Source organism: Copadichromis virginalis, linkage group LG7 (genome assembly GCF_057382275.1).
Source record: "Copadichromis virginalis isolate Kocher_CV1m ecotype Utaka linkage group LG7, C_Virginalis_male_GT1.1, whole genome shotgun sequence".
In the NCBI taxonomy this organism is placed as follows: Eukaryota; Metazoa; Chordata; class Actinopteri; order Cichliformes; family Cichlidae; genus Copadichromis; species Copadichromis virginalis.
In genome coordinates this window covers 59,163,621-59,235,709 of record NC_140624.1, presented here as the reverse complement: position 1 = coordinate 59,235,709, position 72,089 = coordinate 59,163,621, and the positions used below count along the sequence as shown (strand labels likewise).

General features: G+C 43.4%; 5 long non-coding RNA genes across 6 annotated transcripts; 2 read left to right on the top strand and 3 right to left on the bottom strand.

Annotated features, from left to right (window-relative positions):
* Positions 1-15,302: 15,302 nt before the first annotated feature.
* Positions 15,303-19,518, top strand: LOC146706353 (uncharacterized). The gene is made up of 2 exons (XR_014921530.1): positions 15,303-16,851; positions 16,995-19,518. It is a non-coding gene; the product is annotated as an uncharacterized LOC146706353 (long non-coding RNA).
* Positions 19,519-38,802: 19,284 nt separating this feature from the next.
* On the bottom strand, positions 38,803-40,795 carry LOC146706352 (uncharacterized). Its single transcript, XR_014921529.1, has 4 exons — positions 40,109-40,795; positions 39,642-39,800; positions 39,507-39,563; positions 38,803-39,074 (listed from the first exon to the last, which is right to left on the bottom strand). It is a non-coding gene; the product is annotated as an uncharacterized LOC146706352 (long non-coding RNA).
* Positions 40,796-40,811: 16 nt separating this feature from the next.
* LOC146706351 (uncharacterized) lies at positions 40,812-42,316 on the bottom strand. Its single transcript, XR_014921528.1, has 2 exons — positions 42,177-42,316; positions 40,812-42,074 (listed from the first exon to the last, which is right to left on the bottom strand). It is a non-coding gene; the product is annotated as an uncharacterized LOC146706351 (long non-coding RNA).
* A 2,232-nt stretch (positions 42,317-44,548) lies between these two features.
* On the top strand, positions 44,549-50,400 carry LOC146706350 (uncharacterized). Of its 2 annotated transcripts, none has more exons than XR_014921527.1 (4): positions 44,549-44,824; positions 46,333-46,387; positions 46,644-46,739; positions 49,624-50,400. It is a non-coding gene; the product is annotated as an uncharacterized LOC146706350 (long non-coding RNA). The 2 variants fall into 2 exon arrangements; XR_014921526.1 differs by lacking the exon at positions 44,549-44,824 and adding an exon at positions 44,836-45,174.
* Positions 50,401-53,495: 3,095 nt separating this feature from the next.
* Positions 53,496-55,103, bottom strand: LOC146706349 (uncharacterized). The gene is made up of 4 exons (XR_014921757.1): positions 54,868-55,103; positions 54,048-54,173; positions 53,802-53,964; positions 53,496-53,682 (listed from the first exon to the last, which is right to left on the bottom strand). It is a non-coding gene; the product is annotated as an uncharacterized LOC146706349 (long non-coding RNA).
* Positions 55,104-72,089: the final 16,986 nt, after the last annotated feature.

The following is a 72,089-nucleotide window of genomic DNA, read 5'->3' as shown; positions in this document are numbered from 1 at the left end:
TTTACAATGGGTTTTCTCAATAGACAGAAAATGATGACGCTGAGGAGTCAACAGCCGATATTATCATTGCTTGTAACCCGGTAAATAATTTCGTACATCTCCCCATAAAATAAGCCTTAGTGGAAAAAGCTCATATTCGAATAAGTTTATTAAAGCCCCCCCCTCTGTGGGAAAGAGTTTTTTTCTCAGTTTAAACCATGAGGCGAGTTTTGTCAACAGGAGGCGAGTTTTGTCACGAGCAAGAACAAGGGCAGACAACTGTTGCCCATAAAGTAAAACAAATATCCGCCTCTAAGTCGTATTTTACGACTGCAGAATGTGGAAAACAGACAACCCTCACAAGAAGGCACCTAAAAAAAAAAAAAAAAAAAGGAAATTGGATACACCATACTTATAGTATGAAGGTAAAATCATTGATGGTAAATGTAGCCTGAAAATTATATTGTGATATTTTAAAAAACTAAAATGAACAATATAAAAAAAGCAATAATTATAAGTAAATGAAGGAGATTATCATATTCTTTTTTCAAGTGGCACTTTGGTGGACGTGTTATATTTAGGTCACATATCACCAGGTGCTAGCATCTTGAGTACAGCCACGTATTCAGATGTCACTGATGTCGTGTTTTTTGCTTCAAGCAGTGAAACACAATTTAATATTTCCATCTTAAGCAGGATAATATTTGAAAATGACTGCGCTTTGTTGCAAGTTGTTGAAACAGCTCCCTGTTTCATTGCTAAATTGTCAAAGGAAGCAGAATAACAGCTCTATGGAACATAAACATTTCTATAGCAATAATATTAAAATATGACTTTTTTATATCACAAAAAATGTTTATCTGTATTATTGTGAATGATATGATATGGCACAGCCTTGGGTGTAATGTTGCATGTTTTTTTTTAAATATACTAAAGTTGCTGTAAAAATTAATCCTTAATTCTGAGAGGTTAGACATTCATTGGCCTTTTTTTTTTTATTGTGATCCACTGATTCACTTTGAAAGGCAGCATTACTCAGACAAAAAACAATGTCATAGTTTTCCATGTGGGCACATCACAGTACATAAGTAGTAATATACCTATACCTATTTTTGCCCCCCACACCCCGAGGGCATTTTCCCCCCTCCCTATCCCCCGCCGCGTCCGTGTGCGTGTGCACGTGCGCGAGAACGGACTTTTTGCATGTGCGTGTGTGTCCAGGGGTCATATGAGTTCACATGTGTTTAATAGAGTATTATTTAATGAAACCATTATGTGTTTTAATTAAACTCTTTTTAAAGGATTGTATAGGTCTCAGAGTTCTGTTATTTAGACATAGATTATTTAATTTAACTACTTTAGGGGTATTTTAACTAGTTAGGAGCCTTTTGCATTTTCTTCAGTGCTATTTAGGAGCAAATAACAGGTATCCCTTTAGAAATAAACAGTGATACTTCTAAAAACCGTGTATTCCCACACAGCATTTAATTTAGCTAGTTTAGGAAGATTTCACTTTTCTAATAGTTTCACAGGCTAGTAGTTTTTTGTTTTTGTTTTTTGAATAGAGCACCACAAACAACATGTATCCCTTTAGAAATAAACTGTGATACTTCTAAAAGTATCAACCTCAATGTGGCTTTATTGCAACTAGTCCTATAATTATCTACTAGTCTGCAACAGTTAGACTCGCTGATTACACATAGCTGATTTAACTACTTTAGGGGCATTTCACGTTTCTAAAAGTTTCACAGACCAATAGTTTTAAATAGAGCACCGCAAACAACATGTATTTCTTTTAGAAATAAGCTGTGATACTTCTAAAAAAACACATATTCCCACACTCTGTAACAGTTAGACAGAGGGGGTGCAGCTAGGCTCCCAACAGTCTGCAAAAGAAGTCATGAAGCAAACAAAAGAGGCTCCTTATCAAGAGCATCCCAGCCCAAAGGTGTATATACACAAACAGTTAATGGCTTTAATGCAACTAGTCTTATCATGTCAGAGGCCAGCAGAAACCATGACCAACAGAGTCTCCAAAGACTTTCCACCTTTCTTCCTTACATCACACTCTTTTATCTCTACATCTCAGAGGTCAACTGAAAGTAGCCCCACCTATATAAAAACACCCCATCAGACACACAGTAATTTCCTCAGCACTTCACAACTGCCGCAAGGTATATCGTTTTAACTTTTTATTTTTTCACTTGAATGTGCGTTGGAGCCGACTTTGCTACCCGCACAGAGCGTTTCTGACAGTCGGGCGCTGCTTATACAATAGAGAAAAGCAACAATACAGAGTGTTTTCTCTGCTCCAAGAAATCCGAGGGCCTTTCACAAGGTAAGCATGTCTGTTATACCCAGGGCATAAATGTCTGTATGTCAGTGCTAATTATTCAAAACCTGTTTAAAACGTGACACATATGTTGTCCGAAAACATTTCCTCTAAATTTGCAAAGTTACTGATTTAAAAAATATATATTTTCGAATTTTTAGTTGCATGTCAAACATATGATAGACTCTTGAGCATATTTATATAGCTAAATTCGCAATGGTATAACCGTGCTAAATAAAAGAGTCCCAAGCACCAATGCACTCTAATCCACTCTGCTAAACTGTATGTTGATAAGTACATGAAGCGTACCTCTACCTCTACAGCTGAAAACAGTTTGTATCCGCACTCTGAGGATCTGCTGAATTGTTTTTAATAAGGCACTTTTTGACGAACAGCAGATGATGAAATCCTCTTCATTGTAGAAACTGTCCCTAAGCTATTGTTGCTCATACTTACTGAGGTCCCTAGCTACTTCCTTACTATGTCAGTAAACTTTTTTGAAAAGGAAGCTGTTGTAGATTTAAAGAAACATCTTAATTGAAGCAAAGGCAAAAAAAAAAACTGGAATGAATTTTATGTGACTGTTCATATTAAAGCCAACAAGTGAAAATCCAAAAAATGGCTTCAAACCTTTGTATTAATGATCCCCCCCCCCCCCTCTCTCTCTCTCTCTCTCTCTCTCTGTGTGTGTGTGTGTGTGTGTGTGTGTGTGTGTGTGTGTGTGTGTGTGTGTGTGTGCCCTCACAGAAGGAAGGTCACAGCAGGAGCTTTTCTCAAACGCATTATCAGTTTTTTACAAGAAGTGTAGCTCACACAATGGTATAAATGTATTCTTTGCGATACTTTATAAATATGAAACTAAAGATTTTGAGTTCGTGCACATTGTGAAGCAAGAATCTAAATATTTGTGTCACAATGATTTCTATAAAAGGGTGTTGTTTGTGGGGATAATGCAACAAATCTTTTGTGCGTCCTATTAATGATCAATGATAATTGAAGAGGAACCCAGGCTCGGGACATTTTCATGACAAGTGACAGCGCAGACATCTACTTATGAGAGAACATGTTTTATCATCATAAACACGGTGATATGAAGCATCGTTAAAGTGTCTCTTCAGTAATGTTGACTCATGTTTTTAATAATGACTTTAAAACACTAAACTCTAATTTCTGTGGTTATTTTAAGTTTACAGAATATAACATGTTGTAAGACGACCAGTTTTACTTCTCACTGTACGTGTTATGTGTATCTATTTATCATGTATGCTACTTTGCTCTGTGGACTGTAAAATGTTTCATTGTGTTCATGAAATAAACCAGACTTTCACTGTCTGCATCTTTTACTGTTTTTCTGCTTTTGTTCACTCCAAGTTTGACAAAACCTACAGATATCCAGAGTTAACTCACTAACAATGTGGAGCAGTCACAGTGTATTTAGCTGCTTTTTCCCTGAACACAACCAACTGAGAGAAACGGCTGTAGGCCTCACTTTGGTCATTTGAACGCTGAAGGAGATTTGTTCCATAGACACCTTATACTAGTGTTTCCTGCATTTAATCCATCACTACTATGTTCTATATAAATCCAGATTCCTTTTATAGTTTGCAGTGAAATTTGTTAAACCATTGCTTAATGGGGCAGAAGTACAAGTCACTCTTTACTAACACATTTGTAGATGAGTTTATAACTGAACAACACAGCTAGCAGTCTCACACACTCTTTAGGTTTTTCAAGTTATGTGTGTAAGGGTTTAGTCTATCAAACCTTACCCTTTTCTCCCCAGTATCACAACAGTATGACTCCCAAAGTATGGTTCAGTAAACAACCAATGATTCTAAAGACAGAACAGAAAGATACAGTTGGAAGATGAATGATTGCGTTTTTATGATGCGTAGTAAAACGACCCCCTCTTCTTCTTCTCTGTGCTGGTGTTGTTGTTGTTGTTGTTGTGTGTGTGTGTGTGTGTGTGTGTGTGTGTGTGTGTGTGTGTGTGTGTGTGTGTGTGTGTGTGTGTGCCTTAGAAGTCAATTAATACATTAGCCATACTTAAAAAACATCTGAATTTCATTTAGAACTGAGATTCTAAGTTGTAAGCAGGGTTAGGGTTAGGGCATCTTCCAACCCTTCTGCTCAATCAACCATCAGAGTGACAGAACTTGGTACATATTTGGTACTTGGTACCAGGGATACTGAGCAATCTTTAGTCTCTGAAGATCCAGCCACGAACCCTACATTTGAAGATTGGAGTGAAGACGCACCGTATTCACCAGTGTCAGAGTGGAGCACACCCCCCTCACCACCACAGCTGTGGACTATGGACACTGACAACAAGGAAGATTTTTTGTATTTCGGCGACTCTCCCGACATTGATGAGGTAGACTGGACATGGCCACCCTTCCAAGGCCCTGAGAGATTACCGGAACAGCTATGGGATAATGATGAGGACTTACCCTATGTACCCACGTAACCGGTGATGAATTGTGAAGTTACAATTCTTTTCTGAAAAAGCATTTTTATTTTTGTATATAAATAAATGTTGATGTTGTGCTATGGGATTGTATGTTTCAAGTTTACTTATAATGTGCCAAATCACTACAACAGGCGGCTCAAGACGATGCCATCCAGAGTAAGGATCTTGTTAGCCACAGTGTTTCTAAGATTTTTACGCCCCGTTACAATAACCTCAGTTCTATCTGAACTTAGAAGCAGAAAATTAAAGCTCATTATGTGTCTAAGACATCCCGGCAGTTTAACCAATAAAAGCGGGTATCATATGCATAGCAGTGAAAATGTATGCTATGCTATGCCTTCTAAAGCGCATATGATGTAAACAAAACTGGTCTTTGCACAGAAGCCTGTGGAGCTTCATAATTAAGCTCAGTGTGTGAAGCGGCGGTTGCTTCGGATCTGTTACTGTATACGGGGGTGTCGCTGATAATCGACGAGGACCACTCGCTGCTGCTGCCTCCCATGCTAGCGGCCTCGGGAGAGCAGATCTCTTCGCCGTCCAAGTACACAGGAACGCTGCTGGGCTGCAGAATGAAAGGATCCATCTTGCGTCTGTGCCTAGAAATTGTGACGGCCTCCTCTCTGCTTTTATTCCCCTCCCCTGCCGCAGACCCTCCCTCCCTCTAAAAACTTTTTTCTTTTTTTTCCAACAACAGGTGGCGCAACAGGTGGCGCGCTTCCGGGGGTTTCCCTCTCCCTTCTCCGGATGCACCGGGGGTTTCCCCCCTCCCTTCTCCGGATGCAATTCGTCACGCTTAGGGGATCAAATTACACACTTCCGGGGGGGAGGGGGGAGGTCAAAAGGTCATGATTAGGGTCATCAATCAAATTGAATCAAATTTTGTCATAATCTGTATGGGAGTATCTCTCTTACAGTGAACAGTAAGGGTGATGACAGGATAAAAGACACTGTGGACGAGAGCCAGAGATCAATAATAACTGATGATTAAATGCAGAGTGGTGTATAAACACATAGTAAAAAAGATGAGTGAAGAATAATAATGATGGATTGCTTTTATATAGCGCTTTTCTAGGCACCCAAAGTGCTTTACAATTCCACTATTCATTCACTCTCACATTCACACACTGGTGGAGGCAAACTACAGTTGTAGCCACAGCTGCCCTGGGGCAGACTGACAGAAGCGCACCATCGGCCCCTCTGGCCAACACCAGTAGGTGGTAGGGTAAAGTGTCTTGCCCAAGGACACAACGACCAGGACAGGGAGAGAGCAGGGGGATCGAACGGGCAACCTTCCGGTTACAGATGAGCTTCCTAATCCCCTGAGCCCCCCATGAAGAAACACTCCATGCCCCCAGCAGACTACACCAATTGTAGCATAGGTATTTTATTTTAAATTCAATTCTGAAATTACAGGGAGCCAATTTAGAAAGTGTTAGGTCTGCACCTGCAGGCCTTGCTAGCTCAGAGACTTATCACCGTGAACACAGCAAGACAATTAGAGCTCGATCGGTTTTTACTTGCGCAAGGGAAGCCTGATCAGGATCTTGGAGCTCCAAGTTTTTCACCTGATCCCAGACAACTACAACTCCAGCCTTCCCTCGCAACCCTTTTATTAACTTCAGCGGTTACACAAAAATCTCATTAATCATGCGACAGATAAGACACTCACATGTGAACATGTGACGTGTGCGTCTGTGATATGTTAGCATGTAATGTGTATGTGTGTGTGTGTCTGAGCATGTGATGTGATCATGTGATGTTTGTGTGTGTATGTGTGTGGAAAACAGAGGTGAGCATTCTTGCTAAAGATCTAATCATCTTGCACAGTGACAACCATATTGATTCATAATTCTCTAACAGAAAGTATGGGAGAAATATGCTCTATTTTGTCCCTGTTAGTATTCTTTTCATTGACGTCTCATTCAGGGAAAGTGTCAAATCTGAAAATAGATATTAAATTAAACCATACCAAAATAAAGTGATCTCTCTCCTTTCATCTCAACATTGCTGTCATAAAGTTGATTGCCTGTCAGTTAATGTGTAGATTCAGCCTTTAGACTGAACAGGCTGATCCAGAAGGCAAGCTCTGTTCTAGGATCCCCTCTGGACCCAGTGAAGGTGGGGAATGACAGGAGAATGGTGGCTAAGCTGTCATCCCCTGATGGACAACATCTCCCACCCCATGCAGGAGACTGACAGCACTGAACAGCTCCTTCAGTGGCAGACTGCGGCACCCATGATGTGGGATGGAGAGATTCTGCAGGTCTTTCTTTCCTACTGCTGTCGGACTCTACAACAAAGACTTCGCCGCTGACCAAATACACACATCCACACATGTGCAATAACGCTAAGTGCATTTTTTTTTCTGAAAACTTAGTATTTTATTCTATTGCATATAGTATGTTATTCTTTTTATTGTATCCTATTCCATTGTTTTTCTTAATTTTTGCTGCTGTAACTTTGCATTGTCCACTTCAATCTTGTAAGAGACTGCAGCACTCCTATGTCTCTAAGGGTGTGGGAGCATTAGCTTGACTAGGGGTTGAGTCCATTAACAATGAATGGAGCTGGGGAAGTTGAGAGCTATGGAAACACAGCTACCATTAAACAAGTAAACTAATTTCAGTGATTGAACATCATAACAGTTTACTATGGCTAATCAACTTATCCAACATGTGTGATGTAGAGAAGCTGGAGTGTGACAACGTTGTTAATAACTTCTTTAGTACATTAGCAAGAAAAGCTATGACAGTGATGCAGAATGGACAGCTCTGACCATATCTGCTATAATAAAACAGGCAAGTTGCTGTCACTATATTCTTCATTTCCAGTTAATACTTGTACAGCTGCTGTTATTGTGTGTATATATACATATATATATATATATTTATATATTTATATTTCTTCATACATTCTTATATAGTTCTATACTGTGTATTGTGTATTTTGTTGTACAGTTATTTTATTTTCAACTTTAATTTTTATATTTTATCTTATTCTTTCCCAGTTAAATTTACCCTTCATTCTAATTTGTGTTGTACAGTTATTTCATTTTTAACTTTAATTTTTTTTGGGCAGCACGGTGGCGCGGTGGTTAGCACTGTTGCTGCACAGCAAGAAGGTCCTGAGTTCAATTCCATCATCAGGCCGGGGTCTTTCTGTGTGGAGTTTGCATGTTCTCCCCGTGTTTGCGTGGGTTCCCGCCGGGTACTCCGGCTTCCTCCCACCGTCCAAAGACATGCAGCTTGTGGGGATAGGTTAATTGGATAATCCAAATTGCCACTAGGAGTGAATGTGAGCGCGAATGGTTGTCTGTCCCTGTGTGTTGGCCCTGTGACAGACTGGCGACCTGTCCAGGGTGTACCCTGCCTCTCGCCCTACGACAGCTGGGATAGGCTCCAGCGCCCCCCGCAACCCTGAAAAGGATAAGCGGAAGTGGATGGATGGAACTTTAATTTTTATATTTTATTCTTTCCTAGTTAAATTTACCCTTTTTAATTTTTCATATTTATTTCCTATCTCATTCATAGCCTTTTCCTTTTCTTTCTTTTTTTTCCTTTAGGTCACGAGCAGTTGTCTAAGCATTTCACTGCATATCGTACTGTGTATGACTGTGTACGTGACAAATAAAATTTGAATTTGAATTTGAATTTGAAGTTGTTTAGGTGCAGGCTCAGCATTGCTTTCAAACATCTATGAGAACGTTTGAATTTATTATGTTTAACCAGCTCTGTTGCCAACACTCCACTTTCATTTTTTCATATTTTAATCCCTTCTATAGGTTGACTGTATGTAATACACTGCTGAAGCCTTTCAATTCACCTGATCTTTTTGTTTTTTTAGAATTTTAATATACTTTTTGAAAAATTAAGATTTAGGATTGTGTTTCTGAGCTTATGAACAACAATCATATTTTCATAGTATGAGGTCCTCACAGGACAGCCACTGTTAAAATATAATTTATAGAATATGATTCTAAACATTAAAAACATTTGAAATGATCTTAAACATGTTATTCAACTTAACATTGATGGGAAACATTTTTCTGCTGAAGAATTATTTTTACCTTAGATACTTTTCATTTATGCATTTTTATGTATAATGAGGTGCTTTCGTTGTGTGTTAACTGAATGGTTTGAAAAACTTCCCCACCATGTGTCACATTCAGGTAATAATATATTTTTTAAATAATATAGTAGATGTTCATTTAACTATAACAGTAATGATCCATCCATTTTCTTATCCTTGTCAGGGTCTGCAGAGCTGCAGCCTGACAGGTGGCTGTAGTATGTTACTGCTGTTCTTTCTTTTGGATACACACTCTCTCTTTCTAGTCCTTGTCAGTACTCTCACTGCAACATTTTGGATCAACTGAAGGCTTGTTAAGGAGTTTTAGTGAATGAATAGTCCATCTGAGAAGTAATAAATGCATGAACTGGCTTTTCAGCATCACTCTGAGACAGGATGTTTCTAATTTTAGAGCTGTTGTGCAAATGCAGAAAGTACTGATGCATTTTTGATTAATATGTGCATTGAAGGACATACTCCTGGAGGCCATGGTAATGCCATCCAGAGTCCATAAACCTTGCTTTCTCCAAGTTAGTGGATTGGACTGGGAGTAAAACAAAAGTTCCCCTTAGATTTTTCCAAAAAATGTAGTTGTTTTAACTGCCCCTTAGGGGCAGACCCATTGTTCCACATGGGCCTGTCTTCCAGTGCAAGGCCTGTTTGCGCAGACTGAAGGGCAAAGACATACGAGTCAGTAGCCATCGCATCAAAGTCTATGCCAACAGAACAGCACAGGTTTTTCAAATATTCTGTGTAAAATCATACATTTCAGGTTATTTCACCAGGGCCAGTGTTGATGGCTGATACCATCCACATTACACCAGGGCTGTGGATGATGCCATCCACATTTTTCCAGGGCCTGTGTTTCTGGATTAGGCCAACTACATTTCAACAGGACCTGTGCTGCTCGTTGATGCCATCCACATTACACCAGGGACAGTGCTTCCAGTGAGGCCATCTTCACCACACCAGGGCCTGCGTTGCTGGATCATACCATCCACATTACACCAGGGCCTGTGCTACTGGCTGAGGTCAACTACATTTCACCAGGGCTTATGTTGCTGGCTAAGGCCATCTACATTTCACCAGGGCCTGTGCTGTAAGTAAGTAAGTAAAATTTATTTATATAGCACATTTCACAGATAACAATCACAAAGTGCTTTACAATAAGATCAGACATACAAGTTAAAATTAATTAAAAGCCCGTTTGTATAAAAATGTCTTCAGCTGCTTTTTAAAGGAGTCAGTAGAGTCTAGACAGCGTAAACACAACGGCAGAGAGTTCCACAGCCTAGGTGCCAGTGTCTGAAAAGTCCGATCCCCACGTCTTTTAAACCTAGTACGTGGGACCACCAGTAGCCTCTGACTTGAAGACCTAAGTGCTCGGGATGAAGCATGAGGTTTCAGCAGGTCAGAGATATACTGAGAAGCTTCACCGTGCAGAGCTCTAAAAGTTACAACTAAAATTTTAAAATGAACCCTAAAATTTACAGGCAACCAATGAAGAGAAGCCAAAACTGGAGTAATGTGTGACCTCTTGTTTGTACCAGTTAAAAGTCTTGCCGCTGCATTCTGTACAGACTGAAGGCGATCCAGAGCTGATTTGTTGAGACACGTACAAAGACCGTTACAATAATCCAAACGAGAAGAGATAAAAGCATGAATAATCATCTCAAGTTCTGCCTTTGACACCAGTAGTCTGAGTTTAGAAATGTTTCTTAGATGATAAAAACAGTTCCGGAAGAGTTGTTTAGAGTGTTTCTCAAGAGACATTGAACTGTCAAATATAACACCTAGGTTTCTGATACTCGACTGAAATGAAGGGTCTAAAAAACTGATATGCAGCCTAATTTCTGAGAGCATGTGATCAGGTGCAATAATCAAAGTTTATGTTTTATCTGCATTTAACTGAAGGAAATTGTCATTTAACCATTGTTTGATTTCTGACAGACAATTATTTAAACAAGACAATTTATACAACTCAGAAGCTTTGAAAGAACAGTACAACTGAATGTCATCAGCATAGAGATAATAAGAAATATTATTGTAATGTCTGATAATGTGGCCTAGAGGAAGTATATACAGCAAAAAGAGAATAGGACCTAAAACAGATCCTTGAGGTACCCCAGAAGGCAGAACTGATGTTTCCGACAGCACATGATTTATACAGATAGTAAAGGATCTCTCAGATAGATACAACATAAACCATTTTAAAACAACACCAGTAATCCCAAACAAGTCCTTCAGCCTATTTATCATGATGCTGTGATCAACAGTATCAAAAGCAGAGCTGAGATCCAACATAACCAGAACAGTGTACTCTCCAGAGTCTGCTGCCATCAGAATGTCACTAGACACTTTAAGCAAAGCGGTTTCAGTGGAGTGCAATTTGCGGAAACCTGACTGGAAAATGTCCAGAACATTGTTCTTTTCCAAAAAGTTGTTCTGCAACTGTTTTTTCCAAGATCTTTGACACCAATGGTAATTTTGATATTGGCCTGTAACTGCTTGGAAGAGATGGGTCCAAATTTGGTTTCTTTAATATTGGTTCAACAATAGCTTGTTTAAAATAGCTGGGAACTGAGCCAGTATAAAGAGAAGTATTAATTATTTCCAGAATACAGGCCTCATCTAACAACAGTGGGCCTGGTGAAATGTGCATGATATCGGTCAGCACCACAGGCCCAGGTGTAATGTGGATGGCATCAACTAGCAGCAGAGGCCCTGGTCGGGTGAAGATGGCCTCACAGGAAGCACTGTCCCTGGTGTAATGTGGATGGTAGAAGCCAACACCACTGGCCCTGGTGAAATGTGCATGATATTGGTCAGCACCACAGGCCCAGGTGTAATGTGGATGGCATCAATGAGCAGCAGAGGCCCTGGTCGGGTGAAGATGGCCTCACAGGAAACCCTGTCCCTGGTGTAATGTGGATAGTAGAAGCCAACAACAGTTGCCCTGGTGAAATGTGGATGGTATTGGCCAGCACCAAATTCCCTGGTGTAATGTGGATGGCCTCAGCCAACAGTACAGGCCCTGGTGTGGTGAAGATGGCCTCACAGGAAGCACTGTCCCTGATGTAAAGTGTATGGCCTCAGCCAACAACAGTGGTCCTGGTGAAATGGTGATGGTATTGGCCAGCACCACAGGCCCTGGTGTAATGTGAATGTCTTCACCCAGTAGCACAGACCCTTGTGTATTTTGGATCGCATCAGCCAGCAACACAAACCCTGGTGAAATGTGGATGGTATCAACGAGTAGCACAGGCCCTGGTGTAATGTGGAGGGCCTCATCCAGCACCACAGGCCCTGGTGTGGTGAAGATGGCCTCACAGGAAGCACTGGCAGTGGTGTAATGTGGATGGCCTCAGCCAACAACAGTGGCCCTGGTGAAATTTGGATTATATTGGCCAGCACCACAGGCCCTGGTGTAATGTGGATGGCATCAACGAGTAGCACAGGCCCTGGTGAAATGTAGTTGGCCTCAGCCAGTAGCACAGGCCCTGGTGTAATGTGGATGGCATGAGCCAGCAATGCAGGCCCTGCTGAAATGTGGATGGCCTCAGCCAGCAACGCAGGCCCTGGTGTGGTGAAGATGGCCTCCTAGGGAGCACTGGCCCTGGTGTAATTTGGATGGCATCAGCCATGACCACAGGCCCTGGTGAAATGTAATTGTCCTCAGCCAGTAGCACAGGCCCTGTTGTAATGTGGATTGCCTCATCTAACAATACTGTCCCTTGTGAATAATGGATGGTATTGGTCAGCACCACACACCCTGGTGTAATGTGAATGGCCTTAGCCACACCACTGGCCATGGTGAAATGTGCATGATATCGTCAGCACCACAGGCCCTGGTGTAATGTGGATGGCATCGACGAGCAGCAGAGGCCCTGGTGGGGTGAATATGGCCTCACTGGAAGCACTGTCCCTGGTGTAATGTGTATGGCCTCAGCCAACAACAGTGGCCCTGGTGAAATGTGGATGGTATTGGCCAGCACCACAGGCCCTGGTGCAATGTAAATGTCCTCAGCCAAGTCAAGTAAAGTCAAGTTTATTTATAAAGCACATTTAAAAACAACCAAGGCTGACCAAAGTGCTGTACAATAAAATACAAATATAAAATACAATAAAGCGCAAGTACATAAAACACCTCACTGATAAAACAATAAGTTAAAACAGTAAGTTAAACCTTGGTAAAAGCCAATGAGAAGAGGTGAGTTTTAAGAGCAGTTTTAAAAGTTCCTAGGCTTGTGGAGAATCTGATGTGAGGAGGTAAACTGTTCCACAGTCTGGGTGCAGCCACAGCAAAAGCCCTCTCTCCCCTAGTCTTTAATCTGTACCTGGGAACATCTAAAAGCATCAGGTCTGCTGACCTCAAAGATCTCCTGGGGCGGTAAATGCTAAGAAGCTCTGCCAGGTAAGGAGGTGCAGTACCGTTAAGAACCTTAAAAACCAGCAGTAAAATTTTAAAATCAATCCTAAAAGCAACTGGGAGCCAGTGGAGAGAGCAGAGGACCGGAGTGATGTGGTCTCTCTTTTTGGAACCGGTCAGCATGCGAGCAGCAGCGTTCTGCACCAGTTGGAGGCGATGCAGACAGGAAAGATCTAAACCAGCATAAAGGGAGTTACAGTAGTCCAGCCGTGATGTAATAAAAGCATGGACCACCCTTTCTAGATCGCTCCTGCACAGGTGGGACTTGACTTTAGCTAAAATCCGTAGATGATAAAAAGATCCCTTGACTACGGAGCTGATTTGTTTATCAAGTTTAAAAGCACTGTCAAAAGTAACACCGAGGCTCTTAATGGAGGAAGTACATTTGAAAGTTAGGGGTCCCATAAAATCAAAGGAAAGGTTGGGGTCTTTAGGAAGCCCAAACTCAATGACTTCAGTTTTACTTTCATTTAGATGTAGGCAGTGTTGGGGAGTAACGGAATAGATGTACCGCCGTTACGTATTTAAAATACAAAATATGAGTAACTGTATTCCGTTACAGTGGTGGTATTTAGAATACAGTTACTTTGTTGAAATAAATGGATCACACCGCGGTACTTTCCTGTTTCATATTGTCGCGGGTCAGGACTGTTTGGGTTTTGTTTGACAGCCACGTGCTGTTGTTCCAGGCGGCAGCGTTACGGTTGCCATGGTTACAGGGCGACGCTCTATCTCTCGCGCGGCTGTGTGTTTCCTGGGTGAGAGAGCACCTTTTTGTTGTTGTTGTTGTTGTGCTAAGCTAACAGGCAGAATGCTACAAGAATAGCTCGAAAGAATGTAGCATCATGGGCAGTATAGTCCGTGTTGCAGGGAGAATGGACTGCCATACCCGTTATGTGTCTGTGAGCAAGAGGAGGGAGAAAAAAGGATAATGGAGTAATTGATTCAATAAGATAGTGAAACAACATGCAGTAAAATGTTGAGCATGTTTAATCCAGTGTGCAGAGCAAGGTTATTATTATTAAAGAAAACAAATGAAATAACGAAAACTAGAAGAGGAAAAACGTTTGCTTTAATGGAAATAACAAATAAAATAACAAAAAACTAACTAAAACTGTAATGCCTGTCCACAAAATTAGCCAAAGTCCATTGAATTTGTTGTAAAATGTGTTTAGTTTCATTGATGTGTGCGTGCCCTACAATAGCTAAGTCAAGGCGCTACGGTAGTTGAGTCGTCTGTGTTGCTGCTCCGTCCACGCGCAGAATCATGTCAGGAAAGTCGGGAGGAAGCGCCTGAGTCCCATTGAGGATCATTTTAATATGACTGTTTTTTAGATATAGCAAGAGTCTTGTGGTGGAGAGAGACACAATGTCCTCCTGAGACCCAGAGAAAAAGAGGGGAAAAGGGAAAAATAGTTTCGTTTTTCTTTTTCTTTTTTTTCTTTTTTCTTTTAAATAAATCAGGTGTTATTAAAATAACAATCTCATAAGATGAAGATCAGGGACCAACCCAGAAGTCACTGACACTTCACTAGCTGTAAACTATTGGTTCAGGAATAAGTGATGGCACTGAACTTTCTATTTCACAAAAGTCAATTGATTTAGGATATCTGAGGAAGTACTGATTTTTATTTGGAGACACAAAGGAACATTTGGCACTTCCCTCATCTCACAGCTGTTTCATTGTTACACCCAACCATTCTATAATTGAAATGCCTTGGACTGTTAACCATTTCAGGCAAGCTTTTTCTTGAGTTTTGGAGAGAACTCTTCATTACTGATATTATTCAGGTCATGTCTACATGTTTGTCCCAGGTTTCTCAGTCAAGAGGAGCTTGAACTCCAGATACGGTGAATCCTTTTTGCATATTGAAATCACTGATAACTTTCAGCAACGACGTGATCTTGTAGAAACAATTAGGGCCCATGGACTCATCTATAATTGCGACTCTTATTTTTAATCTATTGGAAAACATTTCTGCATTTTACCCATATTTATTTTCAACTTAAAATAAAAAATTCCAGATTCTCCTACATATTGGTTTTGAACCAGATAGGATGATAGATATCAGGTGGCCCTGTGTCTCTATTACACCTGCCACTGCATCTCGATAATCTTTGTGTAGTTCTTACTGGGGTCTCACCCTCTCCTATTTGGTTCACATGACTCTCATTCTTTGAAGAAAAAAAAAAAACTATGCTTGAATCTCGCTCAGTTATTTTGTTAAGAATTCTCTCTGCCTTTGTTAAAGAGTTGTCTACTAGGAAAAAGTGAAATAAAATATAGGTATAAAGTCCCGACGTGCACTACAGTACACATTAAAAGAGTAGGCATGTTCTCTGTGAAACTAAATAAGCTTAAAAAAAACCCCAAAAAAACCAACCCTCAAATTGTTTATTAGATGTTTATTTTCAAAAAATAATAAAAATCTGAGTTTAACAAAACGGTTCAAATGAAAATATCAAGTTTATCTCTCTAGCTTCCATAAAATGTGCTTGTGGGCATGCCGGCCATTTAAAAGGTAGGAAAAACAATTGGCAAGGCCACAACCCCACACATGCGATATAATTTTAAAGGTACTGTTGTCCTCTCTAGGAAACATCAGGACTCAGGAGAGTGGTAAGTGGAGTATGAGAGCTACAAGCGAAAACTAAATGTACACTACAGTGCGCTAAAATAAATTACTGGGTCATCAGGGGGTCATGAGGGACATTTATAAAACGAAAGTCCCACAAACCTTGAAGTGCACTTGAAAAGCTCACACGAGAAGGTTATTCTAGCTTACCTTGAAGAGCTCATCAGGGGGAGCACACTCCCCCTTTTGAAGAGCTCCCCCACTCAACCTGCATCCTCAGGAAACAGCTAACCCTAGATAAGGCAGCGTGATGCATCCCGGGACAACGGGACTGGGACGCCTAAATAATTGTGTGAGTTAATCACCTTCAAAAGGTTTATCAATTAACTTGAACCAAAATTAGGAACACGCAGTGCTGCAAAAGTTAATAGTCTTAATACTCAAGGATAAGCAGAAGAGCATGGCTGATATGATGAAACCGGGATTTTGTTATACTTAATTTTTGCAAAATATAAATAAAACTATAACTGACACTAATCATAATTAAACTGAAACTGAGGATTTTCAGAAAATAAAAACTAGACTAAACTAGCAAAGAATTGGTAAAAACTGATTACAACTGGTACAAACATCAGGACCGGTGACTATTGAAGATCTGGAGTTGAAATAAAAAAAAGAAAAGAAATAAATGAATAAAACTAATGGAAATGGCAAAACGATTATAACCCTTGTGCAGAGATTGGCGAATCTGACTGGGATATGTTATACAATGGATTGTCGTAACAGTCAACGTTAAAGTCGCTTTCGGCAGTCCAGACTAAGATGGCGTTGAACATCATTAGGGCGGAAGAGGGTTGGTGTGACCAAGGTGTGGTTTGGCTTGTTGTATGTATATTTTGAGATCAGATGGCTCTGGATGGACCAGTTACCAGTGATGGAAGGAGGACAGACTCATTAAATGAGGAGAAGGAATTTTCTGGGATTGGAGATCCTCTGGGTGAGTGGTTGACTAATAGCATGCAGAAAATAAAAACTATCTGTTGTATTAATTGGTAATAGATTGATAATTGGCCACATTTATAGTTGTATTAACTTGTTGTGGACGTAGTCGACTTCAAGTTTAAGCACTCTAATTAACAGGTTGAAAATAGTGATATTAAAGGAAGAATATGCAGCGCCACCCTGTCAGACGCCAGTGATGGTGGAGCTCAGTGATGAATCAGGTGAGCTGCATTCATGGCTGAATCAAAACAGAGTTTCCCCTGCTGTGGTCAGGGAGGGAGAAACCAGGGGAAGGTCAAATTTAAGAGAGCCATCTATAAACGTTTATGTGTCAAATTAAACGGGAAAAAAGGGGGTGTTTTACTGTTATTTTCACATCGGCATTATTATTGTATCAGAATCAAGTACTAAGCATTGCATTGATCATCATCTAATTGAAGTTTTTGATATTATACTAACATTTGCGTTCCAGTGATTGCTATAACCTCAGGTTGATCTTTTATTTACAGGTGTTAGGATAATCATATAATCTTTCTTTGCAGGTGTAACTATGATTATCTTTATACATATTGCAGTTTGTTGCTCATTATAGAGTTGTGCTCAAGCTAATAAGGGTTAAAAGCTACAGTCAGCGCGATGTTTGGCTGATCTATGGATTTGAGTGACTTGGAGCAAAGAAGGCCGCACGCGCTTACACACCACTGATATCATATTATTCTTTGTGATCTTTTATTCAATTATGTCTTTTGCTAAGCTTAAGTAGTGGTAGTTGATTAAATGACATTTATTAAAATATTAAATACCTGAGTCAGAACATTACACGCAGGTCAACTTAATAATCTGGGAAACCTTGTAGCTGCCTAACCTTTTCTTTTAATTTTCTAACTCTGTTGATTTGACACATTGGAGTGTGCCAAAAAGGGGGAAGTTGAGTTTTAACATCAAACAAGGATTATTTGAACATTTTATAATTTCATTTGTGTCTTGAATACCTTAGGTATGGTAAAGCTTAAGCTAATAGTGGCCCGAGAAGTTTCCGGACTTTTTTAGAGAATCAGTGAGAAGCATAAATCATTATTTCCATGTTTAAGCATCAATCATTGAAATGAACTGGATAGCGTTTAGAAGATTCGTTAATTTATTTGCCTTTTGTTAAAAAGAGTGGTTTCAATCATTTTCAGACACACCTTGCAAATGTGCTTATAATGAGTTGGCACTCGGCCTTTTGAAGGTCATAAGCTTCGTTCGGCGTGATGGTCCGGACTGATAAAGTGTAGGAAATGCCTTGAGTGCAGGGGGCTAAATGCAAACACGCTTACACACACATAGGATATGATTAGAATAAGTCCCTGAAACATTTTGAATGTTTTAAACCAATTCTGAATCACTAGAAGGTCAGTAGATAACAACATTAGATTATTAGGGTTAGGAAGAGAGGTGTTTTGGTTTTCTGTCTCTTACAGAGAAAGGAACAGACACCAGACGAGGTTACAGATATGCGAGGATCCTTGGCAGCAGAGATAGATACGGTGACTGCCGAGACACCAGTTGGGTCCAAGGGTCATGGCGTTTGGGCTCCGGGTAGTCACCTTAAAAGGATGGATCCCATAATCACAGCAATAACCATGAAGGGGTTGGCGGAAATCCGGGAACACCAGACCAACGAGGTTCGAGAGGCTCTTGGGCAAAAGGGGGACGCGTTCCTGATCTTTTCTGGAGGACACACAGGACCCGAGGATGCACAGATCGTTGTTTGCAATCGGGGCAGAATAATCCCCTGATCTGTGCCACGACTGAAGGGTTGTCTAACCCCTGAGGTTGAAGAATGAAGAGCAGAGGATCACACAACTGGAAGATACTGGTGGCTGCAGCAATAAAATAAAGGTTAAAAGCTCCTTGGACAGAGGTTCTAGTCTGAGTACGTCTGAAGGGTATAAGGTAGCGCTAAATAAAGCTGTGAAAGACCTGGGGAGTGTCATCTGTACCTGATAGTGTTGTAGTAATAGTTTTTCTTGCACCTGAACTGCACAAACACAGAGGTCATCTCACATATGGCTCGCCCATCAGGGGGACAAAGGACCTCCGGAGTGAGAAGAAGTGAACCCGGCCACACTGAATTGAAGGGTGTTGGTGAGGTCATTATTCTAATGACCTCATCAGGGGGAATTGTTAGATTATAATATTATTTTATGCCATGTTATACTCCTAATTAAAGATTGTGAATTATTATGTAGTTTTAGTTTGCATTATTCTCCTGAATTAGAAGAAGCTGACAACTATTGCATTAGTTAAACTGATTTGCATTAAAGTAGACTGCTGATTTATTGTGAATGAATGATATTGTTTTATGATGCATTATACTGCTGAGTTATAAGAAATACTGTTCGCAGAAAGTCATCGCCTTATTTGTCTGATTAGAAGAGAGAGTATACTGGAGTTTTCTGCCCCATCTCAGCAGGAGCAGATAAACAGGGAGCCAAGGTTGTAGCTTAGGCGCCGTGTGAGAGAAAAGCATGTGAATGTTTAGGCTTTTTATGATAAGGTGGAGGCACCAGAGGCTATAAGAGTTTGAGTAATGCTCCACCATTTTGAGATCTGAGGCTGTCTGCATACAGTGTCCATCTCCCACGCGTGTGTGCATTAAAATCATCGTTTGACTCAACCCGGCCGGACCAGTGTTGTTATTGTGGTTTTTTCTCTTGTGTCCATCCCCAATTTGAACTCGTAACAATGGCCTCAGCCAACAACAGTGGCCCTGGTGAAATGTGGATGGTATCAGCCAGCACCACAGGCCCTGGTTTGGTGATGATGGAATCACAGGAAGCACTGTCCCTGGTGTAATGTGGATGGCCTTAGCCAACAACACTGGCCCTGGTGAAATGTGGATGGTATTGGTCAGCAGCACACACCCTGATGTAATGTGAATAGCCTGTGGTGCAGACCGACACCATCCACATTACACCAGGGCTTGTGTTGCTGGCTGATGCGATCCACAATACACAAGGGCCTGTGCTACTGGCTGATGCCATCCCCATTACACCAGGGCCAGTGGTGTTGGCTGAGGACATTCACATTACGCCAGGGCCTGTGGTGTTGGCCAATACCATCCACATTTAAAGAGGGCCAGTGTTGTTGGCTGAGGACATACACATTACACCAGGGACAGTGATTCCTGTGAGGCCATCTTCACCACAACAGGGCCTGTGCTACTGGCTGAGGCAGACTACCTTTCACCAGAGCGCATGTTGCCGGCTGAGGCCATTTACATTTCACCAGGGCCTGGCTGCTGTCTGAGGCCATCCACATTACACCATGGCCTGTGCTTCCTCTGAGGACATCTTCACCACACCAGGGCCTGTACTGTTGGATGAGGCCATCCACATTACACCAGGTACAGTTCTTCCTGTGTGGCAATCATCACCAAACCAGGGCGTGTGGTGCTGGATGAGGCCATCCACATTTCACCAGGGATTGTGTTGCTGGCTGATGCGTTCCACAAAACACAAGGGCCTTTACTACTGGCTGAGGATATTCACATTACACCAGGGCCTGTGTTGCTGGCCAATATAATCCACATTTCACCAGGGCCACTGTTGTTGGCTGAGGCCATCCACATTTCAAGAAGCACAAGGGACAGTGCTTCCTGTGAGGCCATCGTCACCACACCAGGGCCTCTGCTGCTCGTTGATGCCATCCACATTACACCTGGGCCTGTGGTGCTGACCGATATCATGCACATTTCACCAGGGTGTGTGGTGCTGACCAATACCATCCATATTTCACCAGCGACAGAGTTGTTAGATGAGGCCATCCACATTACACCAGGGCCTGTGCTACTGGCTGAGGACATTCACATTTCACCAGGGCCTGTGGTCATGGCTGATGCCATCCACATTACACCAGGGCCTGTGGTGCTGGCCAATACCATCCACATTACACCAGAGCCAGTGTTGTTGGATGAGGCCATTCACGTTACACAAGGGCCTGTGGTGCTAGCCAATACCATCCACATTACACATTATGCTGAGGCCATACACTTTACATCAGGGACAGTGCTTCCTGTAAGGCCATCATCAGCACACCAGGGCCTGTGGTGCTGGATGATGCCATCAACATTACACCAGGGCCTGTGCTACTCGTTGATGCCATCCACATTACACCAGGGCCTGTGGTGCTGGCCAATACCATCCACATTTCAACAGGGCCAGTGTTGTTGGCTCAGGCCATCCACATTACACCACTGCCAGTGCTTCCTGTGATGCCATCATCACCAAACCAGGGCCTGTGGTGCTTGCTGAGGCCATCCACATTACACCAGGGCCTGTGCTACTCGTTGATACCAACCACATTTCACCAGTGCTTGTTTTGCTGGCTGATGCGATCCACAATACACAAGAGCCTGTGCTTCTGGCTGAGGACATTCACATTTCACCAGGGCCTGTGTTGCTGGCCAATAGCATCCATATTTCACCAGGGCCACTGTTGTTGGCTTAGGCCATACACTTTACACCAGGGACACTGCTTCCTGTGAGGCCATCTTCACCACACCAGGGACTGTACTGTTGGATGAGGCCATCCACATTACACCAGGGCCTGTACTGTTGGATGAGGCCATCCACATTACACCACTGCCAGTGCTTCCTGTGATGCCATCATCACCAAACCAGGGCCTGTGGTGCTTGCTTAGGCCATCCACATTACACCAGGGCCTGTGCTACTCGTTGATGCCATCCACATTACACCAGGGCCAGTGGTGCTGGCCAATACCATCGACATTTTACCAAGGCCAGTGTTGTTTGCTGAGGCCATCCACATTACACCAGGGACAGTGCTTCCTGTGAGGCCATCTTCACCACACGAGGGCCTGTGCTGGTGGCCTAAGCCATTCAAATTACACCAGGGCCTCTGGTGCTGGCCAACACCATCCACATTTCACCAGGGCCACTGTTGTTGGCTTAGGCCATCAACATTACACCAGAGACTGTGATGCCGGCTTCTACCATCCACATTACACCAGGGCCTGTGCTTCCTGTGAGGCCATCTTTACCCCACCAGGGTCTTTGATGCTCGTTGATGCCATCCACATTAGGGCCTGTGATGCTGGCCGATATCATGCACATTGCACCAGGGCCAGTGGTGTAAGCCAAGGCCATCCACATTACACCAGGGTGTGTGTTGCTTACCATACCATCCATATTTCACAAGGGCCAGTGTTGTTAGATTATGCCATCCACATTACACCAGGTCCTGTGCTGCTGGCTGATGCCATCCACATTACACCAGGGCCAGTAATTTCTGTGAGGCCATCTTCACTAGACTAGGGTCTGTGCTGTTTGCTGATGCCATCGAAAATACACCAGGGCCAGTGATTCCTGTGAGGCCATCTTCACCAGACCAGGGCCTGTGCTGCTAGCCATCCAAATTACCCAAGGGCCTGTGTTGCTGGCCGAAAACAACCACATTTCACCAGGGCCTGTGGTGTTGCTGGATGAGGCCATCCACAGTACACAAGGGCCTTTGCTACTGGCTGAGGACAATCACATTACAACATGTCCTGTTGTGCTGGCCAATACCATCCACATTTCACCAGGGCCACTGTTGTTGGCTGAGGCCATACACTTTACATCACGGACAGTGCTTCCAGTGAGGCCATCTTCACCACACCAGGGCCTGTACTTTTGGCTGAGGCCATCTACATTACACCTGGGCCTTTGGTGCTGGCCAATACCATCCACATTTCACCAGGCCCGTTGGTGCTGTCCTAAACCATCCACATTTCACCAGGCTTGTGTTGCTGGCTGATGACATCCACAACACAGAAGGGCCTGTGATACTGGCTGATGCCATCCACATTACACCAGGGCCAGTGGTGTTGGCTGAGGCCATCCACATTACACAACGTCCTTTGGTGCTGGCCAATACCATCCACATTTCACCAGGGCCAGTGTTGTTGGATGAGGCCATCCGCATTACACCAGGGACAGTGCTTCCTGTGAGGCCATCATCACCACACCAGGGCATGTGGTGCTGGATGATGCCATCAACATTACACGAGGGCCTGTGCTACTCGTTGATGCCATCCAGATTTCACCAGGGCCAGTGTTGTTTGCTCGGGCCATCCACATTACACCAATGCCAGTGCTTCCTGTGATGCCATCATTACCAAACCAGGGCCTGTGGTGCTGGCTGAGGCCATCCACATTACACCAGGGCCTGTGCTACTCGTTGATACCAACCACATTTCACCAGGGCTTGTGTTGCTGGCTGAGCGATCCACAATACACAAGGGCCTGTGCTTCAGGCTGAGGACATTCACATTACACCAGGGCCTGTGGTGCTCGCCAATACCATCCACATTACACCAGGGCTTGTGTTGCTGGCTGATGCGTTCCACAAAACACAAGGGCCTTTACTACTGGCTGAGGATATTCACATTACACCAGGGCCTGTGGTGCTGGCCAATACCATCCACATTTCACCAGGGCCACTGTTCTTGGCTGAGGCCATACACATTACACAAGGGACAGTGCTTCCTGTGAGGCCATCGTCACCACACCAGGGCCTCTGCTGCTCGTTGATGCCATCCACATTACACCTGGGCCTGTGGTGCTGACCGATATCATGCACATTTCACCAGAGTGTGTGGTGCTGACCAATACCATCCATATTTCACCTGCGACAGAGTTGTTAGATGAGGCCATCCACATTACAACAGGGCCTGTGCTACTGGCTGAGGACATTTACATTTCCCCAGGGCCTGTGGTCATGGCTGAGGACATTCACATTACACAAGGGCCTGTGGTGCTGGCCAATACCATCCACATTTCACCTGGGCCAGTGTTGGTAGATGAGGCCATCCACATTACAACAGGGCCTGTGGTGCTAGCCAATACCATCCACATTACACCAGGGACAATGGTGTTGGCTGAGGACATTCACATTACACCAGGGCCTGTGGTGCTGGCCAATGCCATCCACTTTACACCAGGGCCAGTGGTGTTGGCTGAGGACATTCACATTACACCAGGGCCTGTGGTGCTGGCTAATACCATCCACATTTCACTAGGGCCAGTGTTGTTGGATGAGGCCATCCAAATTACACCAGGGACAGTGCTTCCTGTGAGGCTATCATCAACACACCAGGGCCTTTGGTGCTGGCTGATACCATCCATATTACACAAGGGCCAGTGCTGCTAGCCTTCCACATTACCCAAGGGCCTGTATTGCTGGCCGAAACCATCCACATTTCACAAGGGCCAGTGGTGTTGCTGGCTGATGCCATTCACAATACTCAAGGGCCTGTGCTGCTGGCTGATGCCATCTACATTAAACCAGGGCCTGTGGTGCTGGCCAATACCACCGACATTTCACCAGGGCCAGTGTTGTTTGCTGAGGCCATCCACATTACACCAGGGACAGTGCTTCCTGTGAGGCCATCTTCACCACACCAGGGACTTTACTGTTGGCTGAAACCATCCACATTACATCAGGGCCATTGGTCCTTGCCGATGTCATCCACATTTTACCAGGGCCAGTGGTGTTGGCTAAGGCCATCCACATTACACCAAGGTCTGTGGTGCTGGCCATTACCATCCACATTTCACCTGGGCCAGTGTTGGTAGATGAGGCCATCCACATTACAACAGGGCCTGTGCTACTGGCTGAGGCCATCCACATTATACCACGGCATGTGCTCCTTGTGAGGCTATCGTCAACACACCATGGCCTGTATTGCTGGCTTAGGCCATCCACATTGCACCAGGGCTAGTGCTCCCTCTGAGGCCAACTTCATGACAGCAGGGCCTGCGCTGCTGTCTGAGGTCATCTACATTTCACAAGAGCCTGTGTTGCTGGCTGATGTGATCCACATTCGAAGGGAGACTCGGCTTCGCACCCTTCATTCACCCGTAGCTAGCCAGGCCCCTGTAACTGGTGCAGCCGAAGATAGCGTAGGCCCCGCTAGCTGTTCCCCGGCAGACCCCAAGCAGCTGGGGAAAGAGGGCGGCTGGGTGACGGTGAGGAGGAAGCATAGTCCTAAACAGAAGCCCCAGGTACACCACCAACCCGTTCATGTGTCTAACTGTTTTTCCCCACTCGGCGACACGCCCGCCGGGGGTCAAACTCTGGTAATTGGTGATTCTGTTCTCAGACATGTGAAGCTAGAGACACCGGCAACCATAGTCAATTGTTTTCCAGGGGCCAGAGCAGGTGACATTGAAGGAAATGCAAAACTGCTGGCTAAGGATAAACGTAAATTCAGTAAAATCATAATTCACGTCGGCAGTAATGACACCCGGTTACGCCAATCGGAGGTCACTAAAAGCAATATTGAATCGGTGTGCAACTTTGCCAAAACAATGTCAGATTCTGTAGTTTTCTCTGGTCCCCTCCCCAATCAGACCAGGAGTGACATGTTTAGCCGCATGTTCTCCTTAAATTGCTGGCTGTCTGAGTGGTGTCCCAGAAACGATGTGGAATTCATAGATAATTGGCAAACCTTCTGGAGGAAACCTGATCTTGTTAGGAGAGACGGCATCCATCCCACTTTGGATGGAGCAGCTCTCATTTCTAGAAATATGGACAAATTTATTAAACCCCCCAAAATATGACTATCCAGAGTTGGGACCAGGAAGCAGAGTTGCAGTCTTACACGCATCTCTGCAGCTTCTCTCCTCCTGCTACCCCCCCCATCTCCTTACACAGAGTTTCTGTCTGATTTCTCAGACTTTTTATCTGATTTAGTGCTCAGCTCAGATAAAATAATTATTGTGGGTGATTTTAACATCCATGTAGATGCTAAAAATGACAGCCTCAACATGGCATTTAATCTGTTATTAGACTCAATTGGCTTTTCATAAAAAGGAAAAGAACCCACCCACCACTTTAATAATCACACTCTAGATCTTGTTTTAACATATGGCATAGAAACTGAACATTTAACAGTGTTTCCTGAAAACCCTCTCCTGTCTGATCATTTCCTGATAACATTTACATTTAAAATAATTGATTACACAGCAGTGGAAAGTAGACTTTATCAAAGTAGATGTCTTTCTGAAAGTGCTGTAACTAAGTTTAAGAATATAATCCAACCACTGTTATCATCTTCAATGCCCTGTACCAACATAGAGCAGAGCAGCTATCTGAATACTACTCCAACAGAGGTCGATTATCTTGTTAATAATTTCACCTCCTCAATACATACGACTCTGGATACTGTAGCTCCTGTGAAAACTAAGGTCTCAAATCAGAAGTACCTGACTCCGTGGTATAATTCTCAAACACATAGCCTAAAGCAGATGACTCATAAGCTGGAGAGGAAATGGCGTGTCACAAATTTAGAGGATCATCATTTAGCCTTGAGAAATAGTGTGTTGCTTTATAAGAAAGTCCTCTGCAAAGCCAGAACATCTTACTATTCGTCACTGATTGAAGAAAATAAGAATAACCCCCGGTTTCTCTTCAGCACTGTAGCCAGGCTGACAAAAAGTCAGAGCTCTTTTGAGCCAACCATCCCTTTAACGTTAACTAGTAATGACTTCATGAACTTCTTCACAAATAAAATTTTTATCATTAGAGAAAAAATTACCAATAATCATCCCACAGATGTAATATTATCTACAGCTACTCTTAGTACCATTGATGTTATATTAGACTCTTTTTCTCCAATTGATCTTTCTGAGTTAACTTCAATAATTACTTCCTCCAAACCATCAACGTGTCTTTTAGACCCCATTCCTACAAAACTGCTCAAAGAAGTCCTGCCATTAATTAATTCTTCAATCTTAAATATGATCAACCTATCTCTAATAATCGGCTATGTACCACAGGCCTTCAAGCTGGCTGTAGTTAAACCTTTACTCAAAAAGCATCTCTAGACCCAGCAGTCTTAGCTAATTATAGGCCAATCTCCAATGTTCCTTTCATATCAAACATCCTTGAAAGAGTAGCTGTCAAACAGCTAACAGATCATCTGCAGAGGAATGGCTTATTTGAAGAGTTTCAGTCACGTTTCAGAGCTCATCACAGCACAGAAACAGCTTTAGTGAAGGTTACAAATGATCTTCTTATGGCCTCTGACAGTGGACTCATCTCTGTGCTTGTCCTGCTAGACCTTAGTGCAGCATTCAATACTGTCGACCATAATATCCTATTAGAGCGATTAGAACTGTCACGGTCGGGCGGATCACACACAGTAATTCGGCGTGCCCGTGTGGCGTGCTGGCTAGACCCAAGCGCGGCGAAGGCTAGCGGTGGGTTTGGAGCAGACACGCAGTTATTCTAGTAATGATCAGTGCACGAAGCGTGGCTTCGGAACTGTCGTTACAGACAGAGAGCGAGCGGAGCCGGGAAGAGAAAAAGGATTGAAAGGGATTGTCACTCACGGTTGCTGAATCAGGCGGAGACTGACGTCGGCAGAGTTTCGGAGCTCCTGACACGAAGAGACTGATGTCTGAGCGGCGAACAGGTGGGTGGCGTCTCTCTTTAACCCCGGCCCCGTGATCAGCTGATCACAGCCGATCACCGGCTGACAAGAACATGCTGTAGGTATTACAGGTACTGCAGTGGTTTGTATCATATCTATCTAATAGACTCCAATTTGTACATGTAAATGGAGAGTCCTCTTCACACACTGAGGTTAATTATGGAGTTCCACAGGTTCAGTGCTAGGACCAATTCTGTTTACACTATACATGCATCCCCTAGGCAGCATCATTAAAAGACATAGCATACAATTTCACTGCCATGCAGATGACACCCAGCTCTATCTGTCCATGAAGCCAGATAACACACACCAATTAGTTAAACTGCAGGAATGTCTTAAAGACATAAAGACCTGGATGGCCGCTAACTTTCTGCTTCTTAATTCAGATAAAACTGAGGTTATTGTACTTGGCCGTGAAAAGCCTAGAAATATGGTATCTAACCAGATTCTTACTCTGGATGGCATTACCTTGGCCTCCAGTAACGCTGTGAGGAACCTTGGAGTAATTTTTGACCAGGATATGTCCTTCAACGCACGTATTAAACAAATATGTAAGACTGCGTTCTTCCATTTGCGCAACATCTCTAAAGTTAGAAAGATCCTGTCTCAGAGTGACGCTGAAAAACTAGTTCATGCTTTTATTACTTCCAGGCTGGACTACTGCAATTCATTATTATCAGAATGTCCAAAAAACTCGCTGAAAAGCCTTCAGCTAATCCAAAATGCTGCAGCAAGAGTCCTGACAGGGACTAGAAAGAGAGAGCATATTTCTCCTGTTTTGGCTTCCCTTCAAACCCAGAATTGAATTCAAAATCCTGCTCCTCACATACAAGGTCTTGAATAATCAGGCCCCATCTTATCTTAATGACCTTGTAGTACCATATCACCCCATTAGAGCACTTAGAGCACTGATCCTGAATCCTCCCGTAGTTATGCTGCGATAGACGTAGGCTGCCGGGGATTCCCATGATGCATTGAGTTTTTCCTTTCCAGTCACCTTTCTCACTCACTATGTATTAATACAGCGGTCCCCAACCCCCGGGCTTCGGTACCGGTCCGTGAGTCGTTTGGTACCGGGCCACGAGAGTTGAGAGTTGAGGCTCAGGTGTGAAATGTATGGTTTTCAGGATTTTTATCGTTTTTTTAGCGTTATTTTGTTATCGTTTTTATCGTTAACTCTGTTTTCCTGGGTCTTTTCACGTGTGTTATGAATAAATCTTCTTTTTTACGGTACTAGGCCGGTCCGTAAAAATATTGTCGGGCATGAACCGGTCCGTGGCGCTTAGGGACCGCTGTGTTAATAGACCTCTCTGCATTGAATCATATCTGTTATTAACCTCTGGCTCTCTTCCACAGCATGTCTTTTATCCTGTCTTCCTTCTCTCACCCCAACCGGTCGCAGCAGATGGCCCCGCCCCTCCCTGAGCCTGATTCTGCTGGAGGTTTCTTCCTGTTAAAAGGGAGTTTTTCTTTCCCACTGTTACCAAAGTGCTTGCTCATAGGGGGTCATATGATTGTTGGGTTTTTCTCTGTATCTATGAAGCACCTTGAGGCGACGTTTGTTGTGATTTGGCGCTATATAAATAAAATTGAATTGAATTGAATTACGGACTAAACCTGGGACATTTGTGGCCCCAGTGCATGTGCCCTATCTGCCTTGTTGGTGTCCTTGATTTTTAAAAGTAAAATGTCTTATTATGCTATAAATAATGCCAGAGAGTGAAATCTGTGCTGATCCTAATACAAATACCTGAAGATAAAGTGCCTTGGTTGTTTTCGATTGTTCTTTTCATCAGACATAATAACTACTCAGATCTCCTGGACTTCTTTCTTTCTTTCTTTCTTTCTTTCTTTCTTTCTTTCTTTCTTTCTTTCTTTCTTTCTTTCTTTCTTTCTTTTCATTCCTGAAGACATGCACATCTTCAGGAACAAAGCTACAACCCAGATGACATTGTCAAAAGTGTCTTTAACTGAGCTTTGAGAAAAGGTGGACTGCTGAATGAAAGTAAGATTTGCATTTGGTTTGGAAATCAAACTCCTCGACCAATACTTAATATTCCTTTTCCATATTTTCTAACACACACACACACACACACACACACACACACACCAACAGATATTGTGTATATATAAATGGTGAATGCTCATATCGAACATGGGCCAAGTTTCAAATAATGAGGTCAGTATATGTACAAGTAATCCCTGCTCCAAGCACAGAAGTACCACCCACCTGCTATTCAAAACTTCTGAGGAGCAGCCAATAAGACAAAGGTTGGCTCAAAGAGAGGACAGCTAAACTGGCATATTTCAAATGGAAGATAAATTGAAGGACTGCACCAAGACTCAGTATAGGATAAATAAGCATATTTTCAGCAATGAATCACACAAATTTGCTGTAGTGCACAAATTAAAGTATGGAGCTGGAAATAAACATAATTAGCTCTCTTTAAGGGACTAAAACATCTCTAGATTGTATTTTGAATAGATCATGAGTGGTCCATTTTTTTTGTCATTTGCTATAATAAAATCCCCCTCATAATGTAGTGAAGAGTTGCCAAGGCCATCTATCTGCAGCCGTGGTTTTTAAGATGCGGTACTTTTTAAAATACACACAGTGGGACACTGCCATAGACTGGTGACCTGTACAGGGTGTACCTTGCTCAGTCTGTGACAGCTGCTCCAGCCCTTCATGACCCTGAATCAGATACACCATTAAAAAGGGGGTGGATGGATTGACAGGGGATCAGAGGTATGGTGGACTGTAACTAAATAATTAAATAGAAAAAAATTAACTGTAAAAATAAATCTGTTAGGGTGCCTGGGTTCGTTGACCCAAAATTTTGAGTTTTACATTATTATTGAACTTTGATTTTGCCATTATTTATCATTTCTAGTCTTTTGGTTTCTTAGAGTTCTGTCTTCTGGTTTCTGTCTCTGTGTTACATAGTTGTTCTGTCTCCCCCTGTCTGCTGTATCCCAGTCGTCAAGTCCGCGTTGTCTGTGTTATGTTTCCTGTTTTACTTTGAAAGTCCATGTCTCATGTTAATGTATCTGGATTTGCTTCCCTTGTCTCGCTACCCTTATTTGTCCCAGCTGTGTTTCTCTGTTGTCTCCCATTCCCTGATGGCTCTCTCTGGGTATGTAAGCCCTGAGTTTTCTTTGGTCTTTGTTGCGATCTCCCTCATCCTATGCTGTGTGTTCTGTTTGGCTGCCTGTGTAAGTTTCTTTTGGTATTCTTGCTTTTGTTATATTTGTGTTTAGCGTTAAAGCTGTTTTGAGTTCACACTTTTACCTCCAAGTGTCTGCACATTGGGTCCGCAGTTCCTGCCTGCACACAGCACATGACAAAATCATTGTGTAAAAACAAAACAAAATGCTGTCTTCTTTATTGACCATTTACCGTCAAACACATTTCAACTATAAGCTTTCATCAGTGCAAACCAAAGCCACATCCCCAGATATAGAACCATGGGAGGTTTAAACACTAATTAGTGTGAATGCTTGAAAAGTTAAATCAGAAGAGCAGGCTGTCTTTACACTGTTACCACATCCATATAATAAACTCCACAGGCATGAAAAATGAGAATTCAGTAGACATGACATATGTGAGTGAAGTTGGCCCCCCCACCTTCTTCAAATCCAACAAAAGTGGTATCAAACGTTTGTGCTGGTTTGTGCTGCAAAAATTGTCGTTTGTGCTGCTATCATTTTAAAGATATTAATCAAAATTTCTAGAGGTCATCAGAGGTCAACCAGCCCCCCCACATTAATTAAATCAAACAAAATGGGTGTCAATCAACTGTGCTACGTTTGTGCTGGTTTGTGTGGCTTCTGTTTTAAAGATATTAATGAAAATGTAAAGGTCAACCAGCCCCCCCCCCCACACACACACACATTAATGGAATCGAACAAAATTGATGTCATACATTTGTGCTACGTTTGTGCTGGTTTGTTCTGCAAAAATTGTCGTTTGTGCTGCTATCATTTTAAAGATATTCAAGAAAATTTGTAGAGGTCATCAGAGGTCAACCAGCCCCCCCACATTAATGGAATCAAGCAAAACTGGTGTCAATCAACTGTGCTACGTTTGTGCTGGTTTGTGCTGCTAAAATTGTCGTTTGTGCTGCCTCTGTTTTAAAGATATTAATGAAAATGTAAAGGTCAAAAGGTCAACCAGCCCCCCCACATTAATGGAATCGAACAAAATTGATGTCAAACGTTTGTGCTGGTTTGTGCTGCTATCATTTTAAAGATATTCAAGAAAATTTATAGAGGTCATCAGAGGTCAACCAGCCCCCCCACATTAATGGAATCAAACAAAACTGGTGTCAATCAACTGTGCTACGTTTGTGCTGGTTTGTGCTGCAAAAATTTACGTTTGTGCTGCTATCATTTTAAAGAAATCCATACAAATTTCTAGAGGTTATCAGAGGTCAACCAGCCCCCCACATTAATGGAATCAAACAAAACTGGTGTCAATCAACTGTGCTACGTTTGTGCTGGTTTGTGCTGCCTCTGTTTTAAAGATATTAATGAAAATGTAAAGGTCAAAAGGTCAACCAGCCCCCCCACATTAATGGAATCAAACAAAACTGGTGTCAATCAACTGTGCTACGTTTGTGCTGGTTTGTGCTGCCTCTGTTTTAAAGATATTAATGAAAATGTAAAGGTCAAAACTTCAACCAGCCCCCCCACATTAATGGGATCGAACAAAATTGATGTCAAACATTTGTGCTACGTTTGTGCTGCTAAAATTGTCGTTTGTGCTGCCTCTGTTTTAAAGATATTAATGAAAATGTAAAGGTCAAAAGGTCAACCAGCCCCCCCACATTAATGGAATCGAACAAAACTGGTGTCAATCAACTGTGCTACGTTTGTGCTGGTATGTGCTGCAAAAATTTACGTTTGTGCTGCTATCATTTTAAAGAAATCCATACAAATTTCTAGAGGTCATCAGAGGTCAACCAGCCCCCCCAACATTAATGGAATCAAACAAAACTGGTGTCAATCAACTGTGCTACGTTTGTGCTGGTTTGTGCTGCCTCTGTTTTAAAGATATTAATGAAAATGTAAAGGTCAAAAGGTCAACCAGCCCCCCCACATTAATGGAATCAAACAAAACTGGTGTCAATCAACTGTGCTACGTTTGTGCTGGTTTGTGCTGCCTCTGTTTTAAAGATATTAATGAAAATGTAAAGGTCAAAAGGTCAACCAGCCCCCCCACATTAATGGGATCGAACAAAATTGATGTCAAACATTTGTGCTACGTTTGTGCTGCTAAAATTGTCGTTTGTGCTGCCTCTGTTTTAAAGATATTAATGAAAATGTAAAGGTCAAAAGGTCAACCAGCCCCCCCACATTAATGGAATCGAACAAAACTGGTGTCAATCAACTGTGCTACGTTTGTGCTGGTATGTGCTGCAAAAATTTACGTTTGTGCTGCTATCATTTTAAAGAAATCCATACAAATTTCTAGAGGTCATCAGAGGTCAACCAGCCCCCCCACATTAATGGAATCGAACAAAACTGGTGTCAATCAACTGTGCTACGTTTGTGCTGGTTTGTGCTGCATCTGTTTTAAAGATATTAATGAAAATGTAAAGGTCAAAAGGTCAACCAGCCCCCCCACAGTAATGGAATCGAATAAAAGCCTTCAGTTTTCAGGCCCCTCTTCTGTGGAACCAGCTTCCAGTTTGGATTCAGGAGACGGACACTATCTCTACTTTCAAGATTAGGCTTCAAACTTTCCTTTTTGCTAAAGCATATAGTTAGGGCTGGACCAGGTGACCCTGAATCCTCCCTTAGTTATGCTGCAATAGACGTAGGCTGCCGGGGGATTCCCATGATGCATTGAGTTTTTCCTTTCCAGTCACCTTTCTCACTCACTATGTGTTAACAGACCTCTCTGCATTGAATTATATCTGTTATTAACCTCTGGCTCTCTTCCACAGCATGTCTTTTATCCTGTCTTCCTTCTCTCACCCCAACCGGTCGCAGCAGATGGCCGCCCCTCCCTGAGCCTGGTTCTGCCGGAGGTTTCTTCCTGTTAAAAGGGAGTTTTTCCTTCCCACTGTTGCCAAAGTGCTTGCTCATAGGGGGTCATATGATTGTTGGGTTTTTCTCTGTATCTATGAAGCGCCTTGAGGCGACTTATGTTGTGATTTGGCGCTATATAAATAAAATTGAATTGAATGTTTCATTAGAGTGGGTGTGGCACACTTAATCAAAATGATTTGCCAGTGGGACTGTTTGAGAAAAAAGCCTCATCGGGTGAGGGATTTCTACGTGCGATCAATGGCACAACTTGTCAAGTCCCAATCCTTGGAAGAAGCAAAGGTCCTAATACGTAGCATTGCTATTGTGGCATTAAGTGAGACAGAAGGCTGTGACAGTTTTGGAAACCCCATTATGTCAGAAGTGTCCAAATCAAATCTGAAAAGAAAAATTGCAGATGAGACTATGTTTCTGATGATAAGGAAGAAGAAGACATTAGATTGGATCCATGCACAGAAATAAACACCGACTTAAGGCAGAGGGTGGCAGATATTTGTGAGGGGAGCAGGTGCCATGCTGAAGATCATGGTGATCGAGACAATATGCACTATCTACCTGAGCTCGTCCCACACCTAATTAGATTGGGAGGATACCTACCACTCTGGACTGGAGAAATGGTTCCCCTATTTCAGAGCGAAAAACTCACTGCAACTTCAGCTAATGTTGAAGCAGAGTTCAAGAACATTAAACATGGTCTGTTCAAGCATGAAAATCTCCCTATAAGGATAGATAAATTCATTGCATGTCATCTTGGTTTTATTGAAGGGAACATGCGGATCTGTTCTGCAAAACAAATACGAAAAGAAGCAGAGGTTGCCAGACAGGATGGTACAGTGAAGCGTCAGTATCCACACAAAGCCTTTGTGGAGTAGGAAGTGGATGATAACCCCTCTCAGGAGCCCAAAAGTGACACAGACATAGACATACAGGAAGGGCACGAAGTACTGCAGTGCGTTTCACGTTGATATCAGGCACCTCCTAAAAAGGGAAAAGAAAAGTTCATTTAACGCAAAGTTTTCAGGTGTCATTCTTTGGGGAGAATACATGTTTATGAAACTGCATGACATCAGACTCTACCAAATTTTGGAGACTTTTCTTTTAAGATACAACCTTTCTGTCTCTTGTGACAGAGAGTCTGTTTCTTAATCATTTGACAAAAACCCTACACAGTATTTTAAAATAGTGTTCTCCAGATCAGAGCTGTAATCTATATAGAACATGGGGTTCAAAGCAAGGAAAAATTGTGTGTTCATCAGTGAAACCTTTAATTTGTGTTAATTTTATCATTATCAATATATGAAATCTTCACCTTAAGGGACTTAATGAATGGTTTCTTCTAAAAATTAGAAATGATTGAGTCATTTCACATCATATGAAAATATTAATTTTTAATACAAATTTGGCCCTACAAAAATGGAAACTCAGTAACAAAGATGATGGAGATTCTCTAAACACGAGCGAATATCACAGTAAAATTGTTGATTGTGATTTACACATTGGATGTATCCTCAGTGATTTGGTACAATTATACAACATTTTATAAGAACTGAACAACTGATGAAACTAATTATAGGCCAATCTCCAACCTTCCTTTCATATCAAAAATCCTTGAAAGAGTAGTTGTCAAACAGCTAACAGATCATCTGCAGAGGAATGGTTTATTTGAAGAGTTTCAGTCAGGTTTCAGAGCTCATCACGGCACAGAAACAGCTTTAGTGAAGGTTACAAATGATCTTCTTATGGCCTCTGACAGTGGACTCATCTCTGTGCTTGTCCTGCTAGACCTTAGTGCAGCATTCGATACTGTCGACCATAATATCCTATTAGAGCGATTAGAACATGCTGTAGGTATTACAGGTACCTACAGCAGGTGTTACAAATATAGAAAAATGTTGTCGTAGTGAAATGCAAAGCACGAGCAGAGCAATTTCAGTTAGATTAAAGAGAATGAAACGTGTCTACTGCAGTGGTTTGTATCATATCTATCTAATAGACTCCAGTTTGTTCATGTAAATGGAGAGTCCTCTTCACACACTGAGGTTAATTATGGAGTTCCACAGGGTTCAGTGCTAGGACCAATTCTGTTTACATTATACATGCTTCCCTTAGGCAGCATCATTAGAAGACATAGCATACATTTTCACTGCTATGCAGATGACACCCAGCTCTATCTGTCCAAGCCAGATAACACACACCAATTACTTAAACTGCAGGAATGTCTTAAAGACATAAAGACCTGGATGGCCGCTAACTTTCTGCTTCTTAATTCAGATAAAACTGAGGTTATTGTACTCGGCCCTGAAAAGCCTAGAAATATGGTATCTAACCAGATTCTTACTCTGGATGGCATTACCTTGGCCTCCAGTAATGCTGTGAGGAACCTTGGAGTAATTTTTGACCAGGACATGTCCTTCAATGCACATATTAAACAAATATGTAAGACTGCGTTCTTCCATTTGCGCAATATCTCTAAAATTAGAAATATCCTGTCTCAGAGTGACGCTGAGAAACTAGTTCACGCATTTATTACTTCCAGGCTGGACTACTGTAATTCATTATTATCAGGATGTCCAAAAAACTCACTGAAAAGCCTTCAGCTAATCCAAAATGCTGCAGCAAGAGTACTGACAGGGACTAGAAAGAGAGAGCATATTTCTCCTGTTTTGGCTTCCCTTCATTGGCTTCCTGTTAAATCCAGAATTGAATTCAAACTCCTGCTCCTCACATACAAGGTCTTAAATAATCAGGCCCCATCTTATCTTAATGACCTTGTAGTACCATATCACCCTATTAGAGCACTTCGCTCTCGCTCTGCAGGCCTACTTGTTGTTCCTAGAGTATTTAAAAGTAGAATGTGAGGGAGAGCCTTCAGTTTTCAGGCCCCTCTTCTGTGGAACCAGCTTCCAGTTTGGATTCAGGAGACAGACACTATCTCTACTTTCAAGATTAGGCTTCAAACTTTCCTTTTTGCTAAAGCATATAGTTAGGGCTGGACCAGGTGACCCTGAATCCTCCCTTAGTTATGCTGCAATAGACATAGGCTGCTGGGGGATTCCCATGATGCATTGAGTTTTTCCTTTCCAGTCACCTTTCTCACTCACTATGTATTAACAGACCTCTCTGCATTGAATCATATCTGTTGTTAACCTCTGTCTCTCTTCCACAGCATGTCTTTTATCCTGTCTTCCTTCTCTCACCCCAACCGGTCGCAGCAGATGGCCGCCCCTCCCTGAGCCCTGTTCTGTGCTTTTTAACACAACAGCGCATTCGAAATCGAAGTTCTTGCCTGCAACATATTAATATACTTGCTTTTTTACGGAAAAAATAAACATAACGAAGGTTCCGTTTTACTTACAAGTTTCTCCAAATGTGCTCTCCAGTCGCTCGAGAAGGGCAGCCATATTGAACAGAATTTTCTGTCAACGTCGTTCAGGTTAGAGAGAAAACGTCATGACGTAGTTGACATACACATGCGGAGCTCGGAAAAAAAACATTTACTCAAAAATCATAATTAAGAAAGCAGTATTTACTCTTAACTTCTAAGCCATGTACAATTATAACTGTTTGAATCGTTAACAGAACAAAAGTTTTAAGTTGTTTCAACTTTGAGGAATTTCAATTGTTATATCCACAAACTTTATAAGTCAGGTAGACTGTTGGGGTTTACAGTGCAGTAAAACTTGGCAAAGGACAATACTGTGTCATGAACACCTGTGCCTTTGATGCCTTCTGTCAAAGTCTGTGCTGCGTTTACTGTGACAGTCGTACTGCTCAAAACATGTTGAATAGTTCAGAGGAGAACAAAGTATTCCAGCTTGTGAAATCCCTTGCTTCAAAGGGTGTCACTCAACATGCCTATTCATTGAGGGCAGAGGTGCTGAGCTCAATATTCTGCCCTGTTCAGTTGAAGACTGGTGTTCATCGTGTTGATGCACAGTGCCATGTGTCCACAGTAATTCAAAAAACAATGACGGAAAATCCAAGTGTTCACTTCACAAGACAGTGTTCCTCCCAGTACTGCAAACTTTACACACCAAACACAAGGCAAATACCTTTTGTTTCCATTGATCTGTCAGTCCTCTCAGCTTCTGGCATAGCTCACCTTCAGTCTGCTGTTGAACAAGGGCTCAACCTTCCAGCATCGCCATGCCTAAGACCAATCGAAAGTCCTGATGCATCTCCAACAGCATTTAAAACAGATTCATCAGGAAAGCAACTTTGCACAGGGACTGTTTGTCACAGTTTCACCCTGAGAGAGCTTGTATGGATTGTGTTAATGGAAAATTGTATTTAGTAGTCAGTATAATCTTTTAGTGATATAAGTTTGCATATGGTAGAATACTGCATGTAGTTATTTGTATTAGGAAATATTCAACCATGTATACTTAGAGGCATATAATTAATTGTGTGTGATCTTTAACAGGCTGCAAAGGCTTGGTGTGTATTCCACACTAGAATGCACACCCACATCCTGGGAGCACGAGAGAGGTCATACCTTCTCTTATTGTTTTATGGTAGGATTGACGTAGTTACATCTGTTTTAGTCTAAGTGCTTTAACTGCTTGACTTCCTCACCAATGTTATCTAGGGTGAGGGAGGTCTACCCTCTTCCTGACCAAGGATCTGCCTTTTATGACCCTTTGATCAGCAGGACACACACACACACACACACACACACACACACACACACACACACACACACATACGGGTCTATGTGGTATGGAGGGACTATCCTACGTCAATCCGCCCGGTGGTGGTTTAAGTGGACTACCCTTTTCAATGGACTTAGAGCCAAGGGAGCGAGGTTAAAGTGTTCGAAAAAATCTGAAAAAAATTTGGGTCACTTCAGACCTCATACACTCCCTATAGAAGTCTAGATACACTGATACACACCAACCAGACTCTATTGTGTTTTCTGGAGACATTGTCCACTTGACAACAATGTGTTTTATGAGGTCCAAAAAAAACAATATTGGGTCTTTAAAGGGACAATGATGTAATATTTAAATAGCTCATCATTACCATGAATACACATCTGACAGGACACAGGATTACTGGAACATCATTTTATTAGTGTTCTTGGATCTGAACATTAATTTTAACCATAAATAAAAAAAGAAATCTATGGACAAAAATGCCCACGCTTCCCACAGAAATATAAAAATATAGAAAACAGAAAAATTAAAAACATTTAAAATGAATTTTAATAGTTTAAAGGTAAATATTAAGGGGAGAAAATATGCATTTATAATTTTTTATTTTAAATATAACCCGTCAAAAAAAACCCTAAATAAATTAAATGTAAAAATTATGAAATACAAACTGCTTCTGTATTTAACAAGAACTTTTTTTTTTCTTTAAACAGAACATCAGTGTTAACAACAATTGGCAATCTGACCAAGATGTAAAACCACATCTGGCTAAACAGTTATTTTAATTCATTTTTTTCTGCCTTTTTGCAGTTAATCCTCTGTTTCTTACAAAATCTCTTATGTTTTGAACTGTTCTTCCTGCCAACACCGGATCTTCTACCAATTTGCAATGACTGCATTCATTTTTGGTGGCTAGTTTCCCTTCGTTTATGTGGTCTTTAAAATGCCTCATCACTGCAGCAACCTCAGCCTTGGACCACATGTTTTTGGGAGCTCTTCGGGAATTGTGGGATTGAGCAGCATTTTTCTCTGGAAGATATATAAAGTAGTAGTAGTTAAAACAAACAAAAAACCAAACAAAAAAAACAAAAAACATTTGCTTGTTAAAAGAATGGATGCTACCCTGTACTAACTTCTGAAATGTGTTGCTACCATCAATATCAAAACGAGCTAAAATTCTCTTTGAAAATTTATCAAATTTCTAAAATGAGACAACATTTAGTGTTCCGCTGTGAATAAAAGACTGAATAAAAAGTTGAATAAAAGTCTCTTGATGCATGCTCAATCATCCAGGTAAGTAAATCCCAAAACGTTGATTCTGTTAATCTGGACGTAGCGTTTTCAGTTGGAGAAACATTTTGTCACTCATCCAAGTGACTTTTTGCCACCACTCTGCAGTTTGCCATATGTTGCAAAGTGATGAAACAATAATAAGCTTAGAGAACCAACTGCACCCCTTACCTTCAGAGGGAGCAGCAGTCTCACTTGCTGCAGGCATTGTGAGTGGTCCTTCATCTGCTGATTACACAATTTGATTAAGTTTTAATATTTGTAACAAACATTTTATCCACAGAAACCAAGCTAGTGGTAACTTACCACAATCTACAGTGTCTTGGAGCTGCGCTGTGTTTGTGGAATCAGCTACTGCATGTACAGGCTCACTGGTGCCACACGCCGACATTGTGAGTGCTGTGTCATCATCATCTGATTCACTCTCACTGTCCTTTGTTTCAGCATCACTTAATGCAATTTCATCTGAGAAATTGTGGGGGGGGAAAAAACAAAACAAAAAAACAAACAAACACAACCCCCCCAAAAACCTCACATTAACAACGAGATATGACAAAATACAGAACAAATACTGGAAATTATAGTACATAGTTTTACTATTTAAGGCCACCACTCTGCAGTTTGCCAAATGTTGCAAAGTGATGAAACAATAGACTTCAAGAACCTTAAATCATGGACATTTAACAGAATGGTCTGTGCTTTTAGGTTTTAATTCTGTTGATAAAGCATAATATTCAACTACTGCCCTAATATTTGCTCCTTTCAATACAAACCTTCTATTTTGATCTCATCCAGTGATTTCCCCTGGATCTGGGAAAGATGTCCTTTTTCCAGTGTTAAAAGCAGTTTGGAAATCTTGGCCAGCTGTGTTGTGGGAACTGGTAATCTGTAGAATTCGCGGTGAACGTGGATATCATGACCCAGGAAATCTGCAACCTGATCAAGTTCGTTGTTTTTCAAATTAAGGACTTGTGAGAGTGTGGCAACATGTTTTCTGAGCTGTGTCGATCTTAGATACTCAGGCTGCTTTGCTCCACACTGGTGTGCATGAACACGCAAGGAGTCCATTCCTCTGTAATGACTCATTGATCGGGGTCTTGCAAAGAGGTAGATATTAGTGGCACAAATACCACAGTCAGGCCTCCTACTAACCAGTAGTGACAGAGCATCCAGCATGCTTGGTGTTAGCAGAACTGGAACATTTCTGTCCCTTTTTCCCATTATTTCTATTCTACAGAAATAGTTACAGAGTCTCTGTTCCATTTCTGAGAGCCCCATGGCAACATCTGTGTGGAGTGCTGTTTTGTCTCTTTCAAGAAAACTTTTGAGGCGCATCTTTGAAACCCCTCCAGAACGTCTTCGGTTGAACACAATGATTTGTGAGAGTGTAACTTGTGCAAGTTGGGCATAATTCTGAGCTGTGGCTTCGTTCTCCAAGCTGCAAAAGGCACTTTCTGCAGATTTTTAAAGGTAGTGATGGAGAATCCGAACATCTTCTGTAAAGGGCAATGTTGATGGCTTGTTAAACTTTGCCTCACTCAATGTGTTCAAGGCACGGTGAGACACCATCTCGGACCATTTGGAGACATACAACTTCTTGAACGCATCAGTGGACTTGATTAGGGCTTCATCCTCTGTCATGAGGGCACGACAATGGATAATGTCAGACATTTTATGCAGTGTATGTCCCAGTTTCAGCGCAAGGCTTGGAGTTTTGTATGACAGTGTCTCTTCATCAAAACCTGAAACTTTCTTTACTGCTTGCACAACTCTCTGGAAATTAGCAGGCTTAATAGCTTCTTCCATGTTATGCACTGAGAATTCTGTGCGCAGACACAACAACAAACGTCCCGCTTCACGAAGCTTCTGTCGTATATAATCATACTTTGTAGGGTCTTGTCCATGTTTATTGTAGAGGGACTGGGCAAACTGAATAACAGTAAAGTCATTTCGCACAGCTGAGGCAATCTCATCTTGTTTCATAACAGCAAGAACCTTCCAGACTCCACTTGACACCTGCGGATAACACTGAGACTCCAGAGTTAAAGCCAGGCCGAGTACTTTGGTTCTTCCAGGTTCTTTATCCGTGTCATCTTTTGGTTTGTTCGGACATCTGCGGACATGTCTCCAAAGATCCTTGCGAACATACATCCCTTGACAATAAAAGCAATGAGCGAACTTTCCCTCTACTGCTTTAATCTTGGGTCTTCTCTTCACTTTCAGTGGTCCCACTCCACCATGCAAAACTGCAGCATTATGCTTAAAATTTCCCTTATTTCTCAATTTCTCTAACAGACTTTTACGCTCGTTTGAGTCTCTAGGCAGGGAAAATGCATGCACAACATCAGGAGCCGTTTTGTGCGTTTTCAGGTGGCGGGAAATTTTAGCTTGTGGTTTGCCACAAAAATAGCAGTAATTTCTTTTACTTAAAGTCATTTTTTCTGATTCAGTTTCGCAAAGCTCATTTTTATCTTGTGGCTTGTCCTTTGTCAAGTTGTGGATTAAATTCATTGAATCTGATTGTTCATGCGCTTTGGAGATGTCATTTTGGCATAGCAGACCTTTTGATGTGCTTGGCAATAATGAGATGTCTTCATCTGAATCTTCATCATATGACTCTGAATCTGGCACATATTCTTCTTCTGATATGCTGTGGTTGCCATCATCATCGCTTGATATTTGATCCAGAACTGAATGTGGCAATCCATCCTCCCCTGAATATTCAGAAATTTCTTCTTTCTGGAATGTAAGAACAAAAGTTATTTTAATTGATCAATACTTTAGACAGGTAAAAAATAAACTGAAAAACAAAGTCAAGCCAAATATGAATGGGATACACACCTGTGTTGACTGGTGGCAATTCTGATTTGCCAATTTTGTAAGGCAAGATTTGTGCCAGACCCCTAAACAAACTGAAACACATTTTGATAGACTTAATTTAGCTTTGCAGTTCTATTTAAGTGAAGTAGTTTTTTGTCAAAGCATTGCAGTAATGTCAAATGCTGAAAAAAAAAAAAAAAACCAAACTGTTCACACTTAAGGATATTTTAATGACTACACATACACTGCTAATCCCCCCCCCCCCCCCCCTCCAAAAAAAGGACATCCCAGATGTGAATGAAGGAATTATTCTTATTAAATACTTTGTTCTTTAGGTAGTTGAATGACATGAAAGTGTGTAGTTGAATGTGTGTGGCCTCCAGATGCCTGTATGACTTCCCTACAATGCCTGGGCATGCACGGGATGAGGTGGCGGATGGTCTCCTGAAGGATCTCCTCCAAGACCTGGACTAAAGCATCTGCCAACCCCTGGACAGTTTGTGGTGGATGGAGTGAGACATGATTTAGGTCTGGGGAACAGGCGGGCCAGTCCATAGCATCAATGCCTTTGTCATGGAGGAACTGCTGACATACTCCAGCCACATGAGGTCCAGTGTCGTCTCGCATTAGGTGGACCCCAGGGTCAAACGCACCAGCATGTGGTCTCACAAAGGGTCCGAGGACCTCATCTTGTTACCCAATGACAGTCAGGCTCTCTGGCAGGTACAGAAATGCCACCCCTCACCATTACTGACCCACTGCCAATATGATCATGCTGGAGGATGTTGCAGGCAGCAGAACGTTCCCCACGGCATCTCCAGACTGTCACGTGCTCAGTTTGAACCTCCTTTCAGCTGTGAGGAGCATAGGGTGCCCGTGCCGAAGTTGCCAAACTTTGTGTTTTCTGGCAAATGCCAAGCATCCTGCATGGTGTTGGGCTGCAAGCTCAATCCCCACCTGTGGACGCTGGACCCTCAAGCCACCCTCATGAAGTCAGTTTCTGACCATTTGAGCAGACAGATGCACATTTGTGGCCTGTTTGAGGTCATTTTGCAGGGCTCCTCTTGTTCCTCCTTGCACAAAGGTGGAGGTAGCGGTCCTGCTGCTGGGTTGTTGCCCTCCTATGGCCTACTCCACATCCAGGTAGCACCTCCATGCTCTGGACACTACACTAACAGACACAGCAAACCTTCTTGCCACAGCTCACATTGATGTGCTACGCTAGATGAGCTGCACTACCTGAGCCACTTGTGTGGGTTGTAGACCGTCTCATGCTACCACTAAAATGAAATCACCGCCAGCATTCAAAAGTGACCATAACATCAGCCAGAAAGCATAGGTGCTGAGAAGTGGTCTGTGGTCACCACCTGCAGAACCAGTCCTTTATTATGGTGAATTGACTATAATTTCCACTTGTTGTCTACTCTATTTGCAAAACAGCATGTGAAACTGGTTGTCAGTGTTACTTCCTAAGTGAACAGTTTGATTTCACAGAAGTGTGTTCTGACTTGGAGTAACATCGCATTGTTTAAGTGTTCCCTTTATTATTTTGAGCAGTTTATGTTATGGAATGGGGAATTGAGGACAATCCCAAGTATACCATTTTTACAAGGTCCTGCACCAATGAGGTAATACTACATTTCTTTAATTAGACGTGACCACCCATTAATTAAAAAGGGAGCAGTGTTCATTTCAGCTAGTCTTAACTTGTTGAACTCTATTAATGCTTTTTACTATACACTGTACCTATTCACTAAATGTCTCACCTTTGCACTTATAGCCAAGCCACTTGAGGGAGGAAACCGGTCCCACACACTGAATGCACTTGTCCAAAGATGATATTGTTGTGCACACCAGACGATGATTGTGAAACTGTTAGCAAAATATTGCAACATTTATTTGTTTTGGACAGTTGGAAAGGTGAGGTGTTTTCAATTCAGTTGCAGATATCAACTAATAAACTTCGTCCATGTAAATCACATCACACCCAGGTGACTGCCAAACACACACACACACAGCATCCATAAAGAATGATGTGTGTGTGTGTGTTGGGGGGGGGGGTATTTTTTCTTCTGAAAAAAATACTGGCTACAATAATTAACAACTGATTCCTTTGCAATCATCCATCCTCTTCCACTTATCCTTATCAGGATTGTGGGGTAGCAAGCAGGTTTGGGGCCTATACCAGCTACCATAGGGCAGTACAACCTGGACAGATCACCAGTCTAACATGGAAGGACAAGCATTTGCATTCACACCAAAGGGCAGTTTTGAATCACCAGTTAACCTAACCCCATAAGCTACATCTTTGGACTGTGCACTGTAATCCCTAACAGTTGTTCTAGCTCATAACTAATAAGCTCACAACACTCAAATGTCGTTTTGTAGTTGAGCAAACTATAAAGTATTGAGCTCTGTTGGCTTTTATGCAGCTTTAATTGAATAGGGCTCAATATTTTTTAGCTAAATTTTTTGGAACGCTCAAAAAGTTTAAGAAGCATATATTAGTGACGTTCTGGTGGGTGGAGTCTTGTCGCTCCCTCAGGAAAGCTTAGTCAGCCATCTTGAATTTACCTTGATACGGGGAAGTTTTGGCCAGCCCGTGTGGATTAAGAGTCCCCAACTTCAACCCACCACCTTATTTTTTTTCATCAACTGCCCTAAATTTGGTAAGTCTAACGTGTTTTTGTTTTGTTTAAATTTAATTTCGATAAACATTCTTTTTTATTTTTTACTGGAAATATATTCGTACTTTGTGCACAGTGAATGTTTGTTATAAATGAATTCGAATCCAAGTAATTGTAATTTTAGAAGTTTTCTAATGTGACAAATACGTAATGTTATTTCAAATTAGAATGATGTAACGTTTTGGCGGTTTTCCGTGGGGGACAACATTTCCCATAATGCATTGTATTCTTGCCCGGGAAGTTGACGGTGGCAGTTCTAGCTCCATGCATTTGAACTTTCTACTAAAACTTTCCACTGGTTGTCGTATTCGCCGGTAACGTACGTGCGTATTGTGAGTATACTTATTTCAATAAGTGTCCGTGTTACACAGTCAGTAGTTTACGCTGTTGAGCTGTGTGTGTGTGCTAGCATGAAGCGAACAATAATAAACAACATGAGTGTGTTATCATGATGGTAATTAGACACGTTTGTATTTTTTCGTAGTCTCAAATGTGTGGTTGTGAGATAATCTCGAAATCCTTTTAACAGTTTAGAGGGGTATTCCACTAAGCGAGCTCTACAAGTCAAGGCTTGCGGAAAAATGCATCGCCTGATTCAGCCTAACATTATACACTGGTCGAACTCGGTGCTACGAACGAAGTTCAGCTAAATTGTTCGCGCTAATTCGACAAGGCTCAACCAGCCAGACTGAGGCGCCTCCTTGACACCTTTAAGCCAGACCCTATCGATCTTTGCTAGATAAATTGAAATGAAATGAAAATAAAGAGCCGCGTTCTGCTCCCAGGCTAAGAAAGAATCATTGATGCAGACTGTGCGGATCACAAATACTCCCTAACCTGTAAGGCTGGGGTGTCCAAACTTTTTTCACTGAGGGCTACTTACTAGAAATTAGGTAAATAACCTTAACTTTAGTGTATTAAAGTGTATTAAAGATCACAAAATCACTTAAAAGTGGTCGAATATGTTATATTGTTGAATATAATTAAAGACAAAACTGCTTTCATCACAGCTTTCCATAAATGGATCTTTATTGATTCATTCAGAAAAAGCTTTGGTAGCTTATTTTCAGAACAGCAGCCTCAAATTTCTTCTTAGACAGAAGATTTACAGCACAGAGAAAAAACAATAAAAGGGAAAATAGGACGGGTAAATTTCAAGTTTGTTATTTAAGTTATTAAGCTTAGCAACACACCTATCAACATTAGTTTGAAACGGTTAACATTAACAGACTGAACTGGACTTAATAACAGGAGTGCATATAATCTTAGTAAATTATTGTGGTGAGTATCAGCTGCGCTGGGTATGTAAATCGGGCCATCCAGCTGCGGTGCTGATTCGACGTCACTCGTGCCAAAAATCCGGACAAATGTCACTTGATCAAGGAGCAGATCTGCATCAGATGAGATCAGCTGACTACTTGTGTGTGTGTGCTGTGCAAGAAATGTTTTTGAACATTAATAAGTCGTCTTTGTGCACATATTGTTTACAGATATCAGACTGCAAAGAGCGCTACAGAGAGTCAACATTTCACCAGTTGTCAGTGGGTGAGTTTTATAATTTGTGTCCCAATTTAAATAAAAAATAAATACAAAGAAACTAGAGAATTTTGCCTTGAATTATTCAAAATTTTTAGATTTTTTTTGGGTTACCCTTCTAGATTGACAGGTTTAGCCCGTTACACAAAAAGTTTGGACACCCCTGATCTATAACAATGACAATCAGAACATGGCTATCCAACACTTTGTTTTTACTCTGCATTTGTGTAAATACTATTCTAATAGATATTGTGTGTTCATCTAGGAACAGCATGATGTAAATACAAGACGGGCCCTCGTCCTTCGTGCACTTCCTGTGTACCTGCGTGAAGATGCCTCCACGTTATTCAGGACTTGTGATGTAAGTGTACTGGCCTCAGCATCAACCATATGACATTGCTCAGAACTCAAGGAGAACCAGGGTGTACAGTGGGGCAAAAAAGTATTTAGTCAGCCACCGATTGTGCAAGTTCCCCCACTTAAAAAAATGACAGAGGTCAGTAATTTGCACCAGAGGTACACTTCAACTGTGAGAGACAGAATGTGAAAAAAAATCCATGAATTCACATGGTAGGATTTGTAAAGAATTTATTCGTAAATTAGGGTGGAAAATAAGTATTTGGTCACCTCAAACAAGGAAAATCTCTGGCTCACACAGACCTGTAACGTCTTCTGTAAGAAGCTTTTCTGTCCCCCACTCGTTACCTGTATGAATGGCACCTGTTTGAACTCATCATCTGTATAAAAGAGACCTGTCCACAGCCTCAAACAGTCAGACTCCAAACTCCGCCATGGCCAAGACCAAAGAGCTTTCGAAGGACACCAGGAAAAGTATTGTAGACCTGCACCAGACTGGGAAGAGTGAATCTACAATAGGCAAGCAGCTTGGTGTGCAAAAATCAACTGTGGGAGCAATCATCAGAAAATGGAAGACATACAAGACCACTGATAATCTCCCTCGATCTGGGGCTCCACGCAAGATCTCATCCCGTGGGATCAAAATGATCATGAGAACGGGGAGCAAAGATCCCAGAACCACACAGGGGGACCTGGTGAATGACCTGCAGAGAGCTGGGACCAAAGTAACAAAGGTCACCATCAGTAACACACTACAACGGCAGGGAATCAAATCCCGCAGTGCCAGACGTGTTCCGCTGCTGAAGCCAGTGCATGTCCAGGCCCGTCTGAAGTTTGCCAGAGAGCACATGGATGATACAGCAGAGGATTGGGAGACTGTCATGTGGTCAGATGAAACCAAAGTAGAACTTTTGGGTATAAACTCAACTCGTCGTGTTTGGAGGAAGAAGAATACTGAGTTGCATCCCAAGAACACCATACCTACTGTGAAGCATGGGGGTGGAAACATCATGTTATGGGGCTGTTTTTCTGCCAAGGGGACAGGACGACTGATCTGTGTTAAGGACAGAATGAATGGGGCCATGTATCGTGAGATTTTAAGCCAAAACCTCCTTCCATCAGTGAGAACTTTGAAGATGAAACGAGGCTGGGTCTTCCAACATGACAATGATCCAAAACACACCGCCCGGGCAACAAAGGAGTGGCTCCGTAAGAAGCATTTGAAAGTCCTGGAGTGGCCTAGCCAGTCTCCAGACCTCAACCCCATAGAAAATCTGTGGCGGGAGTTGAAAGTCCGTGTTGCTCGGCGACAGCCCCAAAACATCACTGCTCTCGAGAAGATCTGCATGGAGGAATGGGCCAAAATACCAGCTACTGTGTGTGCAAACCTGGTAAAGACCTATAGTAAACGTTTGACCTCTGTTATTGCCAACAAAGGTTATGTTACAAAGTATTGAGTTGTATTTTTGTTATTGACCAAATACTTATTTTCCACCCTGATTTACGAATAAATTCTTTACAAATCCTACCATGTGGATTCATGGATTTTTTTTTTCACATTCTGTCTCTCACAGTTAAAGTGTACCTCTGGTGCAAATTACTGACCTCTGTCATCATTTTAGGTGGGGGAACTTGCACAATCGGTGGCTGACTAAGGCTACGTTCACACTGCAGGCGAAAGCGCATCAAATCCGATTTTTTTTTTACCCTATGCGACCCATATCCGATCATGCTATGACAGTGTGAACGGCGCAAATCCGATATTTTCAAATCCGATCTGGGTCACTTTCGTATGTGGTACTGAATCCGATACATATCCGATGTTTTAGAAAGCGACTGCTGTTTGAACGGTCAAGTCGCATTAAATCCGCCTTTTACGTCACCGACACACTGAAGCCAATTATCAGCGCCAGAGAAGCGCCCGAGAAGACATCGCGAACGCTTCCTGGCCATCCAGTGTAGATGTTAGTGAAACTGTTGGGAAGACAACGTAAACATTTTATTTGTACTGTATAATCTGCAGATTCTGACAGAAATCTGCAACTATCCTTTGAAGCACCGCTCCTCTCTTAAACAGCAATAAGGATCATTATTAGGTTAATTACATTATTATGTAAATAACAAAATAACTTAAAGCAAAAATTGGGAAACGTGAAGTCCGAAGTCTTTATATTAAGGGCCATCAGTCAAACAATACTGTTGCTCTGGGTCTAAACAGAGCGCGTTGTGTGTGACATCTTCTTTTGCGCATGCGGGCCGCTTTGAGCGTTCACACTAGAGCGCGTTTGCTGTCGCATTTTATTTGTAGTGTGAACGAGCAGACAAAAAAATCGGATTTGATCAAAAAATCGGAATTGAGCATTAAGACCTGCAGTGTGAACGTAGCCTAAATACTTTTTTGCCCCACTGTATATCAGGAAGGATGTTCAACACAGTCCTCATCTGACTTGTTTTCTCCCATATATCAACTATTGTTGAATAAGATTGCAAGAAGATTGTTACGCATAAACCAGAAAACATGAAAATAGTTGAAAGATTATTATACAAAAAAAATCTGCAGATAAAAACTATCTCCCTTTTTAAAATTCAAGTGTTCTATTTTTTTGGAGGTGCCATGTTGTGGTCAGAGAAATGTTTGGTAAATAACAAAAACAAATATCTTGGCATATATTTATTATTGAAAACATTTATTTGCACATATGTTTTGAAACCAAACCCAAATTAAGATTATTGTAATGCATCATGATGTATCGCAATATCAAATTAAATCGTTGACATTATAATCCTAAAAGAAACGTGCGACTTATGAAGATTCACACCTCTAATCAATAGCATGATTTGTGTCCTTGTGGGGCTGAACTCATTCTTGTATTATTTTTGTTTTGCAGTCAGCAGATGGTCCAGACCTCACTGACACTCCTGTGGCTCTGCTGACAGTTGTCACGGATGACACTACTGATTCGGCCCTCTTCAGTCCCGAAAGCATCTGCATTGTCGTTGAGGATGAAATACTTGTGAATGGTCCCACAAATCTGGCTGAGTCATTTCTCCTGCTCTTTGGGTACATCTATGCATTAGACCTACAATACCCAAAGAAACTTGAGCTTACATTCACATTTATCCAAAAGGTTGTGATGTGCCTTGAGGACAACAAACCACTGAAAGGGCGTCTACTGATGCTGAAGAATGATTTGTTCAATGAGTGAATCACTCAGAATGGACTACTTGTTAAGCTGAGTATTGAGGAAGCTTTTTTGTTTGTTTTTTTCCTAATCATTTGCCTCTTCTACCTCACATTTAAGATGAATGACTGTTCAGTTCACTATTCATGTTTAATGTTCTGTTGCCTAATACGTAAATGCACTGCCTTGATGTTTGTTCCCTATAAGTACAGCAGTGGAAACCAGTACTGTTTTTTTTATGTATTTTTAAAAAAGAAAGTGAGCTGCAGCTGTCAAGGTACAGTAAGTGTTAAATGCATCAATGTTCTAATAGCTGCAATTGCTGTTAATACTGAAAATGTTATTGAATTTTAGAATTGAGATGGAGACCCTTGGAGTCTTTTTCTCTTGTTTTATTTATGAAGCACTTTTTTATGAGTGAGCTCTGTTGTTTGTGCCTTTTTAAAAGCACATTGTGTTTAATAAAAAGTTGTTAAATTGTTAGTGTTGTTACTTTCATGTTTTCTAACACTTTTAGCTGATTATAATTTACTGGGTAAACAGTTTAGAATTATTTGTAAGTGTATTTCCCACAGTATTTTAAAAAATATTGAAGATTTTAAGTGTTATTTCCCATATTATAAGTTAGAAAATATGAAAAAGTTTGAGTTTATTTCCCACATCGTATGAGTTGCAATATGTAAAATATTTTGAGTGTCTTTCCCACCTTAATTAAGTTGAAAAAATTGAACATTTTGAGTTTATTACTCCCTAATTATAAGTTGAGGAATATCAACATTTATGAGTTAACATTGAGGTAATTTAAGGCAACTGCAACTATAATTTTTATTGTAGTTAAACTTAAAACTTTTAAAAACATCACTAAAAAATTGTTGTGTAATCTGTTACACAATTTTTGAGTTCTGTGAACTTATTAGGTTTTACAGTGTGGGAAGAAGCCAGAGTACACAGCCAGAGAGAACCCATGCACTACAGCAGTAAAAAGTGCCTAAAACAAGTTAAGAAGTTGTATAGTACTATCTGAAGGAAACGGTTTCCAGGGCCTACTCCGTGGATCGGCTTCCTCCGAGGCGTGGACGTCTATCAGCAGAGAATGTACCTTCACCTATCAGCAGAGAATGTCCCTTAGTCTGTAACACAGTCAAATATATTCTCAAGTAATATTCAAGCATGCCATTCAGCGTGTTAGTACGAGCTCGGGAGCAGCTTGGGAGAACAAGAAAACAGAGACTGCTTTAGATTGTCTTCCCAAAGTGACTCAACTTTATTCACAAGTACAACAGTTTATATAGAGGGTAAAAATTCATGAGACAGCAGATTTATCAGTTTAAACCAGTACAGACCAAGATAAGGCAGCGTCTTCCTGCCCTTGGGTGAAGAAGCATCCTTTGTGTAGTTTATCAGTTCAGCTACAATTGTGATTATCTCAGCGACATATTTTCAAGGCACAAAACGAAGAGTTCTTTCATTAGTGAAATCTGAAACAAACCATTTGGCCTTCAACAGGCGTCTAAAAGATTAAGAAACTAATGTAGCTGAGGGAGTGATCTCTGTGGTATTTCAACCTTGTACCAGCCTGTGATTCTCACACATCAATTCTTGGGTCAAAGAGAAAAACACTGAAACAAAGGGGCCTTATTGAATGACAGAGTTTTCCTGCATAATGTCACTATAAAACAATATCCAGTAAATGCTACCATGGTACTAAAATACCTAACACTATCTATCTTAATGTTCAAGCCTGAGTTTCAAACCATTTCAACATAGAAACAAAGCACATGTAGTCAGTTCTGCATGCTGTAGGTCAAACTGTCAAAAAATACAAGAAGACCCCTCCTAAAACCAGAGTGATGTCACCATGAAGCAAACTTTGACGGAGTCTCCCAATAACAGTGTGGTCCTCCTAAGTCACATTTGGGTGGTTAACACACACACACACACACACACACACACACACACACACTCAGATGTTATCCAGACTTGCACTTTGAAACAATGAAAAGGACCTACAAGCCACGGTCCATGTAAATCACATCACACCCAGGTGACTGCCAAACACACACACACAGCATCCATAAAGAATGATGATAGATTAAATTATTAGTTCATTAAGTGGTACACTGGATTATATTTACCCTTTCAGGCTCTGGATGTTTCAGGTCCAGATCATTGTTTGGAAAGCTGTTTGGTTGCGGCTTTAGGCAGCTCACAGTCTTCTGAATCTGGCTGGTCTCAGTCTTCGTGTGTAACAGATAGAAAATGAATATACAGTGCATTTTTGAAGAGGCTTTTGAAACATTAAATAAACTGTATGAGAAAGATAAGTTTCAAGCTAATGTCTTTAAAATATTCACTGTCATGTATAGAGAATTTAAGTCCCTATGATTAAGAGACAAATAGTCAGTGTGATTTCTTTATTTTTTAAGCCATTGCTAAAGGAGTAAAACAATCACCTGTAGCAGCAACGAACTGTCACTAGGGCCCATTTATCTTCGAGGGCCAAAATTTAAAATGAATCTAACTAAAGAGGCTACACAGCAAAATCTCCAGTGTTAAATTAACACTAGAGAGTGTCTATATGGGTCCACACAACACTGTTGAGTGTTAAATTAACACTTTTAACAGTGTTATATGTTTAAAAGTAACCTAGTCAGTTTTGAAGATTAACAGTGGCTAACACTGAGCAGTGCTGATTTTCTAACACTGGAATATTTCTAACATTTTGAGTTATTTTCCAGTGTTAGAAAATCAGCACTGCTCAGTGTTAGCCATTGTTAATCTTCAAAACTGACTAGGTTACTTTTAAACATATAACACTGTCAAAAGTGTTAATTTAACACTCAACAGTGTTGTATTTAACACTGTCTATAAGGGTCCACACAGTGGACCCTTATAGACACTCTCCAGTGTTAATTTAACACTGGAGATTTTGCTGTGTAGAATCACATTAAACATCAATCACTGTTAAAATTTAGAAACCGAAAGCCATTTTTTTTATTTCTGCATACCTGCTGATATTTTTTTAGTGCTTTTAGAGGGCTTTGATGTGGCAGCCATCACAATTGCCTGTTTTCCATTAGTACCTACCCCTGTTTTTCCAGTAGGTTATAGTACCATGTAGTTTTTCAGTAACTACTGCACCAAGGTTCCAAGTGATCCAAAGTGATCAGAAAATTTGACATAGACTGAATGCCACCAGGTGGCTGGTCAATGGTGTCACTCGATAAGTTATGAGTGCGCCTCCTTCGTGAAAATCCAAGCCATCATTTTTGAAACTCTGAAATGTTTGAAATAGCGACCAAAATTAACAGCGTGATCCCTGAATTGAACACTAAAGTATAGACTGAGCAGCAGGCATTTTGTCACCTTGACGTCCATGCTTGCTGTGGCATTTATATCACTGGATGCTCGGCTGCATTGCTATAGTGACCCCAGGCACAGTAGGTGATACTCAATTTCAGTGAAAAACTAGATGCCCTAAGTCACGTTAAGCCAATTTGAGTAGGTACAAATGTAAAAATGGCTTACGGTATGCAATTTATCAGTTCCAAAAAGTACAATTGTAGAAATACCTTGCATCTCCAGAGCCAATCCGAGTCACCATAATTATAGTCTATTTCTTCGCCTGGACTTATGTCTCTGCTTGCAAATAAGCATAGATGGGGCTTTCCATTGATGTTTAATATTTTCATCTTAGCACTTGGACTGATGTGGTTGTCGTTGACAAGTCTGCCTAATGACCCATCTTCTTGAGATGCATCCACACTGTGGGGTTAGGCAAAAAAGTATTAGCTTAACTAGTTAGTTAGGAAGCTTTTTTTTTTCATAAATCAAAAGCAATGTGTCATTTAATCTTAATCAAACTACACTGATATAATATGCACCACCAGAGTTTTCCATCAAACTTGAATTCAAACATGAACACCTTCAGGCTGTCATGATAAACTCTGTGTCTCCGCTCACATTCTTCTTTTGTTATGAGTTTACCTCTGTATTCCAAAAGGAAGTCTCCTTTTTGGAATGGAACAGTCGTGAAAATGCCCCGACCTGAATTGCAGAGGCATACCAAGTGAGTGACAAAAGACAAAGTGACAAACTCCAAATCTAATCCAAACTAAAGACCAACTTACCTTTGAAGGCATTTATGTAGTGGATATCAAGTCCCAGTTTGTCCCTTCCAGCAGAAACATGACAGACTGCATCCTCCCGTGGAGGAATGCGTCTCCTTCGCATGTTCTCCTGTACGTTTTGATTGGCTGTATTACCAAAGCATATAAAGTATTACGATTAACGTCATCATTGTCATCATCATCAGTAGTAGCAAAACTAGCAGTAGTGTAGTTTACAGCATAAACACAGCTGACTTATTCATAGTCCTAATTTATGCCTTCTTTTAAAATGTTAAAGGCCTAGTACTCAAAATGGCGACATGTGACATTTCTGTAATGGCGACTGCAGAGAGTGATACAAGTACTGAGAAAGCTTAGGCATCAAAACTGTAAGAAGTTTTTTCTTCAGGCATATAAATAAATACACGACTAAATACACTTATACCCTTGCTTTTATTTTAGGGCTGTCAGCAGAATGGACAGACATTGGACAAACTGCCCGAAATTAGCTAACAGCGACATCAGGGATTTTGACTCAGACTGCGCTGGTTTAATTGTTAATCGCGTTAGTCGCGATGTCGGCATTAACACGTTTAAGCCACAATAATGCTTTAACACCGAGTAAATCCTAACACGGGTTAGCCCGCTTTATCGCGTTGACGCGGTTAGTCGTCAGCCCTATTTTATTTACTCAATGACAAACGCTGGGGCCGTTTTACTTCTTCAAAGACTCACTAACAGTCCATAAAGCATAAATTAAACCAGTTTAATATAGGCCTGTGCACCTATAATTTCATATAGTATTAAAGTCATGGTGCATTTTACATTAAAAAAGGCTTACCTTTGTGTTTTTAATCCGTCTTCGTATTGCCGTCGACATACACTTGTTAAAGGGCACATTTACAAGTCATGTTTTAGGGGGACACATGAATACACAGCAAAAAGTCGAAATGTCCCCGGAGCCCAGGTACAGCGCAGGTCAAATGTCAATCCATACCACATAGACGCACTCTCACACACACACACACACACACACACACACACACACACACACACACACACACACACACACACACACACACACACACACACACATACGTTCAATGGAGTATAAAATAAAGACCAGGGCAGTTCCTCACCTGAGTCTCTCAGTAGGGAGCTGCCCTTGCTAGCAAGAACTCTGTGTGTTTCTCTTCTCTGAGTCTTTACTGAAGAAGTGTTTTAGAATATTTTCCCTAACAGATTGACACAGACCTTGGAAAATGCTCTACAGAAACTCTGGAGCACAGTTTTCACAGTCCAAAAAGGTTTTTGCTTACTGAATTCCCATCCACTCTGCTACTTCAAGGAGAGAAATTCACACTGAAAGCAGTCATTACATTTCAGGAGGGCCCAACACCAGAAACACTCGGGCATTATATGACATTCTGTAACAGGACCCCGTACATCTGGGAGATGTATGATGACCTAAGAAAGGATGTAACCATAGCATCTGAAAACACCAGCGTATGTCCGCACGCTGTGCTCTACACAAAGAAATGATGGCAAGATCTCATGAAAGAAAGTCCTTTTCTAGTTTGTGAGTTAGATGATGGAAATAGCTGTTATTTTTCAGTTATTGTATTAGACTTGTGAGGCTCAGACAGTTCAATGTATTTACCTTTTCTAACAGGAAACATATATACTACATTGTTCTCGTAGTTTTGTATTTTGTTACCAGCAAATAAAGTTTTTTCTCTAACCGAATGCATTAATTATTTTAAATGCTATATTTAACCTAGTTTTTAAATAAGTTATTGCAGTTTGATTACTAGGTTTAAGAGTGTGATCATAAGAAAAAAATATCCAATGCTGGTTAATATCTCTCAATTTCTTTACGGTAAAGAAAGTGGCTGGTTGAGCTTTAGAAACTTTTGGTAATATCTTTAAAATGAAAGCGGCACAAACGACAATTTTAGCAGCACAAACCAGCACAAACGTAGCACAAACGTTTGACACCAGTTTTGTTTGATTCCATTACTGTGGGGGGGCTGGTTGACCTCTGATGACCTCTAGAAATTTTTATCAATATCTTTAAAATGAAAGCGGCACAAATGACAATTTTAGCAGCACAAACCAGCACAAACGTAGCACAAACATTTGACATCAATTTTGTTCGATTCCATTAATGTGGGGGGGCTGGTTGACCTTTTGACCTTTACATTTTCATTAATATCTTTAAAATGAAAGCGGCACAAACGACAATTTTAGCAGCACAAACGTAGCACAAACGTTTGATACCACTTTTGTTGGATTTGGGTAATGTGGGGGGGCTGGTTGACCTCTGATGACCTCTAGAAATTTTGATTAATATCTTTAAAATGATAGTAGCAGAAATGAAAATTTTTGCAGCACAAACCAGCACAAACGTAGCACAAACGTTTGATACCACTTTTGTTGGATTTGAAGAAGGTGGGGGGCCAACTTCACTCACATGACTTTTCTGTTCATTTTAAGCAGCAGAAGTGAGGCGCATGTCTGTGTGCGTGTGTATGGAGCCATTGGGTGCAGTCACTATAGCAACCAGGCTCACACCTGCCTGCTTAACTAGCTCTGTCTCTCACTCTGCCAAGATTCATCTTAAACACTTCTCTTTCAACTGCTGCTGTGTCCTCAGTGTTTGCTCTACAGGTATGATTTTACCCTCAAAACATTGCCATCGTTGTTCTCTTTCCAGCACCTTGTCTTTCAAAGCTCAGACATTTAAAATTTTTAAACTGTGTGGATCCAAGTGGAGGGATCACATTTTAGTCATTCAGTGACTCAAAGAATATGAACTTTTAATATTCATTCAGAGGTTTTCTGACTCTAAATTTTCTTTTCTCATTTCTAAGGTTTTTCTAATTTACAATTAAAACATTTTCAGCTTTTTTCCAACTTCTTCTTCTGTGTAAACGTCAGCTTTTAGCACTTCAGCACTTTTGTTTTCAGATTAAATTCTTTTTCTTTTTTTCTCATTCAAACTTTTTAACTTAAAATTCAGCAATTAATTCATTTCAATGCATACATTCAGATTCAAGCATTCACACTGCAGTTTCTTCAGAAAATGCACTTTCTAGTTGACAACTAGAATACATACTTACATCATGTATGGACCAATGAAGAGGAAGCCATGAATCAAGCCAAAGTTAGAAACTTAAGAAAACTTTTTTTTTCCTTTTCTTTTTTTTTTTTACCAATGTTTGTAATTAGGGTGTAGATAGGTACACAAAGCTACATCATCTGGGGCTGGAAAAGAAAAGCAGCACTGAGGTGCTGAAAGATGCAGTTCCAATAGTGGCCACTTGAGGCTGGGAATCATGGGTGTCCCATGTTAAAATGTCCAACTTTAAACATGGATAGTTTCTGTCTATGATAACTGAACTCTTTCTCAGAATCAAACTGCTTCAGTTTTGCTGAGGCTTAAAGTTTGGGTGCATGTCCTCTTTGATGAACTCTTTGGCTTCCACTAATACACTGTGGCTGAACTGAACCTCTCAACTGTGTTTGTGCTCATGGTGCCTTTTGGAGTATTTTTTTTTAATGACAAATAGTCTGGCCTGCTAACTGCTACAAACCATCCACAAACCATCCACTTCAGTTTTGCTGAGTAAAATGCTAGTATTTTATTCATCTGTTTCTTTGCTTTAAAAGAGTCTTCACGTTACATCAGAGCTACTGGGACATGCACACATGAAAGTCAAAACAGTAGTGCAGTCCTTTGCTCTCCAGTCATCTTATGAACGTCTTTGAGTTTAGCCAAAATGCCGGATAGCTGCTGCCTTTTCGTGTTTCTTTACAGCAGCCAGAAGGGCGTAGAATATGGCACCAACATGTGAACACACCCCTCCTGACCCTGCCTTACAGGTCAAATCACGCCAATCCCTGCATTTCCACAGTAACCTAGTCTGTCAATGGAGGCTCATTTAAACTGTAGGACTGATTCACTGTAAAATTCCAAGTCAACAAAATATAAGATTTACACGTGATCATTCATTTCAGCAAACAACAATTTCTTGTTCTTCACCTCTCTGATGACAACCATATTTACCCATCCAGATCGAAAACGCATGTAGATGTCCGTACTTTGAAAGCTTTGACCTTGGTACCAGTGTAAGGTGATCGAGCCATATAAGACGCCACCGAACTGGAGCTCTGGGAGAGACATTGATTTAATTTAAATGTAGATAAAGCTGCCAGCGAAAAGTATGGCTCACAAGTCCCAAAATCCATAGTTTCTCTGAATGCAGCTTGCTAACGTTAGCCCAGATTTGTGACTCCAAAAATCCAACATGGTGGCCATGTTGTTTTCTTTGCAGGGTCCTGAAATCAGTGTGGGATGTCCATGTGGCTACAAACACATCATAGTCTATGAATGATAGAAAATAAAATCTAAACCATAGCAACATTACATTACACCTGTGATATCTTTAGCATTGAAGGTGTCTTTATTTGGTATTCAGTAAATGTATCTCCTCATCTTTGTTAATGCTACATTTTTTTTAACTACCATTTGTTGTTACCATGGCAATGATTCCCTTCAATAAAGATTGTTGTTGTTGTTGATGTTGTTGGCATCATCCAGCACCACAGGCCCTGGTGTGCTGATGATGGCCTAACAGGAAGCACTGTCCCTGATGTAAAGTATATGGCCTCAGCCAACAACAGTGGCCCTGCTGAAATGTGGATGGTATCATCGAGTAGCACAGGCCCTGGTGTAATGTGGATGGAATCATCCAACAGTACAGTCCCTGGTGTGGTGAAGATCGCCTCACAGGAAGCAGTGTCCCTGATGTAAAGTGTATGGCCTTAGCCAACCACAATGGCCCTGGTGAAATGTGGATGGTATAGGCCAGCACAACAGGGCATGTTGTAATGTGAATGTCCTCACCAGTAGACCAGGCCCTTGTGTACTGTGGATGGCATCAGCCAGCAACACAAGCCCTGGTGAAATGTGGATGGTATCAACGAGTAGCACAGGCCTTGGTATAATGTGGATGGCCTCATCCAGCAACACCACAGGCCCTGGTGAAATGTGGTTGTTTTCGGCCAGCAACACAGGCCTTTGGGTAATTTGGATGGCAAGCAGCACAGGCCCTGGTCTGGTGAAGATGGCCTCACAGGAATCACTGGACCTGGTGTATTTTCGATGTCATCAGCAAGCAGCACAGACCCTGTTCTAGTGAAGATGGCCTCACAGAAATCTTTGGCCCTGGTGTATTGTGGATGGCATCAGCCATCAACACAGGCCCTCGTGAAATATAGGTGGCCTCAGCCAGCAACACAGTCCCTGGTCTAATGTTAATGTCCTCAGCCAACACCATTGGCCCTGGTGTAATGTGGATGGTATTGGCTAGCACCACAGGCCCTTGTATAACGTGAATGGCCTCATCCAAAAACACTGGCCCTGGTGAAATGTGGATGGTATCGGCCAGCACCACAGGCCCTGGTGTAATGTGAATGTCCTCAGCCAGTAGCACAGGCCCTGGTGTAATGTAAATGTCCTCAGCCAGTAGCACAGGCCCTGTTGTGATGTGGATGGCCTCATCTAACAACTCTGTCGCTGGTGAAATATGGATGGTATTGGTCAGCACCACACACCCTGGTGAAATGTGCATGATATCGGTCAGCACCACAGGCCCAGGTGTAATGTGGATGGCATCAACGAGCAGCAGAGGCCCTGGTGTGGTGAAGATGGCCTCACAGGAAGCACTGTCCCTTGTGTAATGTGTATGGCCTCAGCCAACAACAGTGGCCCTGGTGAAATGTGGATTATATTGGCCTGCACCACAGGCCCTGGTGTAATGTGAATATCCTCAGCCAGTAGTAAAGGCCCTTGTGTTTTGTGGAACGCATCAGCCAGCAACACAATCCCTGGTGAAATGTGAATGGCCTAATCCAGCACCACAGGCCCTGGTTTGGTGATGATTGCCACACAGGAAGAACTGTACCTGGTGTAATGAGGATGGCCTCATCCAACAGTACAGGCCCTAGTGTTGTGAAGATGGCCTCACAGGAAGCACAGGCCATGGTGTAATGTGGATGGCCTCAGACAGCAGCCAGGCCCTGGTGAAATGTAGATGGCCACAGCCGGCAACATGCGCTCTGGTGAAATGTAGTCTGCCTCAGCCAGTAGCACAGGCCCTGTTGTGGTGAAGATGGCCTCACAGGAAGCACTGTCCCTGGTGTAATGTGTATTTCCTCAGGCAACAACACTGGCCCTGGTGAAATGTGGATGGTATTGACCAACACCACAGGCCCTGGCGTAATGTGAATGTCCTCTGCCAACACCACTGGCCCTGGTGTAATGGGGATGGCATCAGCCAGTAGCACAGGCCCTTGTGTATTGTGGATCGCATCAGCCAGCAACACAAGCCCTCGTGAAATATAGGTGGCCTCAGACAGCAGCTGCTGTCGTGAAGTGGGCCTCAGAGGGAGCACTAGCTATGGTATAATGTGGATGGCCTCATTCAGTCGCACAGGCCCTGTTGTAATGTGGATGGCCTTATCTAACAACACTGTCCCACGTGAAATGTGGATGGTAATGGCCAGCACCACAGACCTTGGTGTAATGTGGATGGCCTTAGCCAACACCACTGGCCCTGGTGAAATGTGGATGACATCGGCAAGGACCAATGGCCCTGATGTAATGTGGATGGTTTCAGCCAAAAGCACAGTCCCTGGTGTGGTGAGGATGGCCTCACAGGAAGCACAGGCCCTGGTGTAATGTGGATGGCCTCAGCCAACAACAGTGGCCCTGGTGAAATGTGGATGGTATTGGCCAGCACCACAGGCCCTGGTGTGGTGATGATGGAATCACAGGAAGCACTGTCCCTGGAGTAATGTGGATGGCCTCAGCCAACACCACTGGCCCTGGTGAATTGTGCATGATATTGGTCAGCACCACAGGTCCAGGTGTAATGTGGATGGCATCAGCAAGTAGCACAGGCCCTGATGTGGTGATGATGGCCTCACAGGAAGAACTGTCCCTGATATAATGTGGATGTCCTCATCCAACAGTACAGGCCCTGGTGTGGTGAAAATGGCCTCACAGGAAGCACTGTCGCTGGTATAAAGTGTATGGCCTCAGCCAAAAACAGTGGCCCTGGTTTAATGTGAATGGCCTCAGCCAGCACCACAGGCCCTGGTGTAATGTGGATAGCCTCATCCAGCACCACAGGTCCTGGTGTGGTGATGATGGCCTCACAGGAAGCACTGGTAGTGGTGTAATGTGGATGGCATCAGCCAGTATCACAGGCCTCTGTGTTTTGTGCATGTCATCAGGCAGAAACACAAGCCCTGGTGAAATGTGGATGGTTTCGGACAACAACACAGGCCCGGGTGTAATGTGGATGGCCTCTGCCACTAACACAGTGGTGTGGCGAAGATGGCCTCACAGGAAGCACTGTCCATGGTGTAATGTGTATGGCCTCAGTCAACAACAGTGGCCCTGGTGAAATGTGGATGGTATTGGCCAGCACCACAGGCCCTGGTGTGGTGATGATGGAATCACAGGAAGCACTGTCCCTGGTGTAATGTGGATGGCCTCAGCCAACACCACTGGCCCTGGTGAATTGTGCATGATATTGGTCAGCACCACAGGCCCAGGTGTAATGTGGATGGCATCAGCAAGTAGCACAGGCCCTGATGTGGTGATGATGGCCTCACAGGAAGAACTGTCCCTGGTATAATGTGGATGTCCTCATCCAACAGTACAGGCCCTGGTGTGGTGAAAATGGCCTCACAGGAAGCACTGTCGCTGGTATAAAGTGTATGGCCTCAGCCAACAACAGTGGCCCTGGTGAAATGTGGATGGTATTGGCCAGCACCACAGGCCCTGGTGTGGTGATGATGGCCTCACAGGAAGCACTGTCCCTGGTGTAAAGTGTATGGCCTCAGCCAACAACACTGGCCCTGGTGAAATGTGGATGTTATTGGCCAGCACCACAGGCCCTGGTGTGGTGATGAATGAATCAAAGGAAGCACTGGCAATGGTGTAATGTGGATGGCCTCAGCCAACAACACTGGCCCTGGTGAAATGTGGATGGTATTGGCCAGCACCACAGGCCCTGGTGTAATGTGGATGGCCTCATCCAGCACCAGACGCCCTGGTGTGGTGATGATGGCCTCACAGGAAGCACTGGTAGTGGTGTAATGTGGATGGCATCAGCCAGTATCACAGGCCCCTGTGTTTTGTGGATGTCATCACGCAGAAACACAATCCCTGGTGAAATTTGGATGGCCTCATCCAGCACCACAGGCCCTGGTGTGGTGATGATGGCCTCACAGGAAGCACTGTCCCTGGTGAAATTTGGATGGCCTCATCCAACAACACTGGCCCAGGTGAAATGTGGATGGTATTGACCAGCACCACAGGCCTTGGTGTAATGTGAATGTCCTCAGCCATGACCACAGGCCCTGATGAAATGTAGTTGTCCTCAGCCATGACCACAGGCCCTGGTGAAATGTAAATGTCCTCAGCCAGTAGCACAGGTCCTGTTGTAATGTGGATGGCCTCATCTAACAACTCTGTCCCTGGTGAAATATGGATGGTATTGGTCAGCACCACACACCCTGGTGTAATGTGAATGGCCTTAGCCAACACCACTAGCCATGGTGAAATGTGCATGATATCGGTCAGCACAAGAGGCCCAGGTGTAATGTGGATGGCATCAACGAGCAGCAGAGGCCCTGGTGGGGTGAAGATGGCCACACAGCAATCACTGTCCCTCGTGTAATGTTGATGGTAGTAGCCGGCATCACAGGCCGTGATGTAATGTGGATCGCCTCAGCCAAAAGCACAGGCCGTTGTGTCGTGAAGATGGCCTCACAGGAGGCACTGTCCCTTGTGGAATGTGGATTATATTGGCCAGCTACAGAGGCCCTAGTGTAATGTGAATATCCTCAGCCAGTAGTAAACACCCTTGCGTTTTCTGGAACGCATCAGCCGGCAACACAATCCCTGGTGAAATGTGGATAGTATCATCGAGTAGCACAGGCCCTGGTGTAATGTGAATGTCCTCAGCCAGAAGCACAGGCCCTTGTGTATTGTGGATCGCATCAGGAAGCAACACAATCCCTGGTGAAATGTGGTTGGTATCATCGAGTAGCACAGGCCCTGGTGTAATGTGGATGGCCTAGGCCAGCACCACAGGCCCTGATTTGGTGATGATGGCATCAAAGGAAGCACTGGCGGTGGTGTAATGTGGATGGCCTCAGCCAACAACACTGGCCCTGGTGAAATGTGGATGGTATTGGCCAGCACAACAGGCCTTGGTGTAATGTGGATGGCATCATCCAGCATCACAGGCCCTGGTGTGGTGATGATGGCCTGACAGGAAGCACTGTCCCTGGTGTAATGCGGATGGTATTGGCCAGCACAACAGGCCATGTTGTAATGTGAATGTCCTCAACCAACACCATTGGCCCTGGTGTAATTGGGATGGCATCAGCCAGTAGCACAGGCCCTTGTGTAATGTGGATGGTTTCGGCCTGCACCACCGGCCCTGGTTTAATGTGGATGGCATCAACGAATAGCACAGGCCCTTGTGTAATGTGGATCACATCAGCCAGCAACACAGGCTTTGCTGAAATGAAGATGACCTCAGACAGCAGTGCAAGCCCTGCTGTCGTGAAGATGGCCTCAGAGGGAGCACTAGCTCTGGTGCAATGTGGAAGGCCTAAGCCAGCAATACAGGCCGTGGTGTGGTGATGATAGCCTCACAGGCAGCACATGCCGTGGTATAATGTGGATGGCCTCATCTACCAACACTGGCCCAGGTGAAATGTGGATGGTAATGGCCAGCACCACAGACCTTGGTGTAATGTGGATGGCCTTAGTCAACACCACTGGCCCTGATGTAATGTGGATGGTTTCAGCCAACAGCACAGTCCCTGGTGTGGTGAAGATGGCCTCACAGGAAGCACTGTCCCTGGTGTAATGTGGATGGCCTCAGCATACAACACTGGCCCCGGTGAAATGTCGGTGGTATCGACCAGCACCACAGGCCCTGGTGTAATGTAGATGGCATCAGCCAGTAGCACAGGCCCTTGAGTATTGTGAATGAGATCAGCCAGCAACACCACTGGCACTTGTGAAATGTGGATGGTTTCGGCCAGCAACACAGGCCCTTGGGTAATGTGGAAGGCTAGCAGCACTGGCCCTTGTGTAATGTGGATGGTATCAGCAAGCACCACAGGCCCTGGTGTGGTGATGATGGCCTCAATGGAAACACTGTCCCTGGTGTAATTTGGATGGCCTCATCCAACAACACTGGCCCTAGTGAAATGTGGATGGTCGTAGCCTGCAACACAGGCCCTGGTGTAATGTGAATGGCCTCAGCCAAAACCACTGGCCCTGGTGTAATGTGGATGGTATTGGCCAGCACCACAGGCCCTGGTGTAATGTGAATGGCCTCATCAAACAACACTGGCCCAGGTGAAATGTTGATGGTATTGGCCAACACCACAGGCCCTGGCGTAATGTGAATGTCCTCAGCCAACACCACTGGCCCTGGTGTAATGGGGATGGCATCAGCCAGTAGCACAGGCCCTGGTGTAATGTGGATGTTCTCAGCAAACAACACTGGCCTTGGTGAAATGTCGATGGTATTGGCCAGCACAACAGGCCCTGGTTTAATGTGGATGGCATCAACGAGTAGCACAGGCCCTTGTGTAATGTGGATCACATCAGCCAGCAACACAGGCTCTGGTGAAATGTGGATGGTCTCATCCAGCACCATAGGCCCTGGTGAAATATGGATGGTATTGGTCAGCACCACACACCCAGTGTAATGTGAATGGCTATACCCAACACCACTTGATCTTGTGAAATGTTCATGATATCGTTCATCACCACAGGCCCAGGTGTAATGTGAATGTCCTCAGCCAACACCACTGGCCATGGTGTAATGTGGATGGCATCAGCCAGCAGCACAGGCCCTTGTGTATTGTGGATGGCATCAGCCAGTAGCACAGGCCCTGGTGTAATGTGGATGGTATTGGTCAGCACCACACACCCAGTGTAATGTGAATGGCTATACCCAACACCACTTGATCTTGTGAAATGTTCATGATATCGTTCATCACCACAGGCCCAGGTGTAATGTGAATGTCCTCAGCCAACACCACTGGCCATGGTGTAATGTGGATGGCATCAGCCAGCAGCACAGGCCCTTGTGTATTGTGGATGGCATCAACAAGCAGCAGAGGCCCTGGTCGGGTGAAGATGTCCTCACAGGAAGCACCGTCCCTGGTGTTATGTGGATGGTAGAAGCCAACAACATTTGCCCTGGTGAAATGTGGATGCATCAACAAGCAGCAGAGGCCCTGGTTGGGTGAAGATGGCCTCACAGGAAGCACCGTCCCTGGTGTTATGTGGATGGTAGAAGCCAACAACATTTGCCCTGGTGAAATGTGGATGGTATTGGCCAGCACCAAAGTCCCTGGAGTAATGTGGATGGCCTCAGCCAACAGTACAGGCCCTGTTGTGATGAAGATGGCCTCATAGGAAGCACTGTCTGTGATGTAAAGTGTATGGCCTATGCCAACAACAGTGGTCCTGGTGAAATGTGGATGGGATCAGCCACCAACACAGGCCCTGATGAAATGTGGTTGGCCTCAACCATGACCACAGGCCCTGGTGAAATGTAAATGTCCTCAGCCAGTATCACAGGCCCTGTTGTAATGTGGATGGCCTCATCTAACAACACTGTCCCTGAAGAAATATGGATGGTATTGGTGAGCACCACAGGACCTGGTGTAATGTGGATGGCCTCATCCAACAGTACAGGCCCTTGTGTGGTGATGATGGCCTCACAGGAAGCACTGTCCCTGGTGTAAAGTGTATGGCCTCAGCCAACAACAGTGGCCCTGGTGAAATGTGGATGGTATTGGCTAGCACCACAGGCCCTGGTGTGGTGATGAATGAATCAAAGGAAGCACTGGCAGTGGAGTAATATGGATGGCCTCAGCCAACAACACTGGCCCTGGAGAAATGTGGATGGTATAATCCAGCACCACAGGCCCTACTGTAGTGATGATGGCCTCACAGGAAGCACTGGTGTAATGTGGATGGCATCAGCCAGTATCACAGGCCCCTGTGTTTTGTGGATGTGATGAGGCAGAAACACAAGCCCTGGTGAAATGTGGATGGCCTCAGCCAACAACACTGAGCCTGGAGAAATGTGGATGGTATTGGCCAGCACCAATGGCCCTGTTGTAATGTGGATGGCCTCATCTATCAACACTGTCCCTGAAGAAATATGGATGGTATTGGTCAGCACCACAGGACCTGGTGTAATGTGGATGGCCTCATCCAACAGTACAGGCCCTGGTGTGGTGAAGATGGCCTCACAGGAAGCACTGTCCCTGGTGTAATGTCGATGTCCTCATCCAACAGTACAGGCCCTGGTGTGGTGAAGATGGCCTCACAGGAAGCACTGTCCCTGGTGTAAAGTGTATGGCCTCTGCCAACAACAGTGGCCCTGGTGAAATGTGGATGGTATTGGCCAGCACCACAGGCCCTTGTGTGGTGATGAATGAATCAAAGGAAGCACTGGCAGTGGAGTAATGTGGATGGCCTCAGCCAACAACACTGGCCCTGGAGAAATGTGGATGGTATAATCCAGCACCACAGGCCCTGCTGTAGTGTGATGGCCTCACAGGAAGCACTGGTAGTGGTGTAATGTGGATGGCATCAGCCAGTATCACAGGCCCCTGTGTTTTGTGGATGTCATCACGCAGAAACACAATCCCTGGTGAAATGTGGATGGCCTCATCCAGCACCACAGGCCCTGGTTTGGTGATGATTGCCACACACGAAGAACTGTACCTGGTGTAATGTGGATGGCCTCATCCAACAGTACAGGCCCTGGTGAAATGTGGATGACCTCGGCGAGGACCAATAGCCCCGATGTAATGTGGATGGTTTTAGCCAACAGCACAGTCCCTGTTGTGGTGAAGATGGCCTCACAGGAAGCACTGTCCCTGGTGTAATGTGGATGGCCTCAGCAAACAACACTAGCCCTGGTGAAATGTGGATGGTATTAGCCAGCACCACAGGCCCTGGTGTAATGTGAATGTCCTTAGCCAACACCACTGGCCCTGGTGTAATGTGGATGGTATTCGCGAGCACCACAGGCCCTGGTGTAATGTGAATGGCCTCATCCAACAACACTGGCCCTGGTGAAATGTGGATGGTATTGGCCAACAACTCTGGCCCTGATGTAATGGGGATGGTGTCAGCCAGTAGCACAGGCCCTGGTGTAATGTGGATGGCCTCAGCAAACAACAGTGGCCTTGGTGAAATGTCGATGGTATTGGCCAGCACCACAGGCCCTGGTTTAATGTGGATCACATCAGCCAGCAACACAGGCTCTGGTGAAATGTAGATGACCTCAGACAGCAGCTCAAGCCCTGCTGTCGTGAAGTTGGCCTCAGAGGGAGCACTAGCCTTGGTGCAATGTGGATGGCCTAAACCAGCAATACAGGCCCTGGTGTGGTGAAGATGGCCTCACAGGAAGCACTCTCCCTGGTGTAAAATGTATGGCCTCAGCCAACAACAGTGGCCCTGGTGATATGTGGATGGTATTGGCCAGCACCACAGGCCCTGGTGTAATGTGGATGGCCTTATCCAGCACCATAGGCCCTGGTGAAATATGGATGGTATTGGTCAGCACCAGAGGCCCTGGTGTAATGTGAATGTCTTCAGCCAGTAGCACAGGCCTTTGTGTATTGTGGATTGCATCAGACAGCAACACAAACCGTGGTGAAATGTGGATGGTATTGGCCAGCACCACAGGCCCTGGTGTGGTTATGATGACCTCACAGGAAGCACTGTCCCTGGTGTAATTTGGATGGCCTCATCCAACAACACTGGCCCTGGTGAAATATGGATGGTATTAGCCAGCACCACAGGCCCTGGTGTAATGTGAATATCCTTAGCCAACACCACTGGCCCTGGTGTAATGTGGATGGTATTGGCGAGCACCACAGGCCCTGGTGTAATGTGAATGGCCTCATCCAACTTCACTGGCCCTGGTGAAATGTGGATGGTATTGGCCAACACCACTGGCCCTGGTGTAATGTGGATGGCCTCAGCAAACAACAGTGGCCTTGGTGAAATGTCGATGGTATTGGCCAGCACCACAGGCCCTGGTTTAATGTGGATGGCATCAACTAGTAGCACAGGCCCTTGTGTAATGTGGATCACATCAGCCAGCAACACAGGCTCTGGTGAAATGTAGATGACCTCAGACAGTAGCTCAAGCCCTGCTGTCGTGAAGTTGGCCTCAGAGGGAGCACTAGCCTTGGTGTAATGTGGATGGCCTAAACCAGCAATAAAGGCCCTGGTGTGGTGACGATAGCCTCACAGGGAGCACATGCCGTGGCACAGGCATGTGCTCCATGTTCTTATGTTTCAGGTACATGGGCCAGACGTGGCCGTCAAAAAGGCCAGGTGGTACCAGGTAGTTTCTTGGGCCCTGGTGTAATGTGGATGGCCTCATCCAGCACCACAAGCCCTGGTGTGGTGATGATGGCCTCACAGGAAGCACTGGTAGTGGTGTAATGTGGATGGCATCAGCCAGTATCACAGGCCCCTGTGTTTTGTGGATGTCATCAGGTAGAAACACAAGCCCTGGTGAAATGTGGATGGTATTCAAGGTTCAAGTTTCTTTATTTGTCACATGCATAGTTATACAAGTATAACACACAGTGAAATGTAGCCTGACACGCTCCTCGACATGTGCAAAAATTGGGGGGGGGGGTAGAGGAAGAACATTATATATATATATATATATATATATATATATATATATATATATATATATATATATATATATAGTATATACACTGGGTGAATGTGCAGCAGTAGCAGCAAGCAGGTGAATTCTGTACATTAATATGAATAGACATCTGACTATTTTACAGGATAGACAATATAAACATATTTAAAAGTAAAGGAATTGAAATGTACATTGTGCCTTGGTTTAGAGTGTCTGGAAGAGAGTCCTGTCTCAGTCAATTATAGATGATGTGAGAGGGCGGGTGTGTGTGTTTAGGGCACGGATGGCTTGGGGATAGAAGCTCCTCTTGAGTCTCTCTGTCCTTGCCCGGAAGATGCGGAACCTTCTACCAGATTGCAGAAGTTGGAACAGTTTGTTGCCTGGATGGGACGGGTCCTTCAGTCTCTGCGCTGCTCTAGTCCGGCATCTCCTGGTGTAGGTGTCCTGAAGCGGGGGGAGAGCAATCCTGCAGCAGCGTTCTGCTGTACGGATCACTCTCTGGAGAGCTTTTTGGTCCTTCACACAGCTGTTCCCAAACCACGATGTCATGTTCTGTGTGAGGATGCTCTCCACAGCGCCTGTATAGAAAATCCTGAGGATCTTTGGAGAGACCCTGAACTTCCTCAGTTGTCGTAGGTGATACAGGCGCTGCCTAGCCTTTTTGGTCTGGACCAAAAAGGCAGCCCATGTCAGGTCTGAGGAGATGTGGACACCAAGATACTTGAAGGACTGCACCCTCTCCACTGGAGCTCCATTGATGATAATGGGCTTGTAGTCTCTGTGCTGACCCCTTCTGAAGTCCACCACCAGCTCCTTGGTCTTGCTGACGTTCAGCTGGAGGTGGTTGTCCTGGCACCACGATGCCAGATTCTTCACTTCATCCATGTAGGCCGCCTCATCGTTGTTGGAGATGGCACCCAACACCACTGTGTCGTCAGCAAACTTCACAATGGCAATGGTGTTGGAGCCATGGGTGGCCACACAGTCTGAAGTGTAGAGGGGAGTAGAGCAGTGGCGAGAGGACACATCCCTGAGGTGCTCCTGTGTTGATGGTGATGCTGTTGGAGAAGCACCTGCCCACCCTCACCACCTGAGTTCTGCCAGTGAGGAAGTCCAACACCCATGCACACAGACGGCTGTTAAGTCACAGATCCCTCAGCTTTGTGAACAGTCTGCAGGGCACTATTGTGTTAAACGCTGAACTGTAATCAACAAACAGCATTCGCACATAGTTACCCTGTTTCTTGTCCACGTGGCTGAGAGTGGTGTGTAGGACGTGGGCGATGGCATCCTCTGTGGATCTGTTGGATCTGTAGGCGAACTGCAGCGGATCTGTGGTGTCTGGGATGGAGGAGGAGATGATGTTCTTCAGCAGCCTCTCAAACACCTTCATTACTACCGAGGTCAGTGCAACTGGCCGGTAATCGTTCAGGGATGAGGGTTTGCTGTTCTTGGGCACAGGGATGATGGTGGATCTTTTGAAGCATGTGGGGACCACAGACTTCGCCAGGGACTCGTTGAAGATGTAAGTGAACACACCTGCTAGCTGGTCAGCACAGCAGCGCAGCAGACGGCCGGTGATGCCGTCTGGCCCCGCCGCTTTCCTTGTGTTCACTCTCCTCAGTGCCGCTCGGACGTCATGCTCCGCGATGCTGGTCACCGGACTCTCGCTGATGACGTCACTGTCCTCGGTAGTCAGGCGGTAGATAGCATTATCCGCCTGGCTAACCTCGAAACGGGCGTAGAACCGATTCAGCTCATTGGTGAATGCAGAGTCGGCGTTGATCGGCGCAGTGTCCCTGGCTTTGTAGTCCGTAATGGTGCGTAGTCCGTGCCACATACTCCGTGTGTCGCCCTGGTGGAAGCAGAACTCCACACGTTCCCGGTACCGGCGTTTGGCATCTCTCACCGCGCGCCGCAAGCCGTATGAGGCCGCTTTGTAGGCGCTCATATCGATAGTGGCGAGACCCGCATTGTAGGAGGCGGTCCTGGCGTTTACTGCAGTGCGGATCGATCTGTCCATCCACGGTTTCTGGTTTGGGAATGTGGTGACTCTCGCAGTGGGAATAATCTCCTCCGAGTGCTACTTCCGTAAACTCGTTGATGTCGACTGCGCATGCTCTGAACATGTCCCAGTCTACGTACTGGCTAGCAGCACAGGCCCTGGTGTAACGTGAACGGCCTCATCCAACAACACTGGCCCTGCTGAAATGTGGATGGTATTGGCCAGCACCACAGGCCCTGGTGTAATGTGAATGTCCTCAGCCATGACCACAGGCCCTGATGAAATGTAGTTGGCCTCAGCCATGACCACAGGCCCTGGTGAAATGTAAATTTCCTAAGCCAGTAGCACAGGCCCTTTGTAATGTGGATGGCCTCATCTAACAACTCTGTCACTGGTGAAATATGGATGGTATTGGTCAGCACCACACACCCTGGTGAAATGTGCATGATATCGGTCAGCACCACAGGCCCTGGTGTAATGTGGATGACATCAACGAGCAGCAGGGGCCCTGGTGTGTTGAAAATGGCCTCACAGGAAGCACAGGCCAAGGTGTAATGTGGATGGCCTCAGACAGCAGCCAGGCCCTGGTCAAATGTAGATGGCCTCATCTACCAACACTGGCCCAGGTGAAATGTGGATGGTAATGGCCAGCACCACAGACCTTGGTGTAATGTGGATGGCCTTAGCCAACACCACTGGCCCTGGTGAAATGTGGATGACATCGGCAAGGACCAATGGCCCCGATGTAATGTGGATGGTTTTAGCCAACAACACAGTCCCTGTTGTGGTGAAGATGGCCTCACAGGAAGCACTGTCCCTGGTGTAATGTGGATGGCCTCAGCAAACAACACTGGCCCTGGTGAAATGTCGGTGGTATTGGCCAGCACCACAGGCCCTGGTTTAATGGAGATGGCATCAGCCAGTAGCACAGGCCCTTGAGTGTTGTGAATGGCATCAGCCAGCAACACCACTGGCCCTTGTGAAATGTGGAAGGCTAGCAGCACTGGCCCTTGTGTAATGTGGATGGTATCAGCCAGCACCACAGGCCCTGGTGTGGTGATGATGGCCTCACAGGAAGCACTGTCCCAGGTGTAATTTGGATGGCCTCATCCAACAACACTGGCCCTGGTGAAATGTGGATGGTATTAGTCAGCACCACAGGCCCTGGTGTAATGTGAATGTCCTTAGCAAACACCACTGGCCCTGGTGTAATGTGGATGGTATTGGCGAGCACCACAGGCCCTGGTGTAATGT